This window comes from Lutra lutra, chromosome 9 (assembly GCF_902655055.1).
Source record: "Lutra lutra chromosome 9, mLutLut1.2, whole genome shotgun sequence".
NCBI lineage: Eukaryota > Metazoa > Chordata > Mammalia > Carnivora > Mustelidae > Lutra > Lutra lutra.
Genome location: NC_062286.1, coordinates 499,359 through 570,591, shown reverse-complemented (window position 1 = coordinate 570,591; position 71,233 = coordinate 499,359). Strand labels below are relative to the sequence as shown.

General features: G+C 52.7%; 1 protein-coding gene and 1 long non-coding RNA gene across 2 annotated transcripts; both read right to left on the bottom strand.

The window, feature by feature from the left end:
* Positions 1-35,815: 35,815 nt before the first annotated feature.
* On the bottom strand, positions 35,816-41,620 carry LOC125108197 (USP6 N-terminal-like protein). The gene is given in 13 exon segments (XM_047743643.1): positions 35,816-36,594; positions 36,597-36,725; positions 36,728-36,975; positions 36,977-37,004; positions 37,306-37,458; positions 37,747-37,846; positions 38,376-38,441; positions 38,678-38,772; positions 39,448-39,568; positions 39,933-39,981; positions 40,637-40,746; positions 41,133-41,240; positions 41,561-41,620. Coding segments are annotated over 13 exon segments (1,605 nt in total). The 5' UTR covers positions 41,600-41,620; the 3' UTR covers positions 35,816-36,235.
* Positions 41,621-43,213: 1,593 nt separating this feature from the next.
* Positions 43,214-44,754, bottom strand: LOC125108198 (uncharacterized). Its single transcript, XR_007129839.1, has 3 exons — positions 44,722-44,754; positions 43,861-43,930; positions 43,214-43,243 (listed from the first exon to the last, which is right to left on the bottom strand). It is a non-coding gene; the product is annotated as an uncharacterized LOC125108198 (long non-coding RNA).
* Positions 44,755-71,233: the final 26,479 nt, after the last annotated feature.

Below are 71,233 nucleotides of genomic sequence, written 5' to 3'. Positions count from 1 at the left end.
AGATGCAACATGGGGGGTTGAGGGGGTAGGAGAAGAGTAAATGAAACAAGATGGGATTGGGAGGGAGAGAAACCATAAGTGACTCTTAATCTCACAAAACAAACTGAGGGTTGATGGGGGGAGGGGGTTGGGAGAGGGGGGTGGGGTTATGGATATTGGGGAGGGTATGTGCTATGGTGAGTGCTGTGAAGTGTGTAAACCTGGCAATTCACAGACCTGTACCCCTGGGGATAAAAATATATTATATGTTTATAAAAAAAATAAATTAAAAAAATGAAAATTAAAAAAAAGAGAGTCTGGAAATGATGGAGGAATACATATAGATCAATGAACCAGACAGAGAACCCAGAAATTGGCCTGTCCAAAATGTCAACTAAATTTTGACAAAGATACACAAATAATTCAATGGAAAAAGTATAGCTTTTTCAAAAATGATGCTAGAAAAATGGGCATCCAGAGGCAAATAAAAACTAAGGTCAACCTAAATTTCACAGGAACATACAGAAATGAACTCAAGTTGAATGGTACTTATATGTAAGCCACAGACCCTAAAACTTTTTGAAAAAAAAAATAGTAGCAAATCTTCAGGATCCAAGACAGGCAAAGAAAACATGATCATAAATGGAAAAATTAATAAATTGGACCTTGACATTCACAGCTTTTGTTCTGAGAAAAGCCAGATAAAGATGGTAATGTAAGAGAGTAAAGGAAGAACATACAAAGAATTCCGCAAACTCAACCATGAGCAAAGACCCAATCAGAAGTGGCCAGCAATCATGATCAGACACTCACAGAAGGGGAGATGCAGAGAACGGACTAGCTCATGAACACTTCCAACATTGTCAGCCATCAATGAAATGCAGATGACAAGGAACACAAAGGATCACTCCAGACCAACAGGAATGACAAAAGTATTGGAAGTGCCAGTATCAGGGAAGGCGTGGAGAAACCGGATCACTCAGAGCTCGCTGGCGGAGATGGAAGGTGGTGCAGCCACTCGGGAAAGCAGCTGGACATTTTTTTATAGCTGTGCATGTGGCAGCCATGATCCAGCAGCTGGACCCCTGGGTATTTATGCCACAGAAGCGGAGACTCGTGCTCACACGAAAACCAGTAAACATACACTTACAGCAGCTTTATTTGTTACGACCAAAACTTGGAAGAATGCAAATGCTCTTCAGGGTGGATGGACAAACCCTTGCCCACAGGGCCACAGAGTACTATTCCTTGCACCAACTTGGATGATCTCCGGGAAGGATCCTGAAGGAGGAGAGTCTGCAGAGAAGCCCGGCTGCAGACGGCACGGCCGTGCGATGCCGGCGACCACACAGAGCCGGCACCACGGAAAGGAGGATGCTGACGGTGGTGGGACTCGGCTACAAGGGCTGAGGTGGGAATGGCTCCATGGGGCAACTTGGGGATGTCGTGGGAATGTCCCCTGGGCATATGCTGGTATGATATCAGGCCAGTCCTGTCGGGTGTTACCCAGGGGGGATCTTGGTAAACATAAACTTCTCTGCATTATTTTTCAAAACTCCATGTGACTCTACAATCATCTCAAAATAAAAGAAACTTAATTAGGAAAAAAACAAAAAGAGTCTCTGGGTGGGTGTGAACGTCACGTGTTGAGTGCTCACGCCGGCCGTTAAGACAGTCTGCGATCGATAACGAGGCTTCCTCGACCTCTCCCGCACCACTCCTACAAGGAACTCAGACTGTGTTTTAAAACATAATTTTCTTGCACATGGAATTTGTCTTTTATTTTTGTTTTTGTGGTTATTCATGGGAAAAGCGTTTGCAGAACCGAAAATAAAGGAGAACGGACCTTCCGTTACTAATACTTGCCCACGGCTCCTCCGAGACGGCAGTTTGGCCGCGTCCAGGGATCGGACTGACACGAGCCCAGCCTCATTCCTAACGAGAAGCCCGGCAGACGGCAGGCGCCCGCCTCTGGGAGGCAGGGTGATCCCTGCGAGCCACACAAACCCCAAATTATACCGACAAAGGGAAACGAAGTAGCTACGACAGATTTGAAGCAGAAAATCGAACCCCCCCCTCGGTGATGCGGGAACCACCTCGCTGTGCGTGAGCCCCACGTTCAGAGAGGGGCTGGAGGAGGCCGTCCCGCTGGGTGCAGGGACCCCTCTTCTTCCCGACTCACCCCAGCCCCCTCAGCAGGGCTTCAGGTCGACCCGCCTTTCGGGCCCCACCCCGCCGTAGCTCCCTGCTTCTGTTCCGACGGCCGACCGCCCACAACCACGGTTCCAGACACCCACGTCGAGGGCAGGGTCACGTTTTGCACTTGAGCTAACGTTCTTCGGAGCATCAGAGAGAAATGAAGAACTTAAAGGAAAGGGAGCACATTCTTAAAACACACGGTGATCGACGATTTCATCAAACATCTGTTGACTTGACAGCGTTGTGAAGAGGTTCCTATAAACGGTGGTCTTTGGCTTTGGGTTACTCTGCTTTCTTTCCTTGCTGTTTGTTTTCAATTCGTTGTACAGTTTGTGATAATGAGTAACCAGCAAGATGTTCTGAAGCAGCAAAAAGGTGTTTCATCACGATGACAAGACGGAAATTTAGGAAAGACAAGTTTCTGCCATCGTTCCCATCACGAAGGCCTCAAAGTCATCGGTTCCCCTCAAATGTAACGTTTTTTACCTGAGCCGGACGGACCAGAGAAGTAACAGGCTTTACTATTTATTACTTACTGCCAGGTCTGACATGTCAGGGCTGAGGCGTCGGCTGGAGCGGTCCCTCGGCTTGTCGGCCGGCGGTGCCCGGAGCGAGCTCACCAGGGGCCTCCAGGAGAGGGAAGGGAGATGTGCTCTCCTCTGCTCTGCCCGTCAGGAAGGGCGGCCGTGTTTCACCCGCCTCCTCACTCCGTCTTCTGCTGCTCGTCAAGTCGGTAGTGAACCGTTTTCTAAGACTATTTCGTCCATGCAGTTATCTTCTCATTGGTTACTATCATAAAATAAGAAAAAATCGTTTTGCTTTATATAATCTTGGACCAAAAATATAATAAAATCTCAATATGAAGACAACAAACCTTCAGCTTATAATGAAGGAATGAAAGTTGTATTATAATCCGAAGAATCACACCGTCCGCCGCTCTCTGAGGCGTCCGTATGGGCAGTCTGGGCGTGCATGGTCCCTGCCTGCAGGAGTCCAGGGACGGTGGCTTCATGACGTGGCACCAGCGCCCATACACAGTCCAGAGCCACGTCCCACGGTGCATTCAGTGGAATGGCCCGGGAACTACGAATGTTGCTGCCAGCTCCTCAGTCCTCAGACCAGGACGTGAAATACAGACGCCTCCTCGGGGGGTTTGCCGTTCGTGCACACCCGCGTGATGTCCTTCCTCCCGGTGACAAGCCCACACGTCAGCTTATGAAGACAGGGTCAGAAGGAGGTGACTGTGGAGCGTGGACAGAGCGTGGGCAAGGGAGCAGAAGTGCAGCCTCGGGAGTTGTTCTGCGGTGCACCGTGACATGTCCTCAGCTGGACACAGGATGTGTGGCTGCCGTGGGGACGGGCAGTTCTGTGGATGCCGGCAGTGGCTGTCAGCGAGGAGGAGCATGTGGAGAAGAACCGGCAGATGGGACAAGGGAGGATGTCCAGGCCGCCAGCGCGCTGTAGACAGGAAGGTCACAGGAAAGACAGGACCACGAGGCTTACAAAGGGCAGACCATTCAGAATGGCTCCGGGCCGGTGTCCTAGAGACAGCGCTCAGGATCCTGCTGGAGACCATTCACAGAGACCAACGTCCTGTGTCCTGAAGGCCTTTGAGAAGAAAAGTTATGTACGTATACGAGGCTGTGTGTATGCATGAGAGTAAAAATCCATATGCATGCATTTCTACACACATATGTGCACGGAACCTGTGTACGTAGGTACATAAAGTGTCACAGGTGCACACATTAGTCTGTGTGTGCATGCATAGCGTTACGGGCTCATATAGAGAAAGGCCCATTTTAAACTTCCAAATGTGATGGTAGATGACTGACAGAGGGTAGATGGATGATAAATATTTTCAAATTTACTCTTCAAAACCTTCCTGTTCTCTACACATGCCATAAAAAAAGACCACAGGCTTAAGGTGTTATCATAAATAAAGAATAAATGGTTTTTATACAGAAACTGTAGTGATCTTTCACAAATCAATTCTGAAAAGACATACTACTGGGGCGCCGGCGTGGCTCAGTTGGTTAAGCATCTGCCTTCAGCTCGGGTCATGATCTTGGGGTCCTCGGATGGAGTGTCAGGTCAGGCTCTGCTCGGCGGGGAGCCTGCTTCTCCCCGTGCCTGCTGCTCTGCCTACTTGTGCACGCTCCCTCGCTCTCTGTCAAATAAGTAAATAAAATCTTAAAAAAGTAAAAGACATCCTACTTATGTAGATACATTGGCAAAAAAACAAATAAGAAGTTCACAAAAATGAATTATTATTATTATTTTTTTAAAGATTTTATTTATTTATTTGACAGAGAGAAATCACAAGTAGGCAGAGAGGCAGGCAGAGAGAGAGGAGGAAGCAGGCTCCCCGCTGAGCAGAAAGCCCGATGTGGGGATCGAACCCAGGACCTGGGATCATGACCTGAGCCGAAGGCAGCGGCCCAACCCACTGAGCCACCCAGGTGCCCCACAAAAATGAATTATTAATGGGGACTTCGTCCAGTGTCACTGTGGATTGAGAAGATGCTAACTCTGCTCAGGGGTCGCCCTTACTTTGAGGAGGGGGAGTCGTTGTCTGTGACCTTGGGGGACGCAGATGGGCACTGGGAATTCACACGGCAACACTCTGCATCCGGTAAAGCTGAAGAATCGCATTTCAAGTCGCCTGGCGTGTCCCCCATCGTCCCGCCTCTGATGTTCTCCCGTGCGTGCTTGGGACGTCCCTGTGGAGCCGTCACGGGGGTTCGGTGGGGGTCGCTCACTCAGTCAGATACACTCCGGGTGGGTCTGGCCTGAGCAGGAGTGCGTCCCCACCATCAGGACCGGAGACACAAAAGTCTGTGGTGTGGCCAGAATTGAGCACAAGTTTCCACCTTCGGACAGCTCAGCTCAGGCAAGTCAGGAGTGCGGTGAGAAGCCTTGTGTACTCGTGGTCTCTGGCTCACTCATGGTGCTGGCTGAGATGTCGCAGACCCTCCCCGAGAAAGTTGCACCGGAGGATAAAGACACACGTTTGCTTTCACGCCGAGGAGCTCATTGAGCAGGGGGACAAGGAATCCATTTTCTTAGCTGTTTCTGGGCCTTTATGACGCAAGCGACTCACTTAGGGAGCAATGACCTTCACCTGCCCTGGGACAGAGCCGTGAAACACGGTCGGAGAAGAAGTTCGGACACAAACATGTTTCTGCGCGGTGGGGTCTGTCCTGCACTCCCGCCGAACGCTGGGGGCCAGCCTGGCCTTGCTCTCACCTGGTGTGCTCGCCCCGATGGCAGCCCCGTCCAGGAGCCGGCGTCCCTCCTCGTCGGCCTCCCACCGGCCGGCTCTTCCCGAGGACCCCTCGGAGGCCTAGAGGATCCCCTTCTCTTCCTTGTTTCCGCCTGTTCTGCCAGGTGTTCTGCATCCGTGCCCATGACTGCCCAGTTCGTCTCTGTGAGCTGTTGCTGTGACGTGTTCTGTTACCTCGAATGCCACACCAGTGGACCGGCCATCTGTGCGGCGCTGGGCTCCGTCGGGCGGCGCTCCAGTAAGCCGCTGCATCCCTGGTCCTGGGGCAGGTGCCGCCAGCCCTTCTGGAAGCCTCTGATCGGGGAGGTGTGCTGAGCCAGAGCTGGGCAGGGGCCCGGCTCTTCCGGTGCTGGAGGGCTCTGTGTGGAGGTGCTCTCTCTCTGCTCTGTGTTCAGCGGATTCACGGGGAGCCCCTGGCCTGGTGCACTTGTCCAGAATTCCCAGGGCTGCATCCTGGGGCCCACACACTGCCCCATAGGCCCAGAGCCTGGCCCCTCTCTGGAAGCACAGTGTGCGGCCGGATCAGGCCTCCAGGTGGCTGTCCCCGGCCTGGCGTCCAGGTCCTGGAAGCAGCCTGTCGCACACACCAGTCTTGCCAACCTGTGGGCTGGCCACTGGGGATGCCACTCCCAACAGGCTGCTGTAGGCCATGGTGTCCTACCACCAAGCCACCACCCTGCTTCTGGGGAGTTGGGTGGCCCCCCTCCTGGTCAGGGGGCCTGGTGTCAGCTTCCGTGTCAGCCCCCGCGAGGACCTCCACCCCTGCCTGAACCCACCTGACTTTGGGCTCTTCTGAGTGGGAACAGTGGCATCCCCAGTGCCGACCCCAGTTGGCACAGGGGGCTGTCCCGGGGGACAGGGGAACAACAGGGTGAGGGCCCTGGGGCCTGGACCTCCTGTCTCCGGACGGCTTGGGGCCGGGCCCTCAGCTGCTCTCCACACCACACTGATGGCTGCCCACAGTCCTGACCTGGAGAAAGCGGTCACATCCAGCACAGGCCATGCTCCTGGGCCCCACAGCCGCTAGCTCCAGAGGGTCTGGCCTGAGTCCTCTTGAGGCTGCACTGACCACCACCCGGGCTTCTGGACATGCGGCCAGCATCTCGCCCACTGTGGACCCCAGACCTGGGGGTGCTCTGACCACAGCAGAGCTGTGCTCACTCACACAGACCTCTTCCAAGTCAACCCATGGACAGGCCAGAACACCTCCAACACTGCATGTGCCCGCAAGCCCCGTCCCAGCAAGCCCTGTTGCCCACCCCCAGGAAGGTGGCCCGGCCTTTGTGGAAGCATGTCCCGGCCTGGTGGGGCAGCCGGTAGCCGCTCTGCTTGGATGGGGGCTTGGCTCCTGAAAGGGTCTCCTGATAATGCCACCCCGGGCAGTCAGGTCATGTTTCTTCTCTTAAAAGGTGAAATCCTCCTTTCATCTCTTTGGTTATAATCCACGGGGCTCCTCTGCTTGTTAAGCTTTAAGGAAAAGAGTAAAGTCTCTATTTTATTGTCAGTACGAATTTCAGAAGCAAAATAAGAACAATGTAACTACTGCATTAAGATTTCACGATCCTGTTACGGCTACAGGTAATAGAGGCTCAAGTTTCCCGACTCCTCCAAGTGACAACGGCAAATGGGCACTTTCTTTATTCCAGGAAATACGACACTTTCCAGGGGACACTAACCACAATTTGTGAGATAACAGCTTGTGTAGAAGAGCCCATCTCTGTGTGGACGACGGCGTCAGTACACAGTGTAGACCATGAGCGAAGACACTCGTGCTATCAGTCATTTCCTAAAACCCGCTTCATTATCTCGTGACCGTGAGGTGAAGGGTGAGTAAATTCTCTGTGAGAAATATCGGTGGTAATGACCCACCACGGCAGTCCCTTGGGGCAGTGTCTCAGCATCCAGAGAACATAGAGGTTGGCCTCAAGAGTGCCCATGTGTCCCCTGAGTGCATCCCAGCAGGCAGCAGATGGCCTCCTACACGGTAACGTCTGGCGCTTCTCATCGCTTAAGCGTTTCCGTAATAAAGGCAATGAAACAGAATCCAGTAGAAGTTTACAAGATTGTTTTCCAGAAGCTCACATTGTATTCTCCTGGGATTGGACGGCCTATTCATTCATTCCAGCCCTGGCCTCTGTGAGCGCCCGTCGGGTGGCTGATGACGTGGGTCCACACGTGCGTGTCACAATCTTGTGGGCATTTCTGGTGCATCTGTCCATCGATACAATGTGAAGTGTGTCCATGCAGAGTTTCAGGGTATTAGGTCATTTAATTATCAGTCCTGGGATATGAGTTTAATTGTATCTCTTTCCAAGGACACGTAAGAAGACATAGTTTATGCAGGGGAACATGACGTGCAGGGAGTGTCCAGACGGCTCGGGGGTCTTCCAGGGAGAGCACTTTCCCCGCTACCTCGGGCTCCCAGACCTACACTCTTCCTACACCCACCAGCCCCTTCGAGCAGGGACTGAGGTGCTCGCTCCGGGCACGCCGTCCCCAGAGTGCCTGCCTGCCGCGTCCTCACACTCCCAGGGGCTCACGCGTTGGCAGGCGGCTTGCAATGCCCACCTACTGCCTCAAGCACATTAAAATCCATGGAGTTACAACGAGTCTTATCATTATAAACGCACGAGCTATGCACATTTCTGACCATTGGCAAATGCATGCCCCATGCTCATAACCAGACCAGCTCTCAAATTCCCGTCAGAACTTCTTACTTCCCTCGTTCCGTATGCCCAACAGAGACGGCCGATCTCAGATGTGCTTTATTTCCATGCGGCAAAGCCTGAAGGCTGGGACCCACTGATACGAATTACACTGTATCACGATCTGGAGTTCACTTTTCCACACTCTAAATGAAGATTTAAAAAATCACAGCATCCAGTCTGACAGGCAAGAATTCATTTCTTAAGTCGGTAACACCAGCCCCAGCCTCCCCAGAGGGAAGAGTGTGGATGAAGTGCTGAGGTTTGCCGACGGAATTCAAATCCAGTCCAAAGAAATCTCACCCAAGCGCATGGCCAGGCAGCAGGGGACAAAAACGAGCCTCGTGGCAAACAGCGTGGTGGACGTCCAGAGCTGGCATCCGCTGGGGCGCCGACTCGAGGCCTCGGGGCGGTTGTCGGGGCGTGTCTGCACACACCGGCCATACTGCAAACCGCACTCGGATCATTGGACTCTAAACTCATGGCCATCCTGGAATGGACGGACCGAGGAGCAGGCAGAAGGGCTACCTCAGGGACCCCCCCCAACCCGTGGGTCCGGGGGACCGTCGCCTTGTAGCCCACACCTGCCAGGTCCTCTTACACCTGCTCTGCCGGGTCTCCAAGCAGCCTAGTCCCTCCCATCCTCCTTGAAGCTCACGTACCAGCCCTTCCTGCTCACGCCCATGAGCCGGCCTCCCCGGTGGAGCCTGGCGGGAGCCCCCAAGGCACAGCTCCGAGAGTTACCACACTTCTCCGAAGGACACACTTTTTCCTGCTGGAGTGAAACCAAACTCGTGCCGTGGCCAGTAAGACTTCTGTGATTTGAAGACAATGTTCGTGTATTTTCCTGGGATATTTCCAGCCTCTTACACAGCAGATGATTGGACAACCACCAGGATGGTCTGCTTTCAAGCCCTCTCTCTGCACGCCTCGCCCCTGCCCTGCACCCCACTCACAGCCCCCTGGGTCCTCTGTCCCACTCATAGCCTGCCCAGGTCCTCTCCCATCCTCACCTCTGTGAGTGCTGATGCCCCGTAAGGACTTCCTGTCTTCACCCCGACCAGGCTCGGAACCGACTGTAAGTAAAACATGATGGGGCATGTCCGGCTGTGAAAAGGACAGAATGACAAACACATTCATCAACATGGACAAATAGCAATCACAAAAGTAAAGGGTGAATAATCAAGTCACCCAAAACACAGAATTACCCCATGCGTTTGATGTTCGAAACCATTTTTAATGACATAAACTACCTATGAGTTTATACATATGCATTAAAAGTGAGTATACACACATCCAGTGAAAGCCATAGGTCCAGGGCCATGGGGAGTGGAGTCAGGGTGGGTTAAACAAAGGGCTTTAGGTCCTGAAATAAATCCTTGTTTGTAATTACTCGGGATTCAAAGAAAAGAGGCAAAACCAGGAATGTTGCTTAACTCTTTAGAGTTATTGAAAGGAAAGGGAGCACAGAAGAGATGCCAGCATTCCAGAGGCTCCTGGAGAGCTCCGAAGAGTTCTGGAAGGTTCTGGGGGTTTCTGGGGGGTCTCTGGAGAGTTCTGGAATGTGTGCTGGAGGATTCTGGGAAGGGATTTCTGGAAGGTTCTAGAGCGTTCTGGAGCCTTCCGGAGGGATCTGGTGGGTTCTGGACAGTTCCAGAGAGTTCCAGAGGGATTTGGAGTGCTCAGGAGAGTTACGGAGGGTTCTGGAGAGTCACAGAGGGTTTGGGAAGGTTCTGGAAAACCTTCTGGAATCATTGCTGCAGGTTCTGTGGGGATCCGGAGGGGCTGAGGGGATGCGGTAACCAGGCGATGGGCGTTGAGGACACATGGGTGTTACGTGCAACTAATGAATCGTGCAACACGACATCAAAAACTGACAAAGTATGGTATGGTGACTAACGTAACATAATAAAAAATAAAGAAAGAAAAAGAAAAAAGAAAATAGGTCAAAAAGCAGAGTGCTGTCAGAATAGCAAACCCCAAGCGGAGACTCTGCAGCTAGAAAGTTAGAGGGGCTGTAAGCCCTCGCGAGCGGTCGGATGCAGGGCGAGATGTGCCACAGAAAGCAGACCACGGGCACAGGAGGGGACGAGGAGGGAAACTACTTCAAGAACCAGACATGCACACAGAAGAGAGGACGCCAGAGGTGCGGGCACACCAGGCGCGACCCCAGGGAGATGGCTGTCCGGACCGCGCATCCTGGGACACACGTGCGAATGCTTTCCCAGCCCTGTTCTGGCGTCTCGTTCTTGTGATGTCAGTGTGGGAAGAAGCTTCAGCTCCGTCAGACTGTGCTGCGAGTCAGGGTTTCCAGTCCAAGGTCAGCACCTGGCCCGCCCTGCAGACAGTTATTTCCTTAAACTGCTTTCTTCATTTTTTCTGATTCTTCACTTCCTGGGCTAGTAATGGAAAGGCCAGACATCTACGGCTTTTCAATTACATGACACTAGGACGTGTTGCAAATTTGTCCATCATGTGAGCTGTCCACTCTGTCCCTCCCCATCTGAAAACACAGGTCACTGTGTTCACCTTGCAGCATGGGTAGGTTAAATTAGCAGGTGTCTTCGTTATTTGTTTCCTGAAGGATTCTTTGCCACTTTAGTAATTTCAACACCATCAACAAATTTTAAAAGTGAGGATGACTTTTGAGGATTTGATAGAAGAAAAGCAGATGTTGGATACTAATTTTGACCATATATAGATATGTATATAGATAGATATAGATACAGATACATATATAGTCAAATTCAAAAGTGAATAATAACTCTTTTTCAATCAAGAATAATTATAACTTTTTATACTTAAAATTAAACAGTAAGCAGTTTAATGTCCCACGTATGTGTGTTTTCATAACTATACGGCAGATATTGGCCTGACTTACCTGTTTTTGACTAATTCAATGATAAACACAACAGGTACAACTGTGGAGAAATTCAGTAGAAGTTGTCCTTCTGTTTTCAAGCTGGACAAAGACCACTGATGGCATTTCAAGTAACACACATTCATTTTTAATGGACTTAACCATCTTAATGACCTTCATTCAAGAAGGGCTTCCCTTTGAGAGTATTTCTCTTCCTCCTTGAAATGAGGAAGCACTTGAGTGATTTCGCACGTGCGCCCAGCATGGACGAGCGTGTAGACGTGCGTGGTGGTTCGGATCTCCGGCTGCTGACTTAACGCTGGTCGAGGTGTGAATTGCTCAGAGCGCTGGAGATGTGCAGGCAGGGACCTCTGTGCTCCCGGCCTGGCCGCAGAGGTCCCTGGTCACCAGAGAAGGATGGAAGGACCCAGAAAGTGGAGAGCTTGGCTGCCCCAGGTCTGAGGAGATGCTGGACACCACATTCTGGCACACATGACCCCAGCCTGAGCCCACGGGACAGCAAAAGGGCAGGCGGTGGCCGCAGCGGACCTGAGGAAAGCTGCCAGGTTCCCAGTCCTGGCACTGATGTGCGGAGCTACCAGATAACGCCTCACGGTTAGTTGGCTTCCATGGAAACATGGAAAACCTCGGCTTGGTGGATTGTTCGGGGGCGCCTGGGGGACTCCGTCGGTGGAGCGTCCGCCTTGGGCTCAGATCATGATCCGGGGGTCCCAGGATCGAGCCCTGAGTCAGGCTCCCTGCTCAGCAGGGACAGGGGGGTCTGCTTCTCTTTTTCCCTCTGCCCCTTCCCTGCTTGTGTTCTCTCTCCCTCTGTCAAATAAGTAAATAAAATCTTAAAAAGAGAAGAGAAGAGAAGAAAAGAAAAGAAAAGAGAAAAGAAAAAAAAACCCAGCTCTTTAGGCAAATCCCTCAGCTCCTAAGGGGAAGGCCCACCTGGCAGCCTTTGCAGACGAGGCTTTCCCCAAGTACGTGTCCTGAGCAGGCGTCCCACGACCTTAACGACACAGGATATCTCGTTCTGGCTGAGCAGACGTCTCACAAGACTGTGCCATGAGAAAAGACCCAAGCTATGTCACTTCTACATACGCCCTCCACCAGGTCTGAATCCAGGGACAGAGAAGGTGGGGGCAAACAGATGACTCCTTCCTAGGGCTCCTAAGACAAGCAGGCTCCATGGTTAGGAGCGAATTTCTTCTCTCCTTGCCAGGGTCAGTGGCTCTGACTCTTCTAGTCTAAAGGATAGGAGGTGTTTATTATACAAAACTTTATTATATAAAAGGTATGAGGTGTTTATTCTTAGTGTCTATTTCTCAACTCCCTGTCTTGAAACCAAGCAAGTTTGCAATTCCACCAAGAATAAATGAGACAGGACGTGCTTCCCTGCATTCTGTTGAACCCAAAAATTCACAAACGAGGAAGAGAGGTTCTAGGTCATGATTTCAGTGATGGCTTTCCTGTGGGTCATGAAGTCACATGTTCTCCAGGTTGCTGGCATTTTGATTTTTTTTTTTAAAGATTTTTTATTTATTTATTTGACAGAGAGATCACAAGTAGACAGAGAGGCAGGCAGAGAGAGAGGAGGAAGCAGGCTCCCCGCCGAGCAGAAAGCCTGATGCGGGGCTTGATCCCAGGACCCTGGGATCATGACCTGAGCTGAAGGCAGCGGCTTAACCCACTGAGCCACCCAGGCGCCCCGGCATTTTGATTTTTAATGAATTGATTCTGCATATATTTTGGTCATTTTTCATTGTATTATTGGTCTTTTTATTATTGAATTGTATATTTCCTGGTTTGTCCCTTTTCCTTGAGACAGGACACATGAAGATACTCATCAAATTATGAATGTTTACTTCTCCCCTCTCAGTCATGCTGAGAGGCGTTTCCCACCTGATGTCACACGAGAACCTTCCAGCTTCTTCTGGGGCTTGTGAGTGTTTGGTTTTTACCCTCAAATCTTTGATCTAGAAAGAATTTATTATGGTATAAGTTGTGAGATGAGGATCATGCTTAATTTTTTTATTAGAAGTACAACCATGTGTCTTAGAAAAATTGTAGAGGTTCTATCATTGGGAGCGTGTCCCTGAGTCTGAAACCCACATAGGAGCTGTTCAGGACTGCAGCCCTCTTTGTCCTCCTGTTGCCGACATTCTTGTCATTCACATACTCGAGCTGTGATGTAGAATGAAGCTGAAGTTAAAGCTATTTACTTTGCTATTTATTCATTCTTACAAATTATTTAGTTGGGTGAAATTGTTTTTACATTTTAGTCAAAAAATAAAAATGATCGCAAAGGGGCGCCTGGGTGGTCAGTCGGTCAAGCCTCTGCCTCTTGGGTCCTGGTCTCAGGGCCCTGGGATCGAGCCCCACGTCGACTCCATGCTCAGAGCAGAGTCTGCTGGAGATTCTCCCCCATGCCCCTCCCCGCCCCTCACTCTCGCTCTCGCTGTCTCTAAGCAATACAGTGAAAACAAAAACTCTAGCTACGATTTCCTACTGCAAGGATCTCTGCTCCTTGAAGAAATGTTGGTCTAACTCCTGGGGAAGGAAGTGGGTGAGATGGATGTTGTGCGATCTCGTTTTACTGGAAGAGCGGCCGCGAAGACTGAGTGTGTGTCCCTGAGTGCTGCAGCACTGCCTGTGGGGACCAGAGCGGGGACGACACCGAGCCCCATGAAGTGTGAGATGGACCGGCTGCCGCTCCTTCTCAGGGTGGGCCGAGTGGAGGGACAAGAACTTGTCCTAGGACCCGTGACAATCATGTGGGAGGACGGCACAGACAGTGTTGACAGGAGTCAGGCAGGGAACTTGTGTGTGATCCCATTTGTCTAAACATGGGAAGAGGTGACCTCTGTTGCCCTCCTGGGACCCTCATTCAGGCATTTGTAGGGAGACGGGGGCAGGGAGGGGTGCTCTCCCTGCTCTCATCTCTGGTCATAGAACCTCTTTGGTGTGTAAAACTCATCAAGCTGGAAACTCACGACCTCTACACCGTTCCTTAAGTTGTTCTCACTTATTAGAAGTTTCTTGAAAAGAGCGTAACACACAACATAAGTGGCTTCCCCGAGAAAGAGTGGGAGGATTTCGGCATCAAGTGTGACAATGACATCGAGGGAATGGAACACGTCCACTGTATAAAGCTCATGAATTATTAATGATTCTCAACAAATACAATCAAAGGAATCCACAACTGCTCTTGAGAAATGCTAGAGAAACAACCCGCAACGCTGGAAACGGATGGACAGGGAAAGAATAAAGCACTTGTACCGCCTTTCGGACAGAAACTATGCCTCACAGCAACCAGATAACTGATAAAGGGTGGTTGTCCTTATAGATGTATTCTAGCTAATAAGGAAGAAAGCACGGTGATACTAAAACATTGCAAATGTCCTCCCCATCATTCCTCACTGGACCTCGGTGTGATGATCGACCCTGGTTCGCGGGAAGAGAGACGGAGGGTGCACGAGGTCCTGTGTGTTTCCCGATGGCAGTGTACCTACCGACAAAAACATGTGGTGTGGATTGGCCAAGCATCTTAACCTGTCAATTTACAAGAACAGATGAAAATACTTAAAAATGCAAACATCAGGAATGCAGTCTATGCCCATTCGTAGGACTTCTACAAAACAAATGGTGAGTTTCTTGAACAAACACACTATAAGGGAAAAAAGAAATGAAGGAAGAACGTATCTAGACTAGAAGACTCTCAAGAGATACATTCGCCAATAATAATTTGTGGAATTTGTTTACATTCTCTATCAAATACACCAGGTGTTTAAAAATGTATTTTTTTAAAGATTTTATTTATTTATGACAGAGAGAGAGATCACAAGTAGGCAGAGAGGCAGGCAGAGAGAGAGGAGGAAGCAGACTCCCTGCTGAGCAGAGAGCCCGATGCGGGGCTCAATCCCAGGACCCTGAGATCATGACCTGAGCCGAAGGCAGCGGCTTAACCCACTGAGCCACCCAGGCGCCCCTAAAAATGTATTTTAAATGCATTTGAACAACTACAGAATTGTAAAGAGTGACTGGATGGAGATCAGATGATTTTAAGAGGTTACTGTTGGCTCATTTCAAGTTTGATACTATGCCGTTGGTATGTTTTAAAAACATGTGTCTGTCTTTTAGAGAAACATGAAACTATTTCGAGCTATGTGCAAAAGATGGCGTAGCAACATGAGCACAATTGTTTAAAGAACATGTAGAAAGATTTCACTGAAGCCTCATTTGTTACAGTGAAAAGCAGGAAACAATAAAAATACCCAAATAGCAAGAAATGGACAATCCATTCATGTGGTAACAGAAGACCGGCTCCAGAGGGAGCTGGGCAAGGGGCTGGAAAATCCTGGGGAGGTCACTTGTGATGTAGGGGTAAAAACGCTCCTATATTCTCCTCCATGTATGTGTTTGCATTTCCATGATAATATATTACATTAAAATGTAAGAATAAAACAAAATATTGTCTACAGACAACAGAGGAATATGAGCTTCAAACCCTCATGCAAAAAAAAAAAAAAAAAAAGAAAGAAAGAAAAAAAGAAAAAAGAAAGAAAGAAAAAATCCAAAAAGGCCACTTTAACCAGAAAGCTTACCACAGCCTAAGTGAGTACAGAGCCCAAAAGCAAATAAGATGTTGCTGAATTTAATTAGGTTTTCTATTAAAAAATCACAATACACAGGGACGCCTGGGTGGCTTAGTCAGTGAAGTGTCTGTCTTCAGCTCAGGTCATGATCCTGGGGTCCTGGAATCAAGCCAGCATCAGGCTCTCTGCTCAGTGTGGAGCCTGCTTCTCCTTCTCTCTCTGCTTCTCCCTCTGCTTATGCTCTCCCTCTCTTTTTCTCTCTCTCTTTCTGACAAAAAAATAAAATCTTTAAAAAGATCATTATACATATATAAATCTTAAATAGAATATTGGCAAATCATACCTACAAACCTGTACACAAGCTATAGATCCATCTTACATAAGGAACATTTACCCCATGAATACAGAACTTACACAAAGGAAGAATGACCCTAGGATTCATTACCTTAACAAACTGAAGGGGTTAAAGATAAAAATACCCCAATGGAATCAAAACAAAAGGACAGAGCATGCATTTGATCCAAATTCAATTAATTAATCATAAAAAAAAACATATAAAAACAAACAGTAATGAAACAGGACTTCCCGAATCTGAGGGGGGTTTTTGGAAGTACCTACCGAAACCCTGTGTCAACCTTTAATAATGAAATATTGTGGCCATTTTAGTCAACAGTAAACAGTCATAACTTTTTAGACAATGCTGGTGTGTTAGCCAATGAAATGAGGCAAAATAGTAAGTAGGAGGAAGGGAGACAATAGTCATTGTTTGTGAGCACAATGGTTTCTACTTAGAAACTTCAAGTTTTAAATGCATCATGGAAATAGTATGGCTAAGTTTTAGTTTGAGAAGTTACTTGTAACAACTGTAATTTAACTTAGTATCAGGATTACAAAAACTTTTGCAAACTAATGAAAAAAGATATAAAAAGATAAAGAGATCTATAGAAGAAAAATGGAGAAATACTGAAAACAGATAATTCATACAGGAGAAGAAAACCAATAGTGAATGAGTTTCTGAAAAAATATCAACATTAACATTAATTAGGATAAAATACGTCAAAGACATAATGTCGTAAGCAATCCTTCTGTAAAAATTAATAATTCCAAACATGGAATTGTGAAGGCTGGGAAGGAAGAACTCTTATGAATGATGTTGGAGCATTAGTGGGCGCGGCCGGTTGGAAGAGCCATCTCACAGCAGCCCTGACCGCTTCAGTGTGCGTCCCCTTCACATGGCTGTTCTGGCTCTGGGGGACACCACAGGGCAGCGCCAGCAAGCCCCATTGGGGGATGTTCACACAGCACTGCTGAGTAGCGCTGAACTCTGTAAAAAAACAAATATCCCAGTGGTAGAACTGCAAAGCACACCAGTGGGGCACAAGAAATCTGACCCAAAATCTGAGCGAGGGAACTCTGGGATGAAGGCGATATCCCACAGCTAGACTGGGGTGTATGCAAGGTCATGTCTATTTGTAGACATTCATCAGAGGTTAAGTACAGCATTTTTCAATTCAGAAATTTGTGACAAGGGGCTTCCTACAGTCCCACATCAAAGCCAGTTAAATTCACAGGAGCCCTATTCCTGCAGGTCAGTGTGGCACTGAGAAGTAATGAAGGAAGAGGTGCTGGAGGTGAGGGAGGAGGTGGAGGTGGTGAGGGAGGAGATGCTGCCAGAGGAGATGCTGCTGGAGGAGGTGCTGCTGGAGGAGGTGCTGATGGAGGAGATGCTGATGGAGGAGAAGCTGTTGAAGGCAGTGCTGATGGAGCCGGTGCTGAGGGAGGGGGGTGCTGATGGAGGAGATGCTGATGGAGGAGAAGCTGTTGAAGGCAGTGCTGATGGAGCCGGTGCTGAGGGAGGGGGGTGCTGATGGAGGAGATGCTGATGGAGCAGGTGCTGAGGGAGGAGGTGTTGATGGAGGAGGTGACATTGGAGGAGGTGCAGATGGAGGAGGTGATGATGGAGGTGAGGGAGGAGGTGCTGATGCAGGACATGGTGAAGCAGGACATGCTGACAGAAGAGGTGAGGGACGAGGTGGAGCAGGAGGTCTCCTGCAGGTTGTGGGTGTTGTCCTTACTGTTACACGTGATGGGCTCTGACGTCCGGGACTTCTGCTTATGGAGGAGATGCTGCTGAAAGAGGTGCTGATGGAGGAGACGCTGATGGAGGAGATGCTGCTGGAGAGGTGCTGATTAGGAGGTGTTGATGGAGGAGATGCTGCTGGAGGAGACGATGATGGAGGAGGTGCTGCTGGAGAGGTGCTGATTAGGAGGTGTTGATGGAGGAGATGCTGCTAGAGGAGATGATGATGGAGGAGGTGCTGATGGAGGAGACGCTGATGGAGGAGATGCTGCTGGAGGAGATGATGATGGAGGAGGTGCTGCTGAAGGACGTGCTGATGGAGGAGTTGCTGCTGGAGGTGAGGGAGGAGATGCTGATGGAGGAGATGCTGATGGAGGAGATGCTGATGGAGGAGATGCTGATGGAGGAGATGCTGTTGAAGGCAGTGCTGATGGAGCAGGTGCTGATGGAGCAGGTGCTGAGGGAGGAGGTGCTGATGGAGCAGGTGCTGAGGGAGGAGGTGCTGATGGAGGAGGTGATGATGAGGAGGTGCTGATGGAGGAGGTGCTGATGGAGCAGGTGCTGAGGGAGGAGGGCTGATGGAGGAGGTGCAGATGGAGGAGGTGATGATGGAGGTGAGGGAGGAGATGCTGATGGAGGAGATGCTGATGGAGGAGATGCTGTTGAAGGCAGTGCTGATGGAGCAGGTGCTGATGGAGCAGGTGCTGAGGGAGGAGGTGCTGATGGAGGAGGTGATGATGAGGAGGTGCTGATGGAGGAGGTGATGATGAGGAGGTGCTGATGGAGGAGGTGCAGATGGAGGAGGTGATGATGAGGAGATGCTGATGGAGGAGATGCTGATGGAGGAGATGCTGATGGAGGAGATGCTGTTGAAGGCAGTGCTGATGGAGCAGGTGCTGAGGGAGGAGGTGCTGATGGAGGTGAGGGAGGAGGTGCTGATGCAGGACATGGTGAAGCAGGACATGCTGACAGAAGAGGTGAGGGACGAGGTGGAGCAGGAGGTCTCCTGCAGGTTGTGGGTGTTGTCCTTACTGTTACACGTGATGGGCTCTGAGGTTCAGGACTTCTGCTTATGGAGGAGATGCTGCTGAAAGAGGTGCTGATGGAGGAGACGCTGATGGAGGAGATGCTGCTGGAGAGGTGCTGATTAGGAGGTGTTGATGGAGGAGATGCTGCTAGAGGAGATGATGATGGAGGAGGTGCTGATGGAGGAGACGCTGATGGAGGAGATGCTGCTGGAGGAGATGATGATGGAGGAGGTGCTGCTGAAGGACGTGCTGATGGAGGAGTTGCTGCTGGAGGTGAGGGAGGAGATGCTGATGGAGGAGATGCTCCTGGAGGAGGTGCTGATGGAGGAGATGCTGATGGAGGAGATGCTGATGGAGGAGATGCTGATGGAGGAGATGCTGTTGAAGGCAGTGCTGATGGAGCCGGTGCTGATGGAGCAGGTGCTGAGGGAGGAGGTGCTGATGGAGCAGGTGCTGAGGGAGGAGGTGCTGATGGAGGAGGTGATGATGGAGGTGAGGGAGGAGATGCTGATGGAGGAGATGCTGATGGAGGAGATGCTGTTGAAGGCAGTGCTGATGGAGCAGGTGCTGAGGGAGGAGATGCTGATGGAGGAGATGCTGATGGAGGAGATGCTGATGGAGGAGATGCTGATGGAGGAGATGCTGATGGAGGAGATGCTGTTGAAGGCAGTGCTGATGGAGCAGGTGCTGAGGGAGGAGGTGCTGATGGAGGTGAGGGAGGAGGTGCTGATGCAGGACATGGTGAAGCAGGACATGCTGACAGAAGAGGTGAGGGACGAGGTGGAGCAGGAGGTCTCCTGCAGGTTGTGGGTGTTGTCCTTACTGTTACACGTGATGGGCTCTGAGGTTCAGGACTTCTGCTTATGGAGGAGATGCTGCTGAAAGAGGTGCTGATGGAGGAGACGCTGATGGAGGAGATGCTGCTGGAGAGGTGCTGATTAGGAGGTGTTGATGGAGGAGATGCTGCTAGAGGAGATGATGATGGAGGAGGTGCTGATGGAGGAGACGCTGATGGAGGAGATGCTGCTGGAGGAGATGCTGATGGAGGAGGTGCTGCTGAAGGACGTGCTGATGGAGGAGTTGCTGCTGGAGGTGAGGGAGGAGATGCTGATGGAGGAGATGCTCCTGGAGGAGGTGCTGATGGAGGAGATGCTGATGGAGGAGATGCTGATGGAGGAGATGCTGATGGAGGAGATGCTGTTGAAGGCAGTGCTGATGGAGCAGGTGCTGATGGAGCAGGTGCTGAGGGAGGAGGTGCTGATGGAGGAGGGCTGATGGAGGAGGTGCAGATGGAGCAGGTGATGATGAGGAGGTGCTGATGGAGGAGGTGCTGATGGAGCAGGTGCTGAGGGAGGAGGGCTGATGGAGGAGGTGCAGATGGAGGAGGTGCTGATGGAGGTGAGGGAGGAGGTGCTGATGCAGGACATGGTGAAGCAGGACATGCTGACAGAAGAGGTGAGGGACGAGGTGGAGCAGGAGGTCTCCTGCAGGTTGTGGGTGTTGTCCTTACTGTTACACGTGATGGGCTCTGACGTCCGGGACTTCGGCTGCAACTGTCTGCCCAGCATGGAAACTACAAGTGCCAGGGGGCACTGGTGATGCCCACCTTGGTGGGTGGGAAAGAATGCACACTGGCCACAAGGGCTGAGCAGTGGTGCACAGGGCACCTGTTACCCTGTGCTGGGATGTCAGCCCTGCCCTGCTCCATCAGCCTCCTGCACTGCAGGTGTCCGGGGCCTGAGGAGGTGTGGCCGTACTTTCCTGAGAGTGACAGACGGCCTCCAACGCAGTGATGCCGGAATGTCTTTCTCAATAAAAAGGTACTGTAAACACAGTACTTGGGTCTTTATAATTAAGTGTTCCACTTACCGTCTTCTGTGACGTTTGTCATATGTCCCATCCTCTGCTGCCAGACCTTCCACATAACATGCTTTGTTATTCTCACCTAAGCATTTATTGTTATTCGAAATGATAACCTTTGTGTGTTTCCTGGGTTACTGTCTGTGCCCTCATCCAGAGAACTAAACTCCAGGCCGTCGGGACTCCTGCTGGTCTGTCCATCCGTCTCCACCTCTACCCTGTCTGGCACACAGAAGTGTCTCAATAAATCTTTGCTGAACTCTTAATTAACTAGTAACTGCTTGGAGGCCAGAACATAATTTCCTGGAGAATCGGTGTTACAGTGTTATATACACCAGTCCACAAGAGACTATCACATTTATAATGTAGCTAACACAAAATGATTGATATGATTTTGAACTACTTTTCTTGTTAACAGGGATGAAACACAAGCTTTCTCAGGACATGTGTCTCATGAGTTGAATGTACTAATTTCTAAAAACCCACGTTCCTTGCAGAATGCCTGGGCGGGTCTCCGGCCACCTCTGACACAGGTACTGCCGACCAGCGCCCATGACCGGAGCCTCCTTCAGCTAAGGACGTGGGGGTTCCTGGCTTCTCTTCCTTCTTCCTTCTAGGATGATTTCCTGGAGTTCCCTATCTGGTTTGGGCTGATTTAAGCTAGAAGACTGTAGAAATCATATCCACTATAGAGAAATGAACCTCCTCGAACAAAGTTAAAGGAAACTCACCGTCTTTAGGTATCAAAGAAACACTGATTTTCATAAAATAGAATAAGATATAAACCACAACATTAGTTAAGAAAACAATGTATTTGGATTTTAGTACTAAGAAATGGAAACTATTATGGTGTCTGCTCTGGTCACCGTCCCGCTCTGTTAATACATAGCATCTCACCCGTTTCTTTCTCAGAGGAGCAGACACGTCTGTGCTCCGAGGACACAGCCCTACCCTCTGTGGGTTCTGCGAACATCACATGGGCTTCCTCGGCTCCACCGGCTGTGACACTGGGGGACAGTCACTGTGTGTAGACTCTCCATCACTGTGGGAAGGGCTCATGGAGTGACGAGGAGAGATCCCTGGTGACGAGAGACAATCCGGGAAGGATGCTTTGGAGGAGGCGGCTGGCAGGGAGGAGGTGGCTGGATCTGCTTCTAATTCCCGGATTGTTCTTCCAGCTTGGAGCCTAGAGTCCCCAAATCACACAGCTCCTGGTTAGCTCCCGATGTCCCTCTCCTGTTGCCTTTCCTGTCTCACTGAGTTGAGAGACTGGGACTCTGGATGTGGGTCCAGTCTGGGTCAGGTCTGGTGTAGGATGGTGCTTTGAGTGAGAAGGATGCTCGGTGGTATTTCGCGACGGCTCGGACACGGAAAGTATTGTGCAGTTAAATGAAGAGAGTGATTCCAACACTAACGCATGAGCCGTGGCCCCAAGGAATTGGAAGACGGCGTTGAGAAGCAAAGATCCATGAAGTAATGACGTCTCGTTGTCTCATTTCAGCTTTCCTGTCTGACCCCTGCAGCACTGGGGGCCTGGAGGGACCGCCTAGGGACTTGCATGTCGGGAAGTGAAGCCAACCTTCCTTCACTCTTTAGAGGCCCTGATACCATTCTGGCTTCTGGTCCCCTTCTCCTCACTGTGAGGGAGAGAACTAACTGCCTGTGCCCTGGGCACTTTCAATGGGACCTTGGTAATTTCATGAGTTCTTAACATGAAAGGGGAGAAAGATACTTATATCTGGTGCAATTGTATTAATTGTCAAGAAGTAAAAACATCTTGGGGTGTCTGGGTGGCTCAGTTAGGTAAGCATCTGCCTTCGGCTCAGGTCATGATCCCGAGGTCCTGGGATTGAATCCCACATTGGGCTCCCTGCTCAGTGCAGAGTCTGCTTCCCTACCTGCCCTCACTGAACTCGAGCGCTCTCTCTCTCAAATAAATAAGAAAATAAAATAAGAACATGACTACATTTAAGTCTTTATAGAAGTGTAAGATAAACATATCGGAAACATTTTAACTATTTATATATTTGATAAAATTGTTTTCTATTATCAAAGTTGTTTTCCTTTAAATACTGATCAAAATAATTTTTTTTGTCCCTATTGGTGACTCAAATTCCTTGTAAGTTGACTCACTCTGCAGTAAGCCACCACCTGGACCACGTTTGCTTAAACACCCTTTTACATGCGGTGTCCAATGACACGTTTGTTGCAAAGGACAGCACTAAGTGAATTTCTGTGGCCATCCCCTCCATAAGTCAGAGCTTTCTCTACTGGTGTAGCCCCTCATTCTCTGACTACGAAACATCTACCCCATTCCCAGATCACTCAGAGTTTTGAGGGAACAAAGGCCATTTCGCATTACTGAGATGATGACATGACCAGGTCAGTATGGTGATTTCCTCTGACTGACTTCAAAGGGGAAAGGCCCTTAGTAACCTCAGACTCTCGTATCCCTGCAGTTGAAATTTTATTTCTCTGTATTATCTTTTCTGGTGGATTTGATTTGCTCACGTTGGGAGCATTTCCGCTACATCCATAAGAGTGATCGGCCCTACTGCACTTGTCCTGACACACGTCGGGTTTGAGAGCCCGGCTCTCCAGATTTTCCTTTGCATCCAGCGTCACCATCGGTAACCAGCGTTTCTCACCCAGACTTCTCGCTGCTTCAGTTTGGACGCCTTCTCTTGGCTGTCTTCAGCATACAAGTCCTGTCTTCTTCTGTACCCATGGGAAGTTAGTTCCATTCCAAAGCTTCTAATTTTCACTTCCAAAGTGTCTGTTTCCTTCTATCTTAGAGACACCAGATCTTTTTTGAAATTCTATATTTTGTCATCAATATTATCCTTTCCTCCATCTATTTTCTTCAGCGTACTAACCACTGTAGCTTTTGTGTTTAGCTATAGCTTGCTGGTCTGTAAATCCAACGTCTGGATCACAGCCAACAGGTCTGCCAGACACTCTGTGAACACAGCACTCATCCCAGGTTCTAGTCCTCTTCCTGCTACTAACTTTGCCAGGAGCCCTGCACCTGTACTCAGACTTCTGCAGTAAATCACAACTATTCACAGAGCTCTTTTCTGCCGCAGGACTTTGTTCTGAGTCCCATATATGGTGACATCTGAAAGGTCATATCTCCACGAACTAAGGTCTAGATGAACCTTCATGGTCTCCTCTGGGTTTGGCTGGGAGCCAAAAAGGTAGTAACTGGGAATCAAAAGTATTTATCTTCATGACAGAGATGGGAAAAGACTGTTGATTAAAGTGTAAAGTCATGAGCAATTGACCCCATTAACGAAGATGACTTTGCATCAATAAACATGCCTTGAAAATTAACCAAGATTCCATGGTGGGCATGGCTCTGAAAATTGCCCACACCCCAAAGCCATCACCCCAGGAACCACACTTGTGAAAATAAGCAAGACAAGGACAGCCTAAATGCTGCACATCAGCCAACTGGGGATGGTCCGTGCTGTAGACACAGCCAACCAGGGATGGCCCACTCTGTAGACACAGCCAATGAGAGACAGTCCCTACTGTGGTAGCAGCCAGTCGGCAGAGATCCCTGGGCAGCCCCACTGAGTTGACCCTGCTCCAGGGACCACATACCCGTAACTGGTCCTCTGGAAACCCCCAGACCCAGCCAGCCTCCCCATCCTGGTGGGGCACTCTTCCTTTCTGCTCTTCAATTCTCCTCATAGTATATATTTTACCTGTGTGCGTTTGAACCCCACAAGTGCAAACACACAGGTGTACATTTCATGTACTTTCCTGTACTTTCATGAACAAAGGACATTTGTTGAGGAAGAACAAAGTTTTTTTGAAGATGTTTACAGTATGCAATTATTCACTCAACATCAAGGAAATTGTAGAAAGTTATGTATAAACTGCACACGCCAACAGGTAAGTGTAAGGGAAGTACGATTTCCTCAACTAGTGTCAGAGAAAGTGATACAATAACTGTTTGATCAGGAGGAATTCGGACAAAGAAGATTCAACAGTTGCGTGGAAGCTATCGTGTCCTTCCAACTGCCATCCCGCATCTCCCAGCTCAAACAAGGGAACACTTTGCCACCTGCCACAGGGATTTTCTGACTCCAAAGTAACAACGCAGAGAACACTTTCCTTGTTTGTGCATGATTTTTCTCATAAAAATGGCTTGTTTATAAGGTAGTTGAGGGTGATTTTGTTTTTCAGAAGAAGCTTCAGAAACAATAGCAGATTTCTCGAGAGACTCTTGTTAAAGAGTTGAGAGCTAATGAGAAAAATTGTATTGTTTTTGACAAAAATATTACAAGTAGAAACTTCGGTGGGTGTTTGTGTGAAGTGGAAACAACATTTCTCAAAATCAAAGCAAACCAGAAGTGCTTCCCTGTTCCTCCCGTTGCCGCTCAAACAATATCTTATTTCAGTGTATGACTATTTAAACTGACTGATTAATGAGTGATTTTGTAATTTTCTTGGGATTTGGTGTTCGTCAGTTCCTCGGCACTTACAGACCCGATGACTCTAACAAATGTAACTGTATCTTCAGTTTATTTGAAGCCATAAAACTGTACTTTAATTCTGAGAATTAGGCAACAAAACTCTTGTTGACTTTTAGATAATCTTGAATGATGTATATTCATTTTTCCTCAGATCTACTGTTACTGCTTTAGCCATAGGACTGTGCAGGCGAAGGAGAGAGTGATGTCAGAGGGTCCACTACTGGGAGCTACTTTGATGGAAACACATTCCTTTGCTCTGAAATGTGATGTTATTTACGCACAAAAAAAGAAATTATGACTTTTAATGGGTAATTTTTACGGCACTGGACACACTATTTTTCAGAGCAGATTTCATCAGTGACGCGCTCAGCTCCTTTGCATAGCGTCAGCACACGCGCCACGTGCAGCTCAGTGGAATCAGCAGGTGCACTGTTGGCCAAGGAGGGGACCAAGCTCAACGGCAGTGCTCTCTTCTGCAGAGGAAAACATGTTGTGTAAGTCATTGATCAAGCTGGGAACTTAGTCCTGAAACTAGAAACAGGAAAGCTCTGCCACGAATGGGGGTAAATTTGTGTTCTCACAGGGGCTTTGCAGAGCTGTTCTCAGAGTCGTTACGATTTGCTTGTTCCTGGTCAGCATCCTGGCTCCGCATGCCAAGGCTGAGCTGCGTTCTCAGTAATGATACTCAGGGGGCAAAAGACCAAGAGGGTTGTGCGACCACCGTGGCGGCTACGTTCCAAAGCAATGGGACACAGGCAGGCACTGCGGTGAATTTAGAAGCAATTCTGCAAGGCGAGAAACTGTGACGGAAAACCAAATTATTAGGGCAGTAGTAATTATATAATTAATATAATTAATTATTTATAATAAATAAAGATATATAATTTTTTAAGAGTCTATTTATTTATTTGATAGAGACAGAGAGATCACAAGTAGGCGGAGAGGCAGGCAGACAGAGGAGGGGAGGAAGCTTCCTCCTGAGCAGAGAGCCCGATGCAGGGCTCAATCCCAGGACCCTGGGATCATGACCTGAGCCGACAGCAGAGGCTTTAACTACTGAAGCACCCAGGTGCCCCTCCACACTGTTCTCCAAAGTGGCTGCACCACCAGGCATTCCCACCAACAGTGTAAGAGGGTTCCCCTTTCTCCACATCCCCTCCAACACATGTTGTTTCCTGTCTTGTTAACTTTGTCCATTGGAACTGGTGTAAGGTGGTATCTCAATGTGGTTTTAATTTGAATCTCCCTGATGGCTAGTGATGAACATTTTTTCACGTGTCTGTTAGCCATTTGTATGTCTTCATTGGAGAAGTGTCTGTTCATGTCTTCTGCCCATTTTGTGACATGATTATCTGTTTCATGTGTGTTGCATTTGAGGAGTTCTTTATAGACCTCCCCATCGTACTGCGAAAAGCCACCAGCTATGACAGACCTTATGGAATCGCTTTTCTCCAGACCCATCGGCCAACCTGGGAGGATGGCCAGCAGTTGCCCTGCACCCTGTTCAACACGGAGGCAACAAGAAGAAGAATGAGAGGAGCAAGGCCCTACCTAGGGGAGCACACACCGGCGGGATATATCGACCCTGCTGCCCGGGCGAGAACAGCAGCACCGAGGAGCGCCCCACATGGGACCTCCCCACCAATGAAGGACAGGCCCCATCCCCTGATACCAAGAGGCCCTCCTCCGGGGAATCCCAGCAGGAGCAAAGAAACCCATGAACATGGCCAAGGTAGCCACCATCACTCGACAACCAGGGGAGCGCCCTGTGGACTACTAAGAAAGACCGTGCAGAGTCTATCATGTGTACACTCCATCTGACCCCGATGCACAAGATGGCCGACACATGGTAAACACCTCCTCCATGGCTCAAGCTCCCCCAGACATAAGGAAGAAACTCCAGAAACCGGAGAACGCCCTTCCCTGGCAAACAGAGTTTGCTCTCAGGACTACATGAAGAGGGAGTTCATAGCCACAAGGAAAGCCAAAAAGAAAACGAAGAAAAAGTCAGCCTCCTCACCGCTGCCCTGAGGGAACAGGATGACGAAGAGGCAGGAAGCCTCTGACCACCGCAAAAGGGTCAGCAGAGAACCCCCCTGGCAAAAGACCAATGTGTCTATGGTAAAGAAAAGGGGCGCTGGGAAAGCGAGTGTCCCACACGGGGAGGGGCTCCGGAGGCCAGGCGCTCCAAGAACCTCAAGGAAAGGACCTCTTAGGCCTGGAGCACGGAGATTCAGACTGAGGGGGGCTGGGCTTCCTCCTCCTCGGCCCTGTGAGCCCACGATCAGAATGAAAGTAGGGGGGCGATCAATGACTTTTATGGTTGACACTGGGGCTGAACACTCTGTTGTCTCCTCCCCGGTGGTGCAAGTCAGCACAAGAACAGGGACCATCCTTGGGGCATCCGAGCGGAAAGGAATACAGCAACCCTTCTGCCAAACACGACAGTGGGATCTCAGGGACCGCAAGGTCCCACATGAGTTCCTTTATTGGCCTGATTGCCCCATTCCCCTCCCAGGCCCAGACCTACTCCCCTAGCTCAGGCCTCAAATACATTTTGAACCCACTGGGCATACTAGCCTCTGATTACACCCAAGATGAGAAGAGGCAGGATCTGTGGGACTGGCGGTCACCACACCCAGAGACGAAGAACAGAGGCTACGTGGTGCTCAGGCCCAACCGAAGAGCCCGTCAGGACTCAGATTCACCTTCCCTGCACTGTGGGCTGAGGACAGCCCATCCAGAGTTGCCCAGAGTCGGGCCCCTATCCCTGTCAAACTGAAACCAAGAGCACAACCCCAAAGACAAAGGCAATATCCCCTTCCATAAGAAGCTACGACCAGCCTCCCAGAACACCTGACCGAACTGGAAGACGCCGGCATCCTGGCCAAGTGTGCCTCAGCCTAGAATACCCCACTCTTGCCAGCCAAGAGACCAGAAGGACAACACTGACCAGTTGAGGACCTGCAGGCCAATACGGTGACCATGTCTCTGCACCCCGTGGTCCCAAATCCATACCCCCTGCTCAGCCACATCCGAGGATCAGCCAAATGGTTTGCTCGCCTGGACCTCCAGGATGCCTTCTTCTGTCTCCGCTTGGCTCCCCAGAACCAGCCAATCTTTACTTTGAACGGACCAGACACGACACGGGGTGTCAGAAGCAAACAGCCTGGACGCGCCTCCCTCAAGGGTTCAAGGACGCACCGACTGTCTTTGGGGAAGCACTGGCTGCAGACTTCACCAGCTTCCCAAGAAAGGCCACGCGATGTACCCTCCTCCGGTATGTGGGTGACCTCGTCCTTACCAGTGACACATAAGAAGGTGGCACGAAAGGCACAAAGGCCCTCCTACAGCTTCTGACAGGCTCGGGATTCAAGGGCTCATGGAAGGAAGTGCAGATCTGTCAAGGACAGGGTCCCATAGCTCAGTTTCCTCCTTACCCAAGGGAAGAGAGAATTAGGGCTGGAGAGAGAAAGAAAGTCATCACCTCTTTGCCTCAGCCTTGGACAAGAAAAGGCCTACGGGAATTCCTGGGGGGCTGCAGGATTCTGCCGCATCTGGACCCCAGAGTTCTCAGCAGTAGCAGAACCTCTGTAGGATCTCTTAGGAAGTCCAGATCGGAAGCCCCCTCTCTGGACTGAAGAAGGAGAAACCACCTTCACAGAGATAAAGGCTGCCCTGGGAAGGGCTCCGGCTCTGGGCCTACTGGATATAGAGAGACCCTGCAACCTCTTTGTACATGAGAACAAAAAGATAGCACTCGGTGTACTCACCCGGACTGTGGGGCCCTGGCAGCATCCAGCTCCAAATCTGTTCAAGAAGCTAGACTCCGTGGCAACAGGATGGCCACCGTGTCTCAGGGTGCTAGCAGCCTCAGTGCAACTCATCAAGGAGGCAGACCAGCTCAGCCTGGGACAAGAGCTGAAGGTCAAGGTCCCTCATGCAGTTGTGACCCTTGGGAACACACAGGGGCACAGCTTCTTTTCCAACTCTCAGCTAGCACAACCCCAAGGGCTCCTCTGCCAAAGTTCACAGGTCACCGTCAAAACAGGAAAGACATGAATCCCAGCAACCTTTCTCCGACAGAAGAAGGGGAAGCAGACCATGAACGCCCCGAAGTCACTGGTGAAGCAGACATGAGCTGTCCAGACTTGATGGGATCAAGCCAGGAAGGATCCGGAGCGCACACTGTTCAGTGATGGCAACAGTTCCCTGCAAGTGGGTGCCTGGATGTGCGAATAACATGTCCACTTCCTCCTTTTATGTTGGGTTTCGCTCTTTATTACTATTATTCTTGTGGTGTAGAGCCTTTTTATATACTTTGAACTGATCAGTCTTTTATTGGATGGCTTGTGTGTTTTGAGGTATAGTTAAGAAAGCCTTCCATATACAAGACAATGGGCATATTAATATCTATTTTCTTGTTATGATATGAAATGGTGTCAGTTTTAAGCATGTTCACACTTGATCAATTGGGATCTGTTACTAGCAGACAGTAATTTTTTTTTTCAAAATTCCCTCCAATTTCTAATGAACTCTACTTCTGTGAATAGGAGCTGCTCCCTTTGCAGCTCATCTTGGGAACCTTGAAGCGTCTGGTCCAGTACTGTTGGCTATCATCACAATGCTGGGCATCCGATCTGCAGGACTGCTCACCTTCAGATGAGTGTGCCCACTCTGACACCCATTATCCCCATCCTCCCCATCCTCCCCCCGACCCTAGCCCCTCTGGTAACTGCCGTTCTGCACTCTCTCTAGAAGCTCAGCTTGCTTAGATTCCAAATACAGATGGCATCACATGGAGGAAGTCTGGCTGGTGTCACTCAGCATGACACCTTCAAGTTCCATCCACGTTGTCACAAGTGGCTGAGCAGTCTTCCTATTGTGTGTATACACCACATCTGCTTATGCCTTTGTCTACTGATGGACACTGAGGCTGTGACGGTGTGGTTTATTGGTAAGTGTAGAAAACCTGATCAATGCATGGAATGCTGGTTTTCAACCAGACTCGCTTAAGGAGCAAGGACAGGCAGATAGGGCATGCTCTCTGTGCATGGTGGCAAGACCCTGGGCATCCATAGAGAAAAACACAGTGCAGGGGTGCCTGGGTGGCTCAGTCTGGTAAGCACCTGACTCTTGGTTTCAGCTCAGGTCGTGATCTCAGGATCCTGGGACCGAGCCCTGTGTAAACCTCTATGCTCAGCAGGGAGTCTCCTTGGAGTCCTCTCTCCCCACTTCCTTCAGCCTCTCCCTGCATGTTCTCTTTCTTTCAAATAATAAACAATCATTTTTCAAGACAACATAATGCAGCTTTTGTCTCCCTGTACAAAGATTCAGTATCAAGAAGATTGTATGTCTACATGTGACATGCAAAGCCCCAGAGCTTTGAGAAGGCGCTACATGACAGTGCATTTATGACACTGGGGAGGAAGTGGGCCTTGAAGCAGGATGTGAAAATCCCTACAAACAGAAGAAAGTATGGAGGGATTGGAATATTGTCCAAGGAAGGCCTTCTTCCAACCAAATGCATGACAAAGAAGCTGAAAAACCAAACTGCATAGTTCAACAATTATGTTTAAAGTTCTATTTATTTATTTTTTTAATTCCTTTGAGTCATCTCCACACCCAACATGGGGCTCAAACACATGACCCTCGTATCAAGAGCCTCACGCTCCACTGACTGAGCCAGCAGGGTGCGCTAAGAATATACGATAGTGCCAAGAAACCACAAAAGTGTTTTTTATTTTTGTAACATTTCCCCAAATCTATCAAGACTTTCTTTAATACGGGTGGGACAGGTTATCAATTTCTGAGAGAGGATGATATAGGAAAATGCAAATAGATGGGCGCTTTGGTGAAATGTCACTGTGAGCGCAAACTCTTGGAGCAGGAAATAAGGAGAGGAGATGAATGTTTTTCATCATACTCGGAAACTAGGACAGGTAGTGTCTACACAGCAAGGTGCAAGGCTCAGGACATTGCAAGATGATGTGAGAGATGGTCTTCACCTCCTTCCTCTAGGACAACATCTTCCCTAAATAAGATAGAAAATCAATAAACTTCAAAGACGAGTTGACCAAACTTGACTGTGGTGATATCAAGCACATCTGTTGACCAAAAAGCACCATGAAGGGTTGGAAAGCCAAGATGTGTGGCATGAGAAATACTTGCTGCAGACACAGGGGGTGAGAGATGAGCAGCAGAACATCCAGCAGGACTAGACCTCCCCCTGAGGGCACAGGCACAGTGGCTCACTGTCACATTGAGGCTGTCGAGAGAGCCCAGCGCCATGGGAAAGCATGCCAGGTGGGTCCCTGTGTGCTGTGCATACCTGTGGAGGGTGTTGGCAGCAAGAGCAGAATCCTTTAGTTTGTTTTCCGACTTCTTTCCTACGAGCCGGCCAAGCTTGCCATTTACTGTTGTTACATGAGATTTTTACATGAGAGCATGGTACTTACTGCCAGAGACTTAATCCATATGGATACAAGTTAGCTGTCAGAACTAGAATTCAGAATAATGATTCTAAAGAGACTACCTGGGCTTGAGAAAATCACAGAAGACACAAGAGAATCCTTTCTGGAGAAATAAAATAACTAAAATCTAACCATTTGCATGTCTTCCTTGGAGACTCAGACTCCTGGATCAGGAAGGGAGAATTTGAGAGACAAGGAGTACCATCAAGCAAAACCATGTTAGACTAACTGGGATCTGAGAGGAAGAGGAGAGAGTGAGGGGAGTAAGAGGGATATTTAAGCCAATTTAAGCTGAGCACTTCCCTGATCTGGGGAAGGAAACGGGCATCCAAGTCCAGGCATGGAGATCTCCTTCAAAATCAATAAGGAGGCAAACACCTCAACATAGGACGTTGAAGCTTGCAAATGTCAGAGACAAAGAGAAATTTGTAAATCTATAGGCCCCCCACATTGGGCGCAGCCAATTAGATCAACCAATGAATAACAAAATTAAAGAAAGAATTGGTAATATCCAATGATCATAGGGGATTGAAGACCCCACTCATTGCAATGGAGAGATCATCTAAGTAGAAGATCAACAAGGAAACAAGGGCTGTGAATGACACCCTGGAGAAGAGGGACTTCACAGAGAGAGTCAGACCATTCCATCCTAAAGCAACAGAAGACACATTCTTCTCCAGTGCACTTGGAACATTCTCCAGAATAGGCCCCCTACTGGGTCACAAACCAGGTCTCTGCATGGCCAGAAGTTTGTGATTACCCTGTGTATCTTCTCCGACCACAGTACTTTGAAATTTGAACTGAGCCATAAGAGAAAATGCGGAAGGGACACAAAAAGGTCAGAGGTTGAAGAGAATCCTAGTAAAGAACAAATGGATGAAGCCAAAAATGAATGAAGCACAGAAAAATTCATGGAGACCAATGAAAATGAAAACACAACTCTCCCAAACCCTTGGGGTGCAGCAAAGGCAGTCCTCAGAGGGAAGCGCAGACCCATGCAAGGCTATCGGAAGGAACAAGAAAACTCTGAAATACACAACCTCCCCATCCACCTAAAGGAGCCAGAGAAAGAACAGCAACTAAAGCTGAACTCCAGCCGGAGAAGAGCAGGAAAATGGGCTGGAAGAATGAATCAGTAGGTTGACCCCAACTCCCCTGCAAACAAACAAACAAACAAACAAAAACAAAACAAAACAAAAAAAAAACCCAGTTCAACAGATCAAGAAAACGAAGAGCTGATTCTTGGAAGGATTCATAAGATCAATAAAACCGTAGCCAGATGTATCAAAAAGGAAAGAAGAAGACCCAAATTGGTAAAGTCGTGATTGAAAGATATGAAATCACAACCAACATCACAGAAATACAAGCAATTCTAAGAACATATGATGAGCAACAATAGGCCAACAATTAGGCATCTGGAAGAAATGGACACATCCCTAGAAACATAGAAATGACCAAATCTGAAACCAAAAAAGAAAGAGAAAACCTGAATAGACCCATCACCACAACAAAGAAAAATTGAAACTAGTGATCAAAACCCTCCCAGCAAACAAGAGTACAGCACTGGACAGGTCCGCGCCCTGGGGCTCAATCGCCTGTTGACCCCTGCCAATCTCCCCCGGAACTCTGGTCTCCACTGGTCAGGCCCACGTGAAATTCTAACCCACAAGAAAGAATGGATCCTTATTCTTCAGAAGCTGTTCTAAACCATCGGAATGGATGACAATCTCACAACGAATTCTCTAAGGTCCCTTGTTCCCACAGATTTTTGGTCACATAGGTTTGCATTCCAAGGGGAGCAAAGGCTATTCTGCAGGTTGTGAACCGTGGAGAAAGGGTGCCCTGTGTATGTCCTTCCACAAGTCGCTTTTTCTCAGCACATTGAGAAAACGGCTAGCAAGAGAGAAAGGCAAAAAGAAAGGAGACAGCATGTGGTAAGATGAGGAAAGAGAGGAAATCACTGCAGTGCATGAACACATGAAAAGAGGAAGAAGGGAAACAGCAAACAACTCGACACACATAAACGAGACCACGCCACTGACATGGAGTAATTCTTCAAAGCCACACACTTGCAATCACTGCCAAGAGGCAAGAGAGAACTAGAACTGTCCTTATGGGGTGTGTGTGTGTGTGTGTGTGTGTGTGTGTGTGCGCGCGCACGTGTGTGTGTCCACATCTTCTAGGAATTCACTCAGTTCTCACTGGCACCGACCATGTGGCCCACCACATGAACTCAATTCTGACTGTACCTGCCTGAGGAGAGTTCCATGAAGGACCCTGGCCCGGAATACAGCCCCAGTTGAGACAGCAATCCGGCTGCCTCCCGTGCTGCTGCTGACCACAGAAGAATCGGAGGTCCCCACAACCCCCTCCTCCGGGTCCATTCATTTGCGAGAGCGGCTCACCGAACGGGCGAGACCAGCTGATGGAGTCGCTGACAGGCATCGTCCACAGGATGCTCGAGGAACAGAGTGAACCACCGGGTCCAGAGATGCAGAGGGTGAGGTTGGCAAGGGTCCCTGTTCCCTTGCGCCTCACGGAGCTTGGGGCCCAGGGGCCCGGCATGTGGTTCACCCACTGGGAAGCCCCCTGAGCACCCTTCCTCCTGAGTTTTCTGGAGGCTCCGACCCTCCATGAGAGTTGACCTGGGACGTCCATGGTGTGTCCCTCCCTGGCACCCGAGACTGGGGATCGAGCCGCTGAGGGGAATGAAGGTGGGCCCTGAGAGCCTATGAAGGGGTCAGAGATTTCCGGGAAGGGGTGAAGCCGTCCGGGGGAAGCAGCACAGCACCGTGAGTTCCGGCCTTCGGGAGCGGTGCAGCAGCCCTAGGAAAGGCCGTCCCCCCGCAGAGACGAGCAGGGCGGGCTGAGCTGGAGAGTCTGCACATGCGTGTGACCGTCACACCGTGGGCTGGAGGGGCGCCGGGGGCTCCAGGGGCCCTCGGGGCTTTTGCACACAGACTCACGGACCCTGCGGAGGGAGCGGGCAGCAGACACAAAAGCTGACCAGCTAGAATCCACGAAAGATTTTCTTTCTTTCTTCGGCAGAGAGAGTGAGCAAGGGAGGGGAAGGTTCAGAGGGACAAGCAGACTCCCCTCTGAGCAGGGAGCCCAAAGCGGGGTTCGATCCTGGGACTCCAGGACCATGACCTGAGCTGAAGGCAGACGTTTCACTGACAGAGCCCCCCAGGACTCCAAATCCTGCTGTCCAGTTGTGTCATCACGAGAACGAGGTTCGGAGCCCTTGGCTGTGGATCGGCCCATGGCTCGAAATCTCCTTTTGGCTTCCAAAGGGCAAGTAGAAAGGGGTCGGCAGATATGGTGTGACGGGAGACAGTCACCCCTAACAGCCTGGATCCTAGTCGACGCCACACTGAGGCTCAGGAATCGGGGTGAGAGTCCGTGAGTGACATCTCCCTGCCTGCGCCCTGTTTAGGGAAACCCACGGGCCCCAAACGGGGTCACTTGGGCTGGGTCACGTCAGCACCCTGGGGCTCAGTCGCCCGTTGACCTCTTCAAAGCTCCCCCAGAAGGGGGGTCAGCCCCACGGAGGTCATCCCTCCCACGGCCGCTCTCCATCCCCAGAGGAAGATGAGCTGGTCCCCCTACTAAGTCCCTTTTGTCCCCAAACGAAGGTGACCTCACTCCAAATCCTCTTTTTCTGTGTATGACGACCGTGTCCTGCCGCTACACACCTTCCCCTCCCCTCGCCCTTTGCAGCCCTCCTCCCCGCAGAAGACGGGAGACCGCCCAGTCAGGAACGGTGTCCGAAGCCCCTTAGAGCTTCAGATCACCTCGTCGGATGCTTGGGGAAACAGCAAGACCCTCCCAAGAAAAGTGCCCCCTTTCCAACAACGTCCTGCCCGTGTTAATGCATCCAGATTCCCTGGGACCCGAGGACCCTTTATGTCATTTGAAAAACCGGTTTAGTGTGGTCTGGACTTTCTAGAAATTACCAGTAAGAATAGTGTCACCGAGAACGAGTGAAACAACATGGGTCCCACGCGATCGCCCTCACAAACGCACAGGCTGGCTTTGCGTTCGACCACAACGACACTTTATTGAACTTTCCGGCAGTCAACAGGGGCTCAGAACCAAGGGTGCCAGCCTTCCCCTGGGGACAGAGAACTGCTTCTCCTTCAGGGGAAGGGGGAAATCCCACAGAGGCTCAGGGCTAGCATCCTCCACTAGGTGCCTGTGCTGACTGCGGGTGTTGGCACATTTCCCGAGCTTGGGGTCTTGAGAAGCAGGTGCTAGGACGCGGACCTGAACCGGGGTGCAGCGTCGGGGTTCCCGGACAGGGTCCCGACACGTCTGCCTGGCCTCGGCCACTGCCCCATGGCTGCCAGGTGACCGCTGGAGACCCGGGCTCTGGTGGCCCCTGCCTCCTCCTGTGGAGGAGGGGAGGGCGGGGCCCACCAGCCCATCCCTGCTGCGCCCAGGCTGGGGTGACCTTTGGTCCCCAGAGCTGCCCTCGGTGGGAGTCGTGCACCCTGGGGCACACCCAGGCCCCAGGCGGACACAGAGAATTCTCCGTGGACTTGACGAGCTTTGGGTCAGAACTCAGGACTGGCCAAGTCCATGGGGCCTCAGAATCATCAGTTCGCCTTCTGGTCATTGTTGGGGAGAAGCTCGTGTCATCTCTGCTCCCCCGGGCCTGGTGTCAGGCCAGTGGAGGTCACTCTAGGTCAGTGACTTGTACCTCCTGGTGGGAGTGCCATCTTCTACAAAGTCCAGATTGAGGAGGCAGGGCACCGTGCTGGCTGCCCAGAGCCTCTCGGGCCCCATGCTCTTCTCCAGAGGCCTAGGGGAATCGACGTTCCCTGTCGAGGAGGCAGTCAGAGGGGCCCGGGCAGGTGCGGGGCCCTGGGGCCGCAGGCTCAGAGCTGGCCCGCAGGTGTCTCGGCTGGGCCGGTCGAAGGCCACACAGGGCCAGGAGCTGCAGAGGCCCCACGGCAGGAAGGGTGTCCTGGGCCCTCCAGCCTCCTCCTTCCTGGGCTGGGGGGACCTCATCCCAGGAGACCCTGAGACGTTTTGGGGCCGGTCTGGGGTGTGGCCACAGGGGTGGCCCCAGCAAGGGCTGAAGGGAAAGGGACCCACGGTTGTAGCCTCAAGGCCATGTCCTCGGGCCCCCTGCACACACACCCCTGGTGTCCCGGGAGGTTGGGGAGGGCTGCGAGGGCAGCCGCGACAGAACCGGGGTCCCAGGGGCTCCCGGCCGCAGGGGTGCAGCCAAGGGCTGCGTCGACCTTCCCTCCCGCAGCGGCTGCTTGGCCTTGAGCACGGCCTGGCGGGGAAGGGGTCCCGGCTGCTCAGCGTGTGTGGCTGGGCCTGGGGAGGCCAGCCCGTCCGTTCCAGAGAGCGTCTCCAGGGTAGGAGAAGGGAGGAGGGCCATCGGGGCTGGGGACACCTGCTCCTGGCCCGGGGCATCTTGGGAACTCCTCAGGGCCGGCTGCAAAGAGGCAAACTGGGTTAGCGTCTCCAGCAGGCTGCTTGTGTCCAGCTGGCTGGGCCCCCGGGGTGTGCTCCCGCCTCCCTGGGTGTCCACCCTGGCCTGCCCCTCACACCTGATCCAGGCCGCGGATTCCCCGCCCCCACAGGAGGCACCCCGATGCCGTGGCCGGGCCTGGGTTCCCCGAGGTTGCAGCAGAAGAGCAGAGGGACAGAGTCACAGAGGAAGGTCCCTGGGGACTGGGTCCACTGGGAGCGGCCCCAGGAGGGCAAGGCGGGAGGGGATGGGGACCGGAGCCCACCTGGCGGGGGCAGGTCGCACTTCCTCCGTCGCAGATGGGCCATGGAGGCCCGAAGGTGTTTGAGGACGGCTTCATCCTCCAGGGCCCAGGGCTGGGCCAGGGTGTCTTGAAGGAAGCCCTGCAGCCCTTCCAGGGGCAGCTTCAGGAGGCGTTCTGGGCAATGGTTGTGAGTCAGAGCAGAGGGGCGCCTCCCCACCATCCCAGGATCCTGCCCGGGGACAGCGGTTGGGCGTCCCGCCATTCCCAGGAGCACCCCCGGCAGAGCCTCGCAGGAGAGGCCCCGTGCCCGCTGCTCCTCTGCAGGGGGGCCCCCCAAGCCACCGGCTGGCCTGTGTCCCTCCACCGAGGCCTGCCTACTCCTCACTCCTGGGAGCGGTGGGCCATCTCCCCAGCCCCCCACGCCTGCATCAGACACCCCTGGGCTCCCACGGGGTCCCTTACTGCGGTGCAGCCTGAGGACGGTGTAGGCCATAGCTGTGAGGACGCGCTCTCCGTCCAGCATGTAGGCGTCCCACAGCTTCAGGGTGAGCGCGAAGGGGGTCTGCGGGGTAGCGGGTGTGGGAGGAGCCTCCTCAGGGGGGCCCAGGGGCTCTCTGCCTCTGCGAAGGCCTCCCCTCTGCCCAGGCCCTGCCGCCCCCCTGGCTGCGTCGGACAGGGCTCCGCAGCCCGTCCGGTGGGTGTCCTCCTGCTGGGCAAGATGGGCTCCAGACGACCTTGGGCGGGAAACACCTGGCCAGTATGACCCGCAAACCTGGGGGGCCACAGACTCTGCCCCACCCTTGGTGCCCACACGACCCGACAGGACTCCAGGCTGGTCGCAGAATGGGCCAAGGGCCTGTCCGCTCCCAGGCTGACCTGGCCTTCCTGGGGAGGCGGAGACGGACAGGGCTCGTCCCGGAACCTCCTCCAGGGGCCCAGTTCCAGTCTCTAGGACGGGTATGGACCGTGAGCCTCAAGTCAGGGCCTAGGGGTCGGGCCTGGCTGGTCTGGAGCATGAGGCTGAGCTCGGGCTTCCCCTGGGCCTGGGGCCGGGTGCAGGTCAGGGACCGGGTCTGCCAGGGGAGCCTTACCCGGCCAATGAAACATTGGAGAAACCACCTGGTGGTGTACAGCCCGGCGCTCATCCCTTGCTCATCCTGGCGGAAGGACACAAGGTGCTTGGGTCCCAGCCGGCGGCCACCGCCTCCCTGGGCCCGGGCCCCGTGCAGCCAGGTGGACAGACTCCCTGCGGCCCCGCTCAGCCCCGAGGGCGCCTGGGCCCAGCAGGAGACGGAGCAGGACACTGGGGTCTGGGCAGCGTGGGCAGGGTTCTGCGGGCCCCTCCCTCTGCCCTGGGCCGTGAGGACAGGGCCTCCGGGGAGCATCTACTCGCCAGGTGTTTCTTCAGGCCTTTGAGCTCCTTCTCCATGATGTCGTCATGATGCCACTGGAAACGGGCCAGCTTTGGGAATCCCGGAGCGAAGAACCCTGAGAAGGCCCCAGGCACCCCCACCATCAGGGCCTTGCCCCCACCAGGTGGGAGGTGAGTCTGCCAGGGGGCTCCGCTCCCACGCCTTGACTGGAGTGTGTGCCCACAGCCCTCCCAGCCCTGGCTACGCCCGCTCGTCCGTAACATCAGCAGAGCCGTCCAGGCCTGGGGGCCGGGCCAGAGGTCCCTCCTCCTCACAGAGACCCAGCTGAGTGGGTGGCTGGGCTGAGCACCAGGCTCGCCGGACCCAGCACACTTGGTGCGGTGGTCACAGCAGGGGCAAGGGGGTCACCAGCCCTGAGGGGCGGGACGAGCCTCCCACGGGGAGGGTGATGGGGTGTGCAGGCCCAACGCCTGGGCTTGGGTGCCCGGCTGAGGGCGCACGGGAGCGGGAGATGCCACCGCCTGGGTTTCGTCTGGCCGTGGGCTGCCAGGGGGACCCAGCGGGCAAGCCGGCAGCCAGACAGGGGGCTGAAGGCCTTGTGGGAAGGCGAGAAAGGTCTGCAAATGCTAGGCCAGTCGCCATGGCTACAGCCGCATTGAGAAGGCCGTGCCCTTTGCCGGTGGGGAGGCGGGCTGGCTGGGGGTCCTGGCCTGCCCCGCTGGGGTGGCTGCCCTGCAGGGAAGGCGTCCTGAGTTCCCGGTCCGGCCCAGGCGCCCTGCAGGCCCCCTACCGTGCATGGCGTGGGTCTCCAAGGTCATCAGCTGTGCCAGGGCCCAGAAGGCATCTTCCTCACACAGGAACATCAGGAGGATTGCCACGATGTCACTCATCCCCTGACAGTAGCCCACCTCCTGCAAGAGCCAGACCCCATGGAACAGGCCACCTCGCTGGGGGGAGGTCAGGACAAGGGGAACCGCCCTCCACGCCTGGGTCCTGATCCTCCCACGGGCTCTTCAGGACCCAGCCCTGAGCGTTAGCACCACAGCGGTGCAGGCCAGAGCCCCCTGGCACCCAGTCCTCGGGGACTCAGGGGCTGTCCCTCCCCCGCACTGAGGTCTGCAGCCCCGCCTGGCCTCAGTTCTAGGGTCCAGGGCCCCTCCCTTGCATCTCTGGGGCTATGGGAACTGGAGTCCCAACTAGGAGTCCCGCCCGCTCAGGCATCCTGGAGACAAAGGGCACCCGAGGGGCAGGAGGGCTGGTGGCAGGGACACTCACGGGGTTGTAGACCGAATAGGCCAGGAGCACATGGAAGAGGGCTCGCTGCCTGGGGACAGGGAGAGCAGGGTGGGTGGCTCTTGTCTGACCAAGCCGCATGGGAGTCCCCTGAGGAGCAGAGTGTGGGCCCCCGTGGACCCGCGGTCTTCAGCGAGGCTCGGGGCGGGACATGTGCGGCGTGGGATGCGGGTGGTGAGCACGAGACCTGGGGTGGGGCCGGGTGGCATTTGGGGGTTCATGGTCCTGGCTACCGTTACAAACGGTGTCCACTGTCGAAAACACAATGCCAGTCCACGCAGAAACACACCCAGAGGGGCTGTCCCCTTGAGTGTGTGCCCCTCGTTCGTCCATGTGTGTCCTCGCCCGGCCGAGTCTGTGCTGCTAGACCCCCAGCTCCACAGGGTGCCCCCCGCCACGACCCCACCCTCTGGCCCGGCCCCTCTCATACCAGCTCCACGCCGACCTTATGGGTTCTGTGCACATGGCTTCCCCGCCAGGCCCTCCCCATCGAGGCAGCCCCAGGGGGTAGGTAGTGACCACTGGGTCCTCCCGCCCACGGTCACCAGGCGGCCGGACCATGTTTGCTGCCATCCTCCCCCTCTCCTCAGAGACCCTGCGTGCCCCACCCAGAAGCCCCCTGGGTCACGCCTGACCCCCCGAGGAACTCCCGTGTCCCCAGAGCCCCGCTTGTCCCCTAGCCTCACCCGACGCCATAGCGGTCCCCGAACATGATGTGGTTCCAGAAGGTCCGGTTCACCTCCAGGTCGATTTGCCGGATGTCCTTGGAGAAGAGCTGGGCCCGCTCCTTCATTTTCTGGGCGCAGAACCGGGGAGGAGGAGCCAGCATCAGGGCACGGAACCCCAAGGCCACCAAGTGCCCCCAAGGCAGGGAGTGTCCCGAGCCGCCCTGGGCTGTGTCCTGCGGACACCTCCTTCCTTCCCTGGTCTCTGACGCAGGGCCCCCCACAGGAGCCCATCGTGCCCGGGATGCCCGCATCAGGGATCGTGCTTGGCAGGCCTGGGGGCCGAGGACACTCCTGAGGGTCAGCCCACGGGTCTTCCCCTCCCCCGCATGGAGCCCTGTCCTCCAGGACGGAGCTCCAGCCTGGGCCCGAGCTCACCTCACCCCGCGGGGGGCCCTCGGCTCCTGCCCAGGCCTCCTCCAAGGGCCACGCCTCTGCTGAGGGCACAAGGGCTTACCTCGTACAGCCCCTGGTGGGTAGACTTGACCTTATCAATACTGAGCAGGAGGGCCCACACCTGACCCCTCACCTGGGGAGGGACCCCTTTATAGAGGCGCCGACGCATCTGCAGGAGAGAAGGCAGTGCTGGGACCCAGAACCAGGCCCACCCTGCCCAGTCCCGGGAGCACCAGACATCCGGAAGCTTCCGGCTTTGGCTCTGTGGCGTCTCCCGAGAGGCTGGGTCTCCCCGGAGCTGGGCCTCGTCTCCCACGAGGAGGAGGGCACTGGGGCCCTGACCCGTCGCTCCCTCTGCTGCCCACTTGGAACTGGGGAAATGGGGCTCTGCCAGCAGAGCAGTGGGGTCAGTGCCAAGGCCGGGGGAGGCAGGGGCTTTACCCCCACCCCCGTTGGGGCAAATGCCGTCTGCGGACACGTGGCACCCACCTTCTCACTGGGCCCGTAGTGGTCCCAGTTGCGAAGCATTTTCGCCCACTTGTCGGCCCTGCGGGCTTCCTGGCGATGTTGCTGGAACAGGAGAAGGGGGGCAGCGGATAAGCCGCACGGAGCAGGAGAGCGGCCCATGGGCAGCGTCCAGGCGCCCTGCAGGCTGGGCCGCCGTGGGAAGAGACTGAGAGGAGCCGGAGAGGCACAGGCCACTCCCGCTGACTGTGTCTCTGGGGCTCAGGCACGTTCCCGGCCGCGTGCAGATTCCTGGGACAGGCGCTTTGGTGACATAGCCTTGGGGACAGCTTTGGGGACTGGGTCTGCCATCCCCTGGCCCCATGCCCACCCACCGTGTCCTGCCCGTGCCCCAGGACAGGTTCGTACCTTGGCCTCGTGGGTGCTGAGGCTGGGCAGCTCCTTCTCCCTGGAAGGCAAGAGAAGCAGAGCCCTGAGCACCAGGCCCTGGCCCCACAGCCCCCAAGACCCGGCAGAGGAGGCCTGACCCCGGGGAGGACGGGGCTGCCAGCTGCCTGTGGCTCAGGTGATGGCAGCAGCATCCCGCCTGGGGCGTGAGAAGGTGGTGGCTGCCAGGTGGGCTGGGCGGGGTTCCCTCAGCGGTCCCCCAGGATTGACCTGCCCTTGTCCTGGGGTGGGCCACTCCTAGACGCGTCAGTGCCGCCTGGGTGCCCCTGTGACCATCAGGCTGAGGATGCCACAGGCTTACGGGGCCTGCGTGCCCAGGGTCTGGCCTGCCTCTCCCTCACTGTGTCCCTCACTCTGCTGTGCCGACTTCACCCCTCTTGCTGGTCACTTCTGCTGCTCTGGCCCCTTGTCTTGTCAGAGCCGTGAACACGACCCCGCCTCCCACCCCTCTCCACGGCCACTGGTCACTGGGTGGCCAGCAGGGTCTGCGACCTGGGAGCAGCGCGGCGAGCACACACAAAGTCTCCGGCCATGGTGAGGTCTCCCGTGGCCCCTCAGCCTAACAGCCTCCTTCCCTCATAGCAAGGCCACTGCGCCGTCCCCTTCCTGGTTCCCCCCTCCAGGTTCGCCACCTGTCCCTGTTCCTGCCCGCCCCCCGCCTAGGTCGGTCAGCCCCTCCCTCTGCTGCCCATAACCCCTCCCTGACATGGCCTTGTTCCTGGCATTGTCCTGCCATCCCCCAGAAGCCTTCGGGAGCTGTGGCGGACCTGGCCTGGGGGTGTCCCCGAGGGTACCCCTTGGCCCTCGCCCCCGACCAGACCGCTCTACCACAGAAAGGACGCCACCGTCCCAGAGCCCCTCACCCTCTGTAGTCCCAGCTGAACTGACTGGATGCACAGACAGAATGCAGGAGGCAGGCCCCGGGCCTCCCTGAAGCAGGCGTGGAGGCCCCTCGTTGGGGTGCCCAGGGGCCTGGCCCAAGGCCCTGCTCCATTCCTGCCATGATCTCGGTCTGCCTCCTGGGTCGCTCAGCTCCAGCCAGAGCAGAGTCTGGCCCTCAGAGGGCTCCAGGGGACGAGGCCCTGAGCTGGGGACATGAGTCCTGCCTCCAGAGAGAAGTTCCTGTCAACGCATCCCACCCCTGAGCTGGACGGAGGAGGGCCCCGGGGACTCACTGCAGGAAGCCGTGATGGTCTGTGAACCTGCACAGCGAGAGGTCAGCACCTTCCTGGGCGGCCCCTGGAGCCCTACTGGGCGTGCCTGAAACACAGAGGGTCCGTGATGGGCATCCCCTCCGAGCCAGGGGCAGAGGGAAAGGAGGGAGCAGAAGGGCTCCTCTCTCCCCTGCATCCTCAGGGAGCCCAGGACTTTCAGAAAAGCGCCCAGCATGAGAGGCAGGCCCTGTCAGCTCTGAGAGCAGCCTGACAGCGGCACCAGGGGCTATCCTCGATGCCCCCCGCCTGGCTTCCCCCACTCCTAGGGCCAACCACACCCCCTTGGTCTCCTCTGAGGGACTGCGGCTCTGATCCCTGCCTGGGACATACGTGCTCTCACTGCTTAAGTCTCCCTTTGGGCCAGACTTGCTCCTACATGCCTAGGACCCCACTTGGACCCCCCGAGCTCCTGCTGTCTGGGATCCGAGCTTGGGCCTCCCGAGCTCCTGCCTCCTATGATCCCCGCCTGGACCTCATCGACGACGGACCCCTAGGATCCCCGATGGACCCTCAGCTGCTTCCCATGCCTGAGACCCTCCCCCTCATCACACTTGCTCCCGAGGACTCTGGTCCTTGTCTGGGCTGAACGGGCCCATCCTTGGCTCTGGGACCCACCCCTGCAGTGGGGGCCCGTGGAGTCGATGGGCCCCCTCTCCGCCTCACCTGGGTGTAATTGGCTAGGATGTGGGCCCGTTCCAAGGCCATCAGGGTCTCCAGGTCCTGGTTCATGGTGCTGCCAACCAAAAACATCCCGAGGGGACCCTGCATGAGAACCTCCAGGGAACCAAGGCGTGTGCTCCCAGCGGGCAGATCCCCAGTCTGTCTGAGCCCAGAGTGGAGAGAACCCTGGGGCTCCAAGGGCCGTGCTGGGCCGTCGGATCCCACGTGGGCACTGCCTCCCCGGGGTACTCCCACCTCCAGACTCCCTTCCCAGCCACCATCCCCAGCACGTGGTCACACTGAGAGCACAGTCCCTCCACCCTGTACCCAGGAGCACACGGGGGTCCGGGAGTCTCTAGGGAGCCGCTGACCTGATGCCTGGGGTGGCGTCCCTGAGCCCGGCGCTGGCAGCGAGAGGCTGGATGGAACGGCCGGCCAGTGAGCGTCCCTGCGGGCTTGGGGGAGATTGAAGGTGACTCTGAGATGTGACAAGCTCACTCGACAACAGGGAAAAAGCCCATGAGCCGGATGTCCCGCACCTGAACACATGCCAGCAAGAGTCTGAATGGGCTCGCCAGCCGGGAGCCTGGGGTTTGGGAATTGCCCTAGGAGGGACGGAGGGGAGAGCAGGAGGGACTTCATGCTCCCTGGAGGGGAGGGGTGTGCAGGCTCCCTGCTCAGGAGGCTGGGTCCCGGGCATAGCGGGGTCAGTCCGCCCTCCACGGGGCTGTGGAAAGGCTGCCCGCACCAGCTCAAGGTCTGCGCTTGGGGTCCGGGAGTCTCGGCCACAGCCCTGGAGGCCCGCGCCGCTCCCCCTGAGCCTACAGGCCCCACAGCGGCCCGAAGAGAGCAGCTCACACTCACCGGTGACCTGTCGCTGTGGGAGCCACGCCTGCTGTCTACACGGGGTTCGTGGGGAGAGAGAGTCAGTGAACGTGTGGCAGAGCCAGGAACAGAGAGCACAAGCGTCTCCAGCTGCCTGTGGACACAGAGCAGAGTGGGCGCCAGGCAGTGGCGGAACCCTGGGCGCCACCGTTCCATCCACGGTGGGTCCCATGTCATCCGTGCGGGTCAGCGGGGTTCTGTCTGCACTGAGCCCTTCACCCTGCAGCTCTCACTCCCCAGGAGGGTCTTGGTACCATGCACGGTGGGAAGGGAGGCTTGGCACCCTCCCACCATCCTGAGCTCCTATGTGGGGGCCCTCGGGGCAACCCTCTGCTTCATCGACAGGATCACGAATGTCCTCCCAACCCACGGGTTGCCAGCGTGTGTTGTGTCCTCGAGCACATTGGAGGGGCGCCTGGCGGGCTTGGTTGGGTGAAAGTCTGCCTCTAGATGTTGGCTCAGGTCATGATCTCACAGGTGGAGAGAGGGACCCTGTCCTAGGTCCTGGACGCCGCTGGGAGTCTGCCTCAGGCTCTCTCTCCCTCTCCCTCTGACCCTCCTTTCGCCTCCGCTCTCTCTCTCTCTCAAGTAACTAAGAAATAAGTGGTTTTAAATACACATTGGAGACCATGGGAGGAATCATTCTCATGTCTGCAGAGGTGCCGGCCTCTTTGGAACGGCTGTCTCATTGCCTTCCACGGACCCACGATGACTTCTACAGGAAGCCCCTGGTCATTCATGTCTACTGCGGTGTTGTCAACACGCCATGGTACACACGTTTCAGGAGTGCCACTCAGCGATTTGATGGCTCTCCCCATTCATCAGCACTCTGCAGGAGAAGTGTCTTCCCCCTCTGTCCTCGTACCAAGTTCTGACAGTCCCGGTACGAGGGACTGCATTCCCTACACTCACTGTTCGGGCTTCTGGGACCTCTTGATCTTAGCACTGGAAGTTTACAGCTCTCAAGAGTCTTCACATCTCCTGCCCAACCCACACCCATGTTCCCTTCGGCAAACCCACCAATGCCATGCCCCCGGCTCACAAGAGAAAGGATCCAAGTCATGTGAGCATCTCAATGATGCACAGAGAGCCTGGGACCAAAGACAGCCTCTCTTCTTGGTAAAAACTCTCCACAGTGGTGGGACAGAGGGAACATACCTCAATATCCGAAAAGCAGCAAGTACCACTCCAATGGGGGGAAACCGAGAGCTTTTCCCCTAAGGCCAGGAGCACAGCAGGGATGTCCACTCTCAACCTCGGCTGTTCCGCAGAGCACGACAAGCCCTACCCTCAGCAGTCAGACAACAGAAAGAAATTCAAAGCATGCGAATTGGAAAAGAAGATGTCAAACTGGTACTCCTCACAGATGAGATCCTCTTCTTGGGTACTTTCTGAGGACAACCCTAAAGTCTCCACCCCAAGATGGCTAGAACTCATCCAGGAATTGAGAAAGTCGTAGGATATACGTTCAATGCACAGAAGTCAGTCGCTTCTCTCTGTGCTAACAATGAGAGGAAAGGGGAATGAAGGAATCGATCCCACTTACGATGACACCCAAACCCAGAAGATACCGAGGAATCAACCCAAGCAAGAGGTAAAGGATTGTTGTCTGAAAACAACAAAACACGTGTGAAGGACATTGAGGAAGTCACCAAGAAGGAGAACAATATTCCATGCTTGTGGATAGGAAGAAACGATATCATTAAAATGTCTCCACTGCCCAGAGCATTCTCCACACTCGATGGAATCCCTCTCAGTATGCCTTGGACTGTTTCACAGAGCCAGAGCGTGCAAACCGAGTGTTTCTCGGGAATGAGGAAAAAACCCCGAATACCTAAAGGGAGCTGGAAAAAAAAATACCAAAGCTGCTGGCATCCTTCTGGACTTCCAGATCTAGTCACAGCCGTCATCGTCAAGACAGTATGGGACCGGCACCAAATAGACACAGAGTTCATCAGAATGGAATAGAGATCCCCAAAATGGACCCTCAACTCTATGGTCTGGTCGTCTTTGACCAAACAGGCCAGAATAGTCCATGGAGAAACACAGTCTCTTCAGTAACTGGTGCTGGGAACTTCGGAGAGCCACATGCAGAAGAGGGAACCTGGACCGCTTTCTGGCACCACACCCAGATACGGACTCAGTAGGGCTGAAAGACCTCCCTGTGACACAGGAAGCCAACCACACCCCAGAGGAGCACGCGGGCGGCCACCGCTCAGACCTCAGTCTCAGCAGCTGGTTCTCAGACACGTCTCCAAAGGCAATGGAAACAAAAGCAAACAGGAACTATCGGGACTTTGTCAGCTTCAACAGCTTTTGCCCAGCAACGGAAACCGTTGACAGAGCCAAGGACAGTGTCCTGAATGGGAGAAGACATTGGAAAACTTCTGATCAGGACACACTAGTACCCGAACTCTATAAAGAACTTACTAAACTCCACCCCACCCCAAACGGAATCCAGTCAAGCAATGGACAAAAGACAATGATATGGGAAAACTGGACTCTCAGACGCCGACCAAACCTGGGAGGGAATTCCCGTCCCCGTCGCACAGCCCTCCCAGTTCTTCTTTCCGACCCCATCGGCCTCGCGCGCCCAAAGTTCCACGGATGGGGAAGTAGAAGGTAGCACTTACCCTCCCCACTGGTGCTCGGGTCCAGACCTTTAGAGATCGCTGTCCTCTGAGCCTGCTGGCGTTGAATAAATCTCCGATCCTCCAGGGTCCCCGAGTGCTGCTTGGTTCCTGCGTCAGGACCCCGTCCAGGGCCCATGACATTGGGTTCCCTGACCCGGAAACCCAACTGCGCTGGTGCATTGTTGTCCCCGGTTTGGGGGCAATGCCGTGGCAGTGGCAGAACAAGGGATCCTCATGGAGAAGGCGCACCCTGCCTAATTGTCAACAGTCTCCCGCCTGGTGGCCTCGGTGGCCCTGCTCCCTTGTACCTGCCGGATTCCAAGGGCATTTGGCAGGTGAGGACCTGGTCGCGACATTGGATTCCAGGAAGGCCTGGGGCCCAGGACCCAGCCAAGCCCACCCGTCAGGGAAGAAGGGAAACGGATCACCTCCCAGAGACCTTTTAGCGGTCTCAAAGGTAGGGGCTCCCAGGAGAGATGTCGCTCAGGAGAGGAAACCCCCAAAAGGGGGGACAGGAATTAATTTCCACATGGCAAGGAATTCCACAGGACGGGGCCTCCCCCGGGGGAGGAACTGGAGGAACTTCTGCAGGGACTGCGTCAGGGAATGGGCAGTGTGTGACCGGCCGGTCAGGTGGGCTGGTTCGGTGGTTCTACGGGCGGCCACCCTTAGAGTCCCCAGAAGCCATGGAGTCTGAGTGGCTCTTAACCTGTTTCTGGGGTGACCTCATGAGGTCTACGGTGAGCCCTTGGGGGATGCCGGTCTGGGGTTTCTATGACCTCGTTACAGCTCAGGGGAAGCCACATCTCCTATGGGAGAGCGGACAGGCGGGCATCTGGCTGGGCTCTCCGTGGGAGAGACACCACCCTTTCTCTGTCTCCGTGCCACCGAACAAGGAAAGCCTCAGCACGGCATCTGGGCAGAGGAAACCTACGGTCTTGGGAACCATGATCAAGAGTTTCAGGAAGGGGTTTTTGGGAGACTATGGAGTTAAGAGGCATCCCGGCAAGTTGAGAACCTTATGTGAGTTAGAATGGCCTACCTTTGAGGTCGGATGCCTTCAGAAGGGCCATCGGATGTCCCATCAGTCCTGCGAGGAGGGCGATGTGGAACCGGGGGCCCAGGACACCTGGCTGGAAATTGCCCAGACCCTTCCCCCTTGAGTGCGGTTCGCTTACAAGAGGCAGCGACAGGCTAGGGTCTTAGTCGCCTCATCTAAGTGACCCAAAGAGAACCGACAGAAGTCCCAGCCTCCGCAGGTCTTAGCCGGAGATCCTGAGGGTGAACCGATCTTGCTCCCTCTGTACATACCCCCAAGACCATGTGCATCCAACCCACCAGGTCCAGACTCTCCACCGCCACCATTCTCTCCAACACCCTCGGGTCCAGAGAGCCCACCTCTGCCCCCAGGCTCAAAGGATCCATGTTCCCCAGGACCGGTGGCCAGACTGCGCCCCCGGCCAGGCACAAGCCCCCTCCAGATGCCAGTGCAGGAGACATGGGAACCTGAAAGGCGGGATGAAGACAGGACGGTCCAACCCGGCCATTCCATGATATACTATCAGGCTTTCTCCACCACCGACATCCTCCACAGAAAGCAGAGAATACCACATCTTTCCTCCCGACCCCCCATAGGAAACACCAGCCTTTATTATTTTTGTTTTTATTTATTTATTTACTTATTTTTAAATTTTTATTTATTTTTTAAATTTCTTTTCAGTGTTCCAGAATTCATTATTTATGCAGCACACCCAGCGCTCCATGCAATATGTGCCCTCCACAATACCCACCACCAGGCTCACCCAACCCCCACCCCTCTCCCCTCCAAAACCCTGTTAGTTCCTCAGAGCCCACAGTCTGTCATGGTTCATCTCCCCCTCCAAGTTTCCCCAACTCCCTTCTGTTCTCCATCTGCCCATGTCCTCTGTGTTATTCCTTATGCTCCACAAGTAAGTGACACCAGATGATAACTGACTCTCCCTGCTTGACTCAATTCACTCAGCATAATCTCCTCCAGTCCTGCCATGTTGATACGAAAGTTGGGTATCAATCCTTTCTGATGGAGGCATCATACTCCATAGTGTATATGGACCACATCTTCCTTATCCATTCATCCGTTGAAGGGCATCTTGGCTCTTTCCACAGTTTGGCGACCGTGACCATTGCTGCTATAAACATTGGGGTACAGATGGCCCTTCTTTTCACTCCATCTGTATCTTTGGGGCAAATACACAGTAGTGCAATTGTGGGGTCATAGGGAAGCTCCATGTTTAACTTTTTGAGGAATCTCCACACTGTTTTCCAGAGTGGCTGCACCAACTTGCATTCCCACCAACAGTGTAAGAGGGTTCCCCTTTCTCCACATCCTCTCCAACACACGTTGTTTCCTGTCTTGCTAATTTTGGCCATTCTAACTGGTGCAAGGTGGTACCTCAATGTGGTTTTGTTTTGAATTTCCCTGATGGCTAGTGATGATGAACATTTTTTCATGTGTCTGATAGCCATTTGGATGTCTTCTTTGGAGAAGTGTCTGTTCATGTGTTCTGCCCACTTTTTGACTTGATTCTTTTTGGGGTGTTGAAATTGAGTTCTTTATAGACGTTGGATATCAGCCCTTTGTACTGTCATTTGCGAATATCTTCTTCCATTCCGTGGGTTGCCTCTTGGTTTTGTTGACTGTTTCCTTTGCTGTGCAGAAGCTTTTGATCTTGATGAAGTCCCAAAAGTTCATTTTTGCTTTTGTCTCCTTTACCCTTAGAGACATATCTTGCAAGAAGTTTCTGTGGACAATGTTTTAGTTTTTTATTAATAAAAATATACATTATAATTCAGTACTATATCATAATACAAATTTAGCAATGACTTTTCAATTATACAAATATGCCACAGAACAACTTAACAAGTTAATGAAATGCAATATTGAAACTTAGATGAGGATAATATACAATTAATATACAAGTTAAAAAAAGTAATGATAATTGATGCTTTTACATTATTTATAAAAATACTGCTTCATTTGCCTCATACAGAATTTAAGTCTCCTATTATACAACTTATTAGGTAACATGATCCACTTATTAAATATGATTTTTTAACAATGAAATGTGAAAGTATGTAATGTCACACGTTAGCCTGTGCAAACATGGAATCTGTAAATTAAACCACCAAAAAATCAGTTGTGTGTTTTTCTGTCCATGACAAAGCCGGCTTGCTTCAAATACCTTGATATCCTCATGCGCATGAAAACTATGAACGATTTAATAACACAATTAAACTAAGAATAAATAAATAATATGGGAAAAGTTTTTTCAAATTAATTTAATGGCTGAGGACTGAAAACTTTTCTTCCTGCCTGTGAGCAGGAGCTAGGCAGAGCCAGGACGTGCCCTGCAGGGACACGGGTGGGAAGGGAACTAGAGCAAAGCCATGGGAGTGGTGGGAGGTCGGGGCACCCAGGAGAGGCTGGTGCTGCCATGCCTTGTGGTCAGGGACAGAGCGTGGGCATCGCTCCCGACCTGCTGCCCCCAGGGTACATCCGAGGCTCCCACCATGTGTGCTCAGGGCAGGCCCCAGCTGGCAGCAGGGCACGTGGGAGTGAGAGCATGACTGGGAATGAGGCGCTGCCCACACTGACCACGCCCTGCCCTCCTGCACCCCAGGCAGCCTGGGTCCCCACATCCCACGCTTCCACCCAAACACCAGACACCAGCTCCAGGGACACCTCTGGTGGGAGCAGGGGTGTCTCCTCATGTGAGCCCCCTTCCCGTCCCCTCCACTCAGGGTCACATCCCTTTGTCACTGCCTCTGAGAACATGCTTACTTGTCTTCACTCACTGGTGGCCTGCCACCTTTGCTGGAGCACGCAGCACACCCAGTGAGTGTGCACCAGCTATTCGCTGGACATGGCGGCCCTGGCAGGGTGCTGGGGACATGCGTGTGGAAGGGCAACTCTCTTGCCCCAGATCGCCTGCACCTGCCACTCCTACCATGTGTGTGGTCTTGGCCATCAGGATGGCTCCGTTTCTCACACCCAGTATGGCAGGGCATCTCCCAAATTCTGCGTGAACATTGCCCTTTCCAATGGTTTCTGCAGCTGCCACCTGGTTTCCACGTCTGCCTGCCTCCACCAGGCCCGGGGCTCTGTCTGTCACATAGCAGGCTGCACTGCCTTCACAGAACCTTCCAGCAGCCCCATCTCACTTGGAGTTGAGCTTGTGAGCCTGGGGCCCCTGCTCACCCACCTGTCACCTGGGCCCCTCAGGTGACCCACAGCAGGTACACCCTGCCCGTGACCATGGCCCTGGCTCTTCTCCCAGCGTGGCTGACCCTCCTCCTTCCAGGATGTGTTCCGATGCCTCCTCTCTCATCCCTGGTGTGGGGACCACCCCCGTCTGTTTAAGGCTTCCTTCCAGCGGACAAAGCAGTAGACAGGCGCATAGCAGGAGGCTCGTTATTCTCTAGTAACCCACTTTTATAAAGTTTTAGCTGTTGGGCCCTGTCACCTTCATAACCACCATTCTGACACCTAGTGGGAGGAAAAACAAGTCGCATAACTCACAGAATTCTGCTCTAAACAGGTTAATCTAACCCCCCCCCCCTTAGGTAAGTAAAGAGTTTACATACAAAAGGCACATACTTTATGTGACATTTCTTTGAGTTTTGGTAAACATGCAGATGTGTGTAATGCAGCACGATTCAACACGGCGACCACCTCCTTGTCCCCAGAAGCTTCCCGTGCACCTGTCATCCCAGCTGACGCATGCCCTCATTCAGTCCTTGCTCATGCTGATGAGTTCGGGGATGGCGTGTAAATGGAATCTTTTTAAATGTGCTCGTCAAGTCTGCCCTCTGTCCTTAACTGTGTTTTTCAGACTCTGTGTTACTGTATGGGTTTGCTATTCACAAAGCCCACATTCTGAACACCCTGAATGGACGTTTAGTTTTTTTGATTTTTTGTTATTATTTGCCGGTTTGGAGACATTAAGAATAAAGTTATTAGGGCGCCTGGGTGGCTCAGTGGGTTAAAGCCTCTGCCTTTGGCTCAGGTCATGATCCCAGGGTCCTGGGATCGAGCCCCACATCGGGCTCTCTGCTCAGCGGGGAGCCTGCTTCCTCCTCTCTCTCTGCCTGCCTCTCTGCCTACTTGTGATCTCTGTCTGTCAAATAAATAAAATCTTTAAAAAAAAAGAATAAAGTTATTAAAAAGCATTCATGTACAAGATATTGTGTGGGTATGTGTTTCATTTTAGGGTAGAAAGAAATATCTTTAAAGATCTAATAAAATAAGGGTCACTTGGCTGGGCCAGTCAGCAGAGCACGTGCCTCTCAACCTCGAGATCATGAGTCCAAGCTTCAGGTCAGACTGCTTAAAGTTAATTCTTTTACAAGTCTAACAAAATAGTAAAGTTCTTTTTTCTCTTTTTAAAACGTGTGGCCTTTTCTTTTACAAGTAAAGTAGTTTAAATGTTACTCATAGAGATGAAAATTTGGAAGGTTTAGAAGATTTTCAAGCCTTAACCATAAATAGGCTGTGTGGGGATGACATCTCTAATATTTAGCATCAGTAAATTTGAGATTTAAAAATGTTCTTGCTGTTACATTAAAATCACTTCTGACAGTTCATCAGTATGGGAGGGCCACTTATTTTTATAATGAAAGTAACATAAGAAACAAGTCTACTCTAAAGATTGCATACTTAGTATTCATAGTTTCATCCCAGTCATAAAATTGTATAATTTTCACAAAAATGACTCCACAGTTGAAGCCCATAACTGTTCCTGTCCGAGCCCAGGAGCCACTCCAGCAGGAAATGGAAAAGGGCAGCTCTTCCATTCTATTTTCAGCTCCTTGGCCCATGCAGGGTAGATGGCAGGTGGTTCTTCTAGAAGAGCCCGACTGTGAGTCCTGATGGCTGCGCGTCCATCCCCTGGGCAGCTGGCTGGGCGCCTCCGGGCAGATTCTCTTGTAAGTTCTGCCTACGGGTCGGGCTCCCCTTTGCTCAGTCTGACAGTCTGTGCTCCCACGCATGCCCGCAGCCAGCTCACTTCTAGTCGGGTCAGTGCATACTGCAGTTTCCCTCCTTCTTCGGTGAGGAGGCAGCTGCTTGTGGAGGCAAAGACCAGCGTAGGCGAGAACGCTAAACCTCAACTCCGGCCCTGGTTGCTCACAGCCCGGCTCTCCCTGGCCGCACGCCGGGACCTCTGACCCGACCCAACCACCAAGAGGCTTTTGCAGGGACCTATGTGAGCCTCTGACAGCCCCGCGGACAGCACCGAGGACAGCGCCATGGGCTGCCCCTGGGACAGCACCGAGGACAGCGCCACGGGCTGTGTCATCCTAGGAGATGCGTACCAGCCACGCCCGAGGGTCCTATGGCCCAGGACCCCCGAGGACCGGCCTCCAGGGCAGCCGGTGCTGTTTGCCTCCAGCCCGGAGCACTTCGCTTCGGTTCCGTCTCTGCGAAAGGGGGACGGCGGAGTCCAGCCTCAGCCTTCAGAAAGCGCACCTGGCCACTCACGCACTTCCTGTGCTGCAGGACCACTGTTTGCTTCAGATGCTAAATCACACTCGAGCCGGAAGTTAGAGCATCTGTGACCAAGGTGCCCCCCCCCGCCCCGTGGAGGTGAAGATAAGCCCTGGGACACGGAAGGCCTTCATACCCTATGTTCCTGGTCTCTGTCTCCACTGCCCTATCCCACAAGCTCATTTTGGTTGCACAGAATTTAAGACCATGGGATCGACAAAATGGCAAAGGGGCGCACAGGTGAGGCAGAGAGTAGGGTAAGGGAGATGAAGAGATAAGGGCAGGAAACAGCCAAAGTGTACCTGTAAAAGGGTAGACGACACCCCCCCCGGGGGTGACATTTCTGGGAAAGAACCATGAATATAAATCACAAGTAAAAGCACCAACCATTTTCACAATAAAACATAAATATCATGGGGTACAATGAATTCTGGTTACTAAAGCATTTTGAATTTTTAAATTCCCATCAGATTTTAGGAACTGCCTCCTTGAGAAGGTGGCGACAAAGTGTTACAAAGGTCTGATAAGGCCCCGTCGAGTGTTAGAGCGGTTATTGGCCTAAATATGAGAGCACAAGAGACCCCTCTCCCGGGGAGTACGGATGTGAGCAGACCTCCCAAGCCAGCTCTGAAGCTAGGGGGATCTCCTTTTAGCCTTGGGGAGCAGCCCTGAGCCCCTGCCTCTGTGAGGTGGAAACGCTTCCCTCCTTCCCTGAGCTCCAGACATCGTGCCTGCCAAGGCCTCAGTGACTCGGGCTTCTTGACCCACAAGGGTGGTTGGTTGTGGGCCTCTCTTCCTTGCACATCACAATTTCCTTAGATGCTTCCTGGGAACCCGGTGGGCGCCGGCCAGCCAGACGTCCATGCCCTCCACTGCTGCCACAGGCCTCCCATCCACCTTCTGGCTAGCGCCCCTACTCTCACCACGGACCCCTCATGATAGCAACTTAACTCAAACAGAGGGATCTGGGGGACCAAAGGAAAGATTTGGGATGGATGGAATGTACATCCTTTGTGACCAGTACATACGTTACCTAGAGATTTGACTTAAATATTGTGCCTTTTGTCTAAGATCTAGTTCACTACTGGTCTAATGCAATCATTAGATGGGCATTCCACTCCTCATAATCATATAGACTAAGAATAGAGCAGAGTCATAAATTATGCTATCCCAGGCTTATAAGCCATGTGAGTTCCTAAAATAACATCCACATGGTAACGTGTCTAAGCTCTGAGTAAACGCTCATGAACAAACAGGACGAGCACTGAGCGGCGCAGGTGCTCACGGAAGCCTCCGTGCGTGACCAGCACACGCGACACAATCACGTGGGAGCAGAGGCGGGTAAGCATTTAGAAGACATCCTCCAGCAGCTTAGGCTAGGACGACTTCATAGAATTCTTTAACCAAAAGAAACAAAGCGGAGTCATTCTCTAGCTGTGCATGAATTCATCCCTGGGCTACACGGCAATATTGGTCAGGTTAACCGTGGCATGCTTCCTTCCTGGCTATTTTGGTGCTTGCCCCTTAAATCCTGTTTTTAAACGCAGTGATAACCACCTAAGTAACAACCACAACAAAAACCCCACAATTGCTCCCTCTTTACTTCAGGGTTGAAATTATCCCATGTTTTTCTTTTCAAACTGCATTTTCTTCCCTTCCTGGAAACACCTGCTGCGTGGAGGGTCTCCCGCTGCGGAACCCGGTGCGGTCGCCCTCGTCAGACACAGCTGAGAACCCGAGAAAATCAACTCTTTTTCAAGGCTTAGTGATAAGAATCCCTCCGAAGGGGGCGCCTGGGGGGCTCAGCGGGTTAAGCCGCTGCCTTCGGCTCAGGTCATGATCCCAGGTCCTGGGTTCGAGTCCCGCATCGGGCTCTCTGCTCAGCGGGGAGCCTGCTTCCTCCTCTCTCTCTGCCTGCCTCTCTGCCTACTTGTGATCTCTCTCTCTCTCTCTCTGTCAAATAAATAAATAAAATCTTAAAAAAAAAAAAAAAAAGAATCCCTCCGAAGCTTCTATGGCTGTGTCTCTCTGGGAAGAGCCTGACTTTCAAAAAGGATCTCTTTGCCGTTGATAACCTTGAGGAGGCCCCAGCTGGTGTTATACTAATCTGAGACATCTCAAATATGCTAACATTAGTAGAAAAATGGCAACTGTTTATAGCCAGTTCACACAAAATACTAGCGTTTTGAGGTACCAATCCAGTGTTTAATAATTAACTTCTATTATAATTGAAATATTGAAAACAAGTATTTCCAGACATAGAAAATCACAGATCTGCTAATAGGGCTTAAGCATTATATAATGTTGGAGATTTTCCCAAGAGTTACTGAAAATTAGAGACATCAATTTGCTAATCTGAAAGTTAATTCACTAATATTAAGTATAGAAATAAAAATAAAAAGAAAGCCACCTAAATGTAAACCAAACACATGAACCCATCTTGTTTTTCTCTTCCTTTAGGTTAATTTTGACATAGTTGTCGAGCCCATCTGAAATCTGGTTCAATCCCAGCAGGATGCAGGATGGGAAAGAGGGCGAGAGGGGTCACCCAGCAATGGAGCAGACGACGGTTCTACGGAGGCTCTGGATCAGAGGGAGGGAGGGAGGATCAGCAGGGGTTCCTAGGGAGGCCATGGGCCGTTAGCTGGAGCTGAGACCCTGCCTGAGCTCCTGTGTCCTGAGGGCAGGTGGGGGAGCTCCAGGCCCTGACTCTGCCCACCTCAGACCAGTCAGAGCACAGGACCAGCATCAGGGCTGTGGACAGACAGGGTTTCAGCTCCAGGAAAGGCGGGGGTTGGAAAACACACAGCAGAGGAGGAGGGGCAGGGCCTGTCTGCGACAGGTGCCCTTACTCTGGGTTACCTCTTCTGAAAACTCTGAGGGCCATGGCCCCTTCTAGCAAGCCTACGGGAGATAGGAACTTGTTCTCAGGCAAGAAAGAGGGAGGCGAAGGACGACGGTGGGTACCAGCTGAGGTGCAGCGGGAAGCTTGACACTCAGGGATCCCAACCCACGTGTGTAAGCCCCACTAGTGCAGAGTTGGGCTGGGATGTGCTGGGAAGAGGCACTGAGGACACGTAGGTGAGGTTGCTTCAGGGCTGTGTCCTTAGAGACCCCCACCCATTCCATGCCAACCAGCCCCAGAACCCTTCTAGCCTACAGGAAACATTGGCATGAAGTCAGAGCATGGCTGTGCCAAACCCTGTAATTCAGCCTCTGAGCCCATTTGTGGCGGAGCATGTTCTGAAGAAAGGTGGCATTTTGACACCTTTCCGAATCTCACCTTTCCCACCTTGAGTCTTGGCAGCTGAGGACCCTCTCAGGTTGCCGGATGTCACTGAGGTGTTAATGCTGAACTGGGCAGGGATGGCGGTGGTCTCTGTCCCCTGCCCCCCTGAGAAAGTCCGTCAATCCTTCAGCTGAAGACGTTGTTAAGGACCAGCTCTGCCCACATCACTGGAAAAAGTCAACTGCTCTATGGAGTGAAAGCCAACTCTGTGTTCTTAAAGATGCTTTTTTGACAAACAAGTCCATGCAGGAAGTTAAGCTTGTTAATTCCTGACTGACTAATGTGTAAAGTGTGTCTTCCCATTACTGTGTCGACAGATGACATCACACTCAGTATAATCACGGTTGCCATTCAGCACCGGGGACCTGGGCGTCTGCTGTGAGAAGGTGTGACACTGCTAAGACGTCTTGACAGGTGTTAATTCAGTGTGGACGCTGTGTCACTGTGTTATCCAGGCCGTGCGGGCGGACGTTCACAGAATCACACCGAGTACAAGAAAAACTGTCACTACAAGTTTCCTGAAACTGCCGTGGATTCTGAGTCAGGGTGTCCGGGAAAGAGCTCCTGGGTCAATGCAGAAGCAGCTGCATGTGTGGGGGCCCTGGGGGTCTGCCCACCCAGCTGGTTCCTGAGGTCTAACTGGAGAGGACTGTGGTATCCGGAGAGGGGCTGCGTCCTTGCACACAAGTTCCTAAAATCTGGTTCTAGGAATGTACAGTTTTCACTCCTCAAGTTTCTAAATCTATAAAGAAAGTGATGTTTGCTTGGTCCCACATTCGATATTCTGGTGTGTTTGACTGTGGGGCTGTGAGTCTATTTGCAGAATCACCTGGAAAGATACAAACACCCCAACTTTCATTTACAGGTTTTTTTTGGTTTGTTCAAATTCATTACAAGACACTGAAGCTTAGAAAAAAGATTAGACCCTCAGCAAGATGTCAAATTTGGACCTTTGAAAATCAATCAGAGTAAAAATCAAAACAGAGTTAAAACCTATACCTACTGATTAAAAATAAATTTTACAATAAAGTTTATGAAGAACAAGGCATTTTATGAGAATAACACCCGCTAACTGAAAATGCCGGAGATGCACATGGACGATGTTACATTTGACGTATTTTCTTTCCCTTCAGGCCTCAGTGCTGCAGGAGTTGGGACGCAACAGCGACACATTTGGGGGGACAATTAAAAGCGAGGGAGATGAGGAGGAAAAGGTCTAATCTCAGCATAATTAGTTTGGAGGGAAAGTTTGCATGTGGCAAAACCCCTCTGATTCCAAGGGATGGGTTCCCATCCCACCTCGGGGTGCTGTGGTTTGCAGCTGGCATTCCTGTTGGGAGAAAGTACTAAGTGTCAGTGAAGGGTCAATGACGATTAAAACACAGCCTTCCTCCCAGGTCCCCTGGGCTCTCCCCAAACCCAGAGGAAGGCGTGGGAAGCCACGTAGGAACCCTCTCCACGCTGCATCCAGCAGGCCCCCAGGACCACGCTGGCCAGACCCTGGTGCTCCTTGGTGTGGGACGGGCCCTGGGCCATGCTTCCTCCACAGCCCCTTCCAGCTCATTGCCCAGCAAGGCCCATGGGGCCAGAGCTGCCGCCCATGACCCAGACACAAAAGTTATCTCCAGTCACAGGAGACACATGAGGCTCTGGGCCAAGGGGAAGGACCCTGTGACCTAGGAGTGGGTTTTTATCCAATTTGATTAAAGAAATATTTATAATGAAAGAGAAAAATTATGTAAGGAAATGGTTTTGAAAGTTTTGCATTTTATTAAAAGGAATAAGCATCAAATTACAGCGAAGGGCTTATCACCAGGGGCCACCTTTGAATTTAAAGAGGGACGGCAGACGCATAGGCCAGTCCTATTAGCTTTGGGCCCCGAAGGAGTCCCACCCTCGTGCCCTGGAAAAAATCACTTTCCTTGAAAAACATTTGAGATGTGACCTATCCTGACAGGAAGAGCCAGAAATAGTGGTGACATTACCTTTGAGGATAACATTACCTTTGTGCTTGTATTAGCTTTTCTCGCTGTCCATTGTATTCCAGTTTGCAACTAATGGACTTGGCTTTTCCGTAATTCAGTCTGTTTTTCATTACGGGAAACTGTCTATAACTTGAAAGCCAGCCACATGCTGCCATGAGCCAGAATGCTCCATCCACACGGATGTGGGTTTCCCTGGAAACCAAAGCTCATTTTGGCGTGAGTGAAGCTCCCCAAAAAGAAGACTGAAAAAAAAAAATAAAGTAAGTCTCTCATAAGTATGTATCACTTCATGATATTTTGGGGGGAAAGTGAATGCAGGTATTTTCCGGAGTGTGGTTTTGGAAAAGAGAATGCACCACTATAACTCCAGATAGGAAATGCACAGGTGTTTCTAGGGTTTGATGTGTGAGGACATTTTCTAACAACCAAGACGCGCCTGCACACCACATGGGAGGTTTGTTTTATTTTATGACATGTTTCTTTTCTGCTGACGGGGAAAATAAGTAATGGAACAATTCCAGTCCTATTACCAGCCCCGTATCAATTTTAATACAGCCTAATTGAATTATCACCTCGATGACATGAACACCAGGATGGGCAGAAGATTGTCATGCAGACTGGTGCCGGTGTCCCTGGCTCCCAGGATGCGTCATCGTCAGGTGACGTCCCCACTGAAGTCACGGACACAGTCTTGGAAATTGTAGCCAATGGAGTGAGACCAAGTGGTTTTAAGCTACTTGTTTTCTACATTCGTCTCCAGGGGCTTTACGATTGGCTGCAACTTAGTTTTGTTCATTTATATGTGTTTTTTTCCCCCTCTTTCAAGGCTATTGGGCTTGGGGAAAGTCCGTGTGATGTCAAGGACCCTTTCTACGGAGCTCGACATTTCACCAGGCACTTGCAGATGTGTTTATCTGAGCCCCTGGGTGAGGGGGAGCGCCGTGGGTGAGGTCAGTAAGCAGGTGGGACTCAGAGGAAGCGCCACAGACTTGAGGTGAGCAAAGGGGCAGAGTAGGCCTGTGGTGGAGTAGGGTCTGCCCAGGTCTCCCAGGACTGTCCTCACCGGAGCAGGAGTGACTCAGGCACCATTCTCCGAAGGACTCTGCTTTCCGTGGGTGCAAAACAGCATCAAGATTCAACTGAAATGTTTGATTGTCCCAGAGCCTTGGAAACCACACCCTGCACCCCTGAATGTGCGTGGCTCTGGCACTGGAGACTCTGCTGTGGCACGAGACCCCCAGAGAGGCCCCAACCCAGCAGCACAGGCCCCCCTCACATTTGTACCCTGCATTTGGCCGCCTCAGGGAGGGACACAGTCATATTGTATGGTGACTAGAGGTTCTGTCGTAGATGAACTGGCTTATTGTTGCTTTTCATTTTTTAATTTTTTAAAATTTATTTTGTTATTTTTTGCCAATGAGAATCTCATTTCTTTTTTGAACTGCAAAATCGTCTTTTTTTAGAGTGCTTTTACATTTGTTTTTGTTTTTTATATCTTAATTTTATTTTATTTTCTCAGTGTTCCAAGATTCATTGTTTATACACCATACCCAGTGCTCCGTGCAATCAGTGCCCTCCACAATACCCACCACCAGGCTCACCCAGCCCCCCACCCCCCTCCCCTCCAAAGCCGTGTTAGTTCCTCAGAGTCCACAGTCTCTCATGGTTTGTGTCCCCCTTCCAATTTCCCCCAACTCCCTTCTCCTCTCCATCTCCCCTTGTCCTCCATGCTATTTGTTATGCTCCACAAATAAGTGAAACCATATGATAATTGACTCTCTCTGCTTGACTTACTTCACTCAGCATCATCTCTTCCAGTCCCGTCCATGTTGCTACAAAAGTTGGGTATTCATCCTTTCTGAAGGAGGCATAATACTCAATAGTGTATATGGACCACATCTTCCTTATCCATCCATCGTCTGTTGAAGGGCATCTTGGTTCTTTCCACAGTTTGGCAACTGTGGCCATTGCTGCTATAAACATTGGGGTACAGATGGCCCTTCTTTTCACTCCATCTGTATCTTTGGGGTAAATACCCAGTAGTGCAATTGCAGGGTCATAGGGAAGCTCTATTTTTAATTTCTTGAGGAATTTCCACACTGTTCTCCAAAGAGGCTGCACCAACTTGCATCCCACCAACAGTGTAAGAGGGTTCCCCTTTCTCCACATCCTCTCCAACACATGTTGTTTCCTGTCTTGCTAATTTTGGCCATTCTAACTGGTGTAAGGTGGTATCTCAGTGTGGTTTTAATTTGAATCTCCCTGATGGCTACTGATGATGAACATTTTTTCATGTGTCTTTTAGCCATTTGTATGTCTTCATCGGAGAAGTGTCTGTTCATATCTTCTGCCCATTTTATTGATGCAATTATCTGTTTTTTGGGTTATTGTTGCTTTTTAACTGGCCTTCTGCAGATTTCATCATGAACAGTCTAAGGACCCAGGATCTTGTGTGGCTGCTTTGCTCATCCAATCCCTTCAGCTCTGCAACCTGCTGCCAGTCCCCAGAGGCGAGGGTCTCGCCTCAGTCTATGTCCACAGGCTCCTATGCAGCTATGTTCAAGGACATCAAAAGACATGTTGGCACTGCAGGCATCACAGAGGTTTTCTATCCTTTGTGGGGAAAATGCAAGAAGCATGATCAAAGGGGAGCATTAGCAAAAATGTGCCAATCACGAATCTGGCTATTTTCACATATTGGACCTCCCTGCACCTGACACTTGAACGGGGAACCGCTGGGGAAATCCACACTGAAAGCTGAATGAAAGGTAAATGTTTTCCAGGACACATTTCAAAACCTAGCTTTCATTCAGGAGGAGGAACCAGCCTACCAAATTAAGTTCCTTAATAAATACTTATAAATGTCCTTTTTGAATATGCCGTTTAAAACAGCTGCTTAAAATACAGCTAAGGGATCACTAAGTAAAATATTTTCAAAGAGATGAATGAATGTGATCTTATGGGATGGGGGAAGAAATACATAATTCTCCATTTGTAGTTTAAAGTCCCATATTCCGAGTTCCAGGTGTTAAAACAATTCTAAAACTTTGTTTAAAAACCAATAAACAGAACAGATGGCCAGGCAAGGACACGTGATGTGGGAGAGAAATCAGCACAGTCAGGTGTGGTGGGGTCCGTGTCCGGGCAGTGAAAATGTCGGGGCCTAAAAAATGTCTCAAATTGCAGATGATAAGAAAGAGTTTGACACAAATGAATCAAGTGACTGGACAATATTGTCTCATTTTTATCTATGTGCTCAATCTTGCGTTGTAGTAAAGCCTCCCAAGAAGGATCCCGCAGTCATGTCATGAAAGTACTAGGAGTAGGGATCTCCTTTTAGCGATTTTACCGCGGGGTGCACCTGGGTCATCCACGCCCTCGGTGTCCCTGCCCCATGGTGAAGGTGTGTGTGGGGACGGCACCGAGGCTGTCCCCGCAGGGCAGCGAGCAGCAGTGAGGACACCACATGTCGACCGGAGCCCTGTGCCCAGACCCCAGTGAGGCCAGTGCCACGGACAACCAGGCAGGATGCGGCGGGGTCTGCCTGCCGGTCCACTCCGAAAACCATGTGCACCCTGCAGAGGGTTCTGAGTTAGACGCCGTGTCCACGACAAAGGACATGTCTCCTTTACTAGAGCAGGGACCTCTTCCCGCCGCTCCTTCCTCTCCCCGTCCTGGGGGTGGTCTCTGACTGCCCTTCCCTTGAGCTAATCCAGCAGAAACTCCCCTGGAGTAAATATACACACGTGCAGACCACACACACACACAGGCACATACAGAAACACACAGACAACACACACACACAGGCACATGGGCGTGCAAGCAGACCACACACACACACACACACAGGCACATACAGAAACACACAGACAGAACCCCCCACACACACGGCTGTCCTCTCCGTCCCCGTGCAGCTCTGTCCTGAAAGAGGACACAGCTGCTGGCAGAGGCGTCCATGTCCCGAGCTGGTTACAGCCCATGTCACAGCCTCGGTGTTAGAGACCCTAGAACATTGTCTCTACCCATCTGTAGGCCCACGAGGGGCCGACAGGACTGTGTTCCGTCAGGGGCTCTAGGGGAGGGCTCTCCTGTGTCCCCAGCTTCCAATGATGGCCTGGCACCCTGTGCTGGTTGCCTCTGCCTCACTGGTCATGTCACCCTGTCCTCCGTGTGTCAAGGGCCTCCCCATGCTGGGGGCTGACGAGGGTGCATGTGGCTGCATCTGAGGCGATGCTCCCAGGATGTGGCTCTGAGGACTGCGGAGGAGCATAGAGGGGAATGAGGATGTGGGTCTTTCTCGGTGAGTAGGGCAGCACCCCGGCACTCTGCCTCCAGGGGCTCTGTCCTGCCCGCTGTCGATTCTCTGCCTGTCCGTGGGAAGTGCCGTGGCTGGGCCCATGCTCTCCGTGCCGCACCACACTCGATGTTGACCCCACATGCTGCCCTTAGCAGGGTCCACAGCCGTCTGGCCCTCATGTCAGCCCCACCTTGTGCTCCCCGGACCAGAGCCACTTGGCGATCATCACCGGATACGTGTGAGCCCCAGTTCGTGCTGGGAACCATTGGGTTATCTATTTCCCGTCCATCTGTTTTTCTCTGTGATTTTCTCTGACATACGAAATACACAGTTTTCTCATAAAAAGAAGCAGTGCTATGTCCTACTCCCACTGTAACACAGAGCGGCCCTAGAGACACAGAACAGGCAGCACAGTCAGGTCCCACCGCAATGACCGCACCGTCACCAGGTCATTCGGATCAGTGACGTCAGCACAGCTTCCACACCACGGAACCGAGCGCCGACCTCCCTGCCTACAGGAGCAGGTCTCAGGTGTGCGCCTGGGCCTCCTGCCCCTGCTCCCCACAGAGCGAGGCCAGAAAGGGAGCGCCCTCGGCTCTCCTTGTGTACACGCACGAGAAACAGCCTCAGTGACGCTGGAACACGTGGCACCTCTCTCTGCACCCACGTGGGGGTCACACTGCGGGAGGCCAAGAGCGAGGTTGTCCATCCACCTTTCCATCCACCGTCGACCAAATTGGCACCCAGCATGACCAGAGGAACTCAGTTCCCTCTTCAACAAGGAGGGAGGACGTGCCAAGGATGGTGAGTTTTGTGCGAGACAGAATCTGCACTTGCGTGAGTGTGGGTTTGGTTCTGCCTGTTCAGACGACGGAGAATGATCTTCTCTGTCCCGGGCTGAGTTCGGTACGTGTACTGATCCCAACAGAGAAGCTGCCTTGCAGGTCTGCTTTTTTTCCTTACACTGGCTGATTCTGTGGTCTAGGGCATGGGAGGGGCCAGGCTGGACAGTCTCAAGCCTTTGGGGACAGGGTTTCCATGGCAGCCGAAAGACCCATGTGGGGGATGGCCTGTGGCCGGCAGAACTGTGCCCTGGGTCCTAGCTTCCCTGCTCTCCTGAGTTCATGCCACATTCACCGACGCGCTCGATCATGCAGAACGGACCTCCCGCCCCTGTAAGGGGAGAATTATCACAGAGTCACACACGCTTACAGAGATCAGAGGGGGTTCCCTCAGGGCAGGATAAAGCGTATCGTGTTGAACTCCTGTCCTGAAGGACACAGAGGGCTCTGGGGAGAGAGCAGGTGGGGGTCAGCAACAAGAGCATTCCTCTGCAGGCTGGAAGTGTCAGAAGAAAAATATAAAGGAAAACTCCTTATTCTTGACCATGACGGGACCTGTCACCAGCAGCCGCAGGCCACACAATACAGTGGGACCACGGAGAGAGCACACAGACAATGGAGTGAGGAACAGAGGCAACGATGGTGTGGGACGGATGGGCGGGACAGAGAGAGAGACAGAGGGAAAAAGATGGGGACAGAGAAACGGACAGAGCTGGGAGACAGAGAGACAGAAGGACCAGGAGGTAGAGAGATGGGGGAGAGAGACAGAAACGGAGTGATGGACGGGGGTGAGGGACGGAGAGAGAAGCCCGCGGGCAGGATGTATGATCAGCTCTCGGGTGCAGCTCCAATGACCCGGCTCGGCTCCCCACATATTACTAACTGCTTTACAGCAATCGTCCCTCCTGCTCAGCCATCGACTGTGGCACAAGTGCCTGTGGCTGCTGGTTTCGAGAGCAGGAGGCCATGTGCTTGGTGGCAGGAACCTGCTCAAAGGGCCTGGTCTGTGGTACAAACACTCAGTCAAACTGCAACTTACTGTCATTTTCCTGTTGCTGTTTCCCCTGGCGTGGCTGTGTTCCAGCCTCCGCGTCTCCTCCCTCTCCCTCATGCCCCACATCGGAGCCAGGACGAAGCCATGTCACTCATCACCGTGAACTGTCTCAGGCTTCTGTCCTGTCCAGTCCCCATGTCCTTAATCTATCCTAAATGCACAGTAGTCTGGGGTTTTATCATTTCCTGCCTGGATTATTTGGTTGAGAAGAGCCAGCAGGGGAAAGTAAGTATGTCATGAAACAATACCAAGAATACATTGTATTCTCCTAAAGTTATGCAAAGGGAACATGTGAAAGCAGAAATGCTACAATGTTAGAAACCCAGATACCAGTGAAACAAAATAACTGAGATGAGTAGCAAACAGATTTAATTCAAGATTCTAACACATGAAGAAATGAAAGTTAACTTACAGGAATCAGCAGTAATTGGTACAAAGAAACTCGGGTCGGGGGTGGCTTGGGATCGGGTCGGGGGTGGCTTGGGATGGGATCACTGAGGTGTTTCAACCTAAATATAAAAATAAAGATGTGTTTAAAGCCGGCCCCTGAGTGCTTTGTTGAATCCACCCACGTACTTTCAGCACATGCTGCACAAACACGAGGAAGATACTCGTCCCACGTGGCTTGTGTCTCCTTTCTGGGCTCACTGCTCACATGCGACCTGTGTCCAGAGCCCACACTTCCGTGCGTCCACAAGTCAAGGCACGTGGTGCCAACAGCCACACGCTGAGTGCATGGGACTTAGCAGGTGCCCGACACATGGGGCAGAGTCTGCTGGATAAGCTACGAGGAAATCGTGCAATCAGCCCGATCCCGGGGAACAGGCTGGTCTGAAAGAGGGAACAGTGATTTGGGAAGTAAGCCTCTGGCAGGTGAAATATTTGGGGCTGTTCTCTCTGCCTAAGCATGAGCTGTGCTTTGGGGTTTAAATGACAAAACCCAAATTGTGTTGTCTGGGGCATAAAGGACGAATTAGATTTATTAATAAAACTCCAAAAGGGACAGGGCAGGCAGCTTCAGATGTCCACTCCCAAGTCTCCAGTGAAGCTGTGTCATCAGAACCCCAGGGCGGGGGGAGGGACGATAACCCAGGACTCAGCATGGCGCTCAGCACAGGAGGAAAGGCAACCCGGTAACCAGGGGCCTCTGCAAAGTACTCAGAACGCGTTCTAGGGGAGCGTCGACGGGGGCGGACTGTCATTTAGGTAGAGAGGAATATGGCCATATTTACACAATGGAAATAGAGGGGAAGGAAAATGAGAAATTTCTACAGCACAAGGAGAGACAGTACCAGAGGAATGAGAAGTGATTTCAGAGTTTCTAGTCCAGGAGAGTGGTGGCGGCAAGAGTGGGACGCTGGTGGTCACGACGAGTCCCCACAGCAGGACGGCTGAAACCTTTCTAGACAGGACCGGAGCAGTTCCCATGCAGGACTGGACTCTGAGGACATGCTCGTTACCCATCGCTCCTGGACCCTCATTATCACTCTCATGGTTTCTGGGAGCTTGGGTCCTGGTGCCACCCTGCTGCCTCCTCCTACCAGGGTCCCAGCCTGGTTCAGGGATGGCTGGAACTGCCATCATGTCAAGGTCCCTGGGCAGTGTGCTCCCAGGCCAGCTCCGTGTCCTCAGAACGCTCCATACCCCGTGGGCCGTCGGCCAGAGCCTGTACCAGCTCCTTGCCACGTGGCCTCTTGACGTGGCACCTTGATTTATCAAAGCAAGCAGAGGTGGGGTGAGAGGGTGTTCGAAGGAAGAAATCCTGCATTTCCTTAATTTGGTCCCAGACGTGACACCATCTGTTTTTCCCATATCCTGCTCGTTAGTAGTTCAGTCACTAGAGCCACACACAGGGCCGCGGGCCACACCAGAGCGACGCGCTGGGAAGCAGGACTGTCGGGAGCCCCGGGAAGCCCGCACTCGCCCCCACGACCTATGGGCCTCCAAACGCCAGAGACACTCAGAACCCCGATGTCTCCCCAAATGCTGTCCCTCCCCAGCCGTATGACTTCACTCGACTTGCAGGCGACCCCACGAGAACTGTAGTTCCAGACGTAGTTCCAGACTCCGGTTCTCCTGTTTGTACGACTGTCCACTGCAGCACCTGGCGTGTGGCCAGGACCGAGGACGGCGTTCCCAGTCGTAAAGCTGGGCGCTGGTGCCGTGACTTAAAGCAGCTCCTACTGATTCACCGAGAATCATCTGCTGTGTGAACATCTTCATTTTTAAAATAAAACGTGTTAGAAAACTGGTTTCCCTTTAGTTCACTTAATCCAGCCCCCCAACAAAGCAGTGGCTGGAGCCGCGGACACCATGTCGGGCCTTCCTCCGGCGTCCCTGAGAAGACGTCGGCTGCTACGGCTGGTGGGCGATGCAGGCAATGTCCCAGGAGGCTCCCAGTGGGGCCGGCGTCCAGCCAGCTGCAGCGGCCTCGTCTAGGACACCCGCCCAGATGCCCCTCAGGTACCAGACATGCGCCAAGGAAGCTGGCTGCAGAGAGCGCCCGCGGCTCTGCCTGCTAGAGGGAGGCTAACAGACACGAGCCCTCTTGTTCTGTTTCTTAATACCTAAAAAAGCAAAAAGCACAGCTAACCGAAATATCGTCTTTCAGTTGTCTTGCGGGCGGAGGGGTGGTGGGGAGGGATGACCCAAATCTTGAAAACACATTCTTCTCTGTTCAGAAAAACATGACCTAAACTCCAGTTCCCTGGTTCAATGCCCTCCTGATTGCCTATGTGCTGGCTCCCTTTCCTCACTTAGATCGAATCGTGTCAGTATGAGATCACAGTTGATAATAACTTAAATAATGAGAAGCAATGAGAAAAATATGGAAGAAGGAAGATGACTTCCATTAAAGAGAAAGAAAACCTGGGTTGGTTGTGGGCTGGCAGAAATCTGAGGGACATGCCCAGTAGTGGGGTCTGGGTGCTCTCCTCCCAGCAGGCCTGTGCCGCAGCCGCGGTGGGTTGGACAGGCAGGATCCTCTCCCTGCTCCCGGTCCGTGGCTGCTTTACCGCGGAGCAGCAGGCGGGAGCGGCCTCCCAGACGTCGCACACCCAGTGGCACCCAGACTATTTCCCGTCTGTCCTCTACAGAGAAAGTTTGCCGATCCTGTTGAAGACAGGTGCTCAGGTTCCAGTCCGGAGGAGGCAGTGATGGATTGGATTTGAGGTTAAGAGAAAACAAGAGCCAGAACAAGACTGGAAGCTTCTATCATCCATCCACTGGGCGGAGGACATGCTGCTGACTCGGCTTCTCCAAGTGACTGAGATGAGCCGGATTGCCACACAGGGCACGGTGTGTGTCTCAGCGTCCAGTGTCCTTTGTGGGAAGGCTTGTTGAACATTGAACTAATGTGCCCATTTCTCCTAAGCTTGGCGTCTCTGAGAATGAAGCTGCACTCTGCACTGACGAAATCAGGCTTGGAAGCTGATGCCCAGAAATTCCCCAGGACAAACACCTCCTGCCAGCGTCCTCAGGACCGGTCATTACCGGTGACAAGTCCCCAGTCCGACTTCACGGAGCGGACAGTCACCAGGTGTGATTGCTCGGACAGTGGGAAGCGTGTTTCCCGTGTGTTTTCAGAGAAGACCCTCTGGTCCGAAACCCGGGTGCCTGTCATCCAGAGTGCCCGGGGGACAGAGGGCCCTTGAACTGAGCAGAGCCGCTCCATCCACTGCGGACGTGTTGTGGAGTTCGGATAAAAACTCCTTCAGGTGAGATACTGCAGGGAGCTGAGTGTGCTGAGTGTGCCCGCGTGTGTGGGAACACGGCGACTCCTAGCTCAGGGCTCACGTCCACCAGTGACCGGAAACTGGGCTCTGACAAGGTCTCCTACTAAAAGGCATCCAGGAAATATGCATTTGAGCAGGACCATGTGTAAAATGACCCCGTTTTGCTTTCCTTGGAAAGTAGGGGGCAAGGACCTGGGGAGAAGCTCCGTGGCTACAGAGTCTGCAGGGACACCCAGGACGGACACTGAGAGGGGACAGAAGACAGAAGCACCCAGCACTCGCACACTCCACTCTGCGCGGCGCCCCCAAGGCTGAGGAGAGGTGGGGCCGGGGGTGTCTGGACAGGACAGCTCGGGGCTCACCCGACGAGCCTCCCGCCGGGCACGGATCAGCCAGCCTGCGTGGGCCGCTGGACGAATATCAAGGCAGCTTCTCAGTTGGTTCTGAGGCTTCCCACCTAACAGTCCAGCAATCCCCCCATCCCGCCGTGCTCCCTTCCTTTCCACTGCCCATTCCTGTGCTGTTCATGGCACCAGCTCCTGTCCAGCGCCAACAGCTTCCTGTGCTGACGCGGCCCTACGCTCACCCAAGCGGTCCTGGGGGCGATGTCCCACTGTCCACAGCTGGGGGAACAGAGGTAAACACTGTCCAGCGACTGGCAGACTTAGATGCGTGGAATACGACCTTCCCTGCCCAAGTCTCACCTGGGGCATGTGGCTGCTTGGCGGGATCAGCACCACCCTGACCGGGCCAGGCCCGTCTGGTAGGAGAGAGCTGAGGGACAGGTTGGAGAATAAGCACTGTGTCCTTCCACAGCGTGAAAGGGAGGGGGAGGGGAACTCAGAAGGGTGGCAGGAAGGCCTCCCACCTCCCCTACCACGCCCATGTCGCCCCATGTGGCCCAGGTTCACTCAAGCTCCCAGAACGTGAAGCATGGCCTGCACCTGGCCTGTAAGCATGTAGAGGTGACAGTGACTTGTGGAAAGGCTACTCTCATCGACAAAAACAGATCCATGTCACCCTTGGGGTCTGCTGCTTTCCAGAGCTGTCTGTGGTCACGAGAACGTCCACAAGAAGGACACAGGTGTGGTGCAGATCAGTGGCTCAGGGCCCACTCCGCTGCCATCTCTGTCCTCACGGGGCGGCTGTGGGTGCCCAGAGATGTCAGATGGGAGTCCGTGCCGGCAGGCCCTTCGGACGTCCGCTGCTCCTGGGGAAACACTGGCGGGTGCTGCTCTCACTGCAGGATGGAAACACTTGGGGCTTCTCCAGCAGCCGAGGGCCCTTGGCTGGATTGCTCTGTGGTTAGGGGAGCACAACCAGAGACCCCAGACTGCCCCGGGTTGCTGTCACACGCCTGGTTTCCAGTCAGTTTGCTGACAGAGGGGAGCCTCTCTCCACAGCGGTTTTCAGGGCTACAGTTCAAGGGTCAGCCAAATTCCACAGTATGAGGGTATGGGCTATGCTTTCCATGAATTAGTGTAAGGGCGCTAACCATTTGGGAAGTTTATTCATTCATCCAATAGTAATTAAAGAAATCTATTACCTACAGTCATCATAATTTTAATAAAGCATATTTTTACAACAAAATCTCAGGATAAAATATATAGCTCGTTCTAGAGAAAGATAGGGAAGGTCCTGTTGAAATGTGTTGACAGCGTCCACCTCCCAGAACCCCAAGCCTCAGGTACTGGTGTCCCAACCCTGGTCAGCCCCAGGGCCTTTGCACACCCTCCCAGCACTCTGGGGAGCATGCCGCACTCTGCTCGCTCCTGAGCTTCCTCCAGTGCCCCCGCGAGGCTGCTCTCAGCTATCCTTTATGACGTGCGTCCTTTTCTCCACCTCTATCGCCTGCCGCCGTCCACACTAAGGAATGACCATTTGAAACACCCACGTAACTTTCTTGTGTGTGCTTTGTGGGGTGAGGAGCAGAAAGGCCAGGCGGGGTCAGACGCGTGGCAGTGAGTGTTAACTGGGGCCAGAGGCTGTGCCCACCACAGAGCTGACCCCTGTACTCACAAGCTACCTGCATGTCCTGGAAAGTATCTCGGGCCACAGGAAACGTGGATGCGTTCCCCAGCTCATGTTATGAAGTTACAATATCCTACATAAAAAACGAATAATTTGTTCAATA